This window comes from Enhydra lutris, unplaced genomic scaffold (assembly GCF_002288905.1).
Source record: "Enhydra lutris kenyoni isolate GAN:26980312 unplaced genomic scaffold, ASM228890v2 scaffoldscaffold79, whole genome shotgun sequence".
Classification (NCBI taxonomy): Eukaryota; Metazoa; Chordata; class Mammalia; order Carnivora; family Mustelidae; genus Enhydra; species Enhydra lutris.
The window spans coordinates 8,277,803-8,349,891 of NW_019154163.1; the positions used below are offsets into that span (position 1 = coordinate 8,277,803).

The 72,089-nt window shown below is 36.7% G+C and overlaps 1 protein-coding gene across 1 annotated transcript; it reads right to left on the minus strand.

Moving 5' to 3' along the window:
- Window positions 1-7,911: 7,911 nt before the first annotated feature.
- LOC111160915 (cysteine rich hydrophobic domain 1) lies at window positions 7,912-37,807 on the minus strand. The gene is made up of 3 exons (XM_022524299.1): window positions 37,521-37,807; window positions 25,848-25,902; window positions 7,912-8,091 (listed from the first exon to the last, which is right to left on the minus strand). Exons 1-3 carry the CDS (start codon window positions 37,802-37,804, stop codon window positions 7,912-7,914), a joined length of 519 nt encoding a protein of 172 aa, XP_022380007.1. The 5' UTR covers window positions 37,805-37,807.
- Window positions 37,808-72,089: the final 34,282 nt, after the last annotated feature.

The window sequence follows — 72,089 nt, forward strand, 5'->3', positions numbered from 1 at the left end:
CTCTCTGTCAAATAAATAAAATCTTTAAAAAAAGTAAGTAGTAGTAGCCTGATTCTATCAGTGAGAAAAACTGAAGCTCCAGAAAGGGCAGTATCTTACACAAGGTTACCAACATGTGCTTAGTGTTTTGTCTAGTGTGTTAACAACATAGCATGTACAAAACCAAGGGCCATAACTATAAAGTGTACAGAGTAAGGCAGATAACGTAAATGCTGGGTGGTTCTGTGGTGAACCAGAGACCTCATGTCCTATTTAAAGGAAGAAGCCACCACTCAGCTAGGGCCAACTGCTGAAAGATTTTAAGAGAGGCTGGCTATCTCAAACTTTATTTTAAATACTCCAATTTTTAAGTGTTGGCAATTCATTCAAATGTTTAAAAAAACAGAATGGTCTAGATGTGGCCCAGAAGATGACAATTTGAAAATATGTATTTAAAAAATCTTTCTATTTTATTATTTTTTTGAAGAGTTTATTTATTTGACAGAGAGAAACACAGAGAGCACAACTGGGGGAGTAGCAGGCAGAGGGAGAGGCAAAAGCAGGCTCCCCACTAAGCAGGGAGCCTGATGTAGGGCTTGATCCCAGGACTCTGAGATCATATCCCAAGCCAAAGAGAGATGCTTAACTGTCTGAGCCACCCAGGTGCCCCTAAATAAATATGTTTAAATTGACATTTTAGTGATCTAAGAATACAGATGGTCCCTGATTAATAATCATTCTACTTATGATTTTTTTTTCAACTTCCTGACGGTGTGAAAGCTATATGCATTCAGTAGAAACGGTACTTACAATGCTGGATTATGATCTTTTCCTGGGCTAGTAATACCAGTATAATACTCTCTTGTGATGCTGAACAGTGGCAACAAACCACAGCTCCCAGTCACCTACGCCATCATGAGGGTAAACAACTGATACACTTAAAGCCATTCTGTACCTGTGCAACCATTCTGTTTTTCACTTTCAGTACGGTATCCAATAAATTACATGAGCTATTCAATACTTTATTATAAAATATGCTTTGTGTTAGATTTTGCCCAGCTATAGGCTAATGTAAGTGCTGTGAACACATTAAAAGGTAGTCTAGGTTAATCTATCATGTTTGGTAGGTTACATGTATTAAATGCATTTTCAACTATTTGAAACTATTCAAAGAAACTATTTCTTTTTATTTTCTTTTATTTTTTTTAGAACTCATAGAGCAATTCAGTAATGTGGCAGGATATAAAATCAATGCACAGAAATCAGTTGCTTTCCTATACACTAACAATGTAACTGCAGAAAGAAAAATTAGGGAATCAATTCCATTTACAAGCAACAAAAACTATAAGATACCTTGGAATAAACCTAACCAAAGAGGTGAAGGATCTATACTCTAGAAACTACAGAACACCTACAAAAGAAAGTGAAGAAGACACAAAAAGATGGAAAAACATTCCATGCTCATGGATTGGAAGAATAAACATTGTTAAAAAGTCTACACTGCCCAGAGCAATCTATACTTTTAACACCACCCCAATTAAAATATCATCAGCGTTTTTCAAAGTGCTGAAATTAACAATCCTAAAAGGGATGGAACCAGAAAAGACCCCAAATGGCCAAGGAAATGTTGAAAAAGAAAAACAAGGGTGGGGGAATCACGTTGCCTGACTTCAAGCTATACTACAAAGATACAATCACCAAGACAGCACAGAGCGGTACTGGCACAAAAACAGACACATAGACCAATGGAACAGAATAGAGAGCCCAGATATGGACCCTCAACTCTATGGTCAAATAATCTTTGACAAAGCAGGAAAAAATATCCAGTGAAAAAAAAGACAGTCTCTTCAATAAATGGTGCTGGGAAAATTGGACAACTATATACAGAAGAATGAAACTCAACCATTCTCTTACACCATACACAAAGATAAACTCTAAATGGATGAAAGACCTCAATGTGAGACAGGAATCTATCAAAATCCTAGAGGAGAACATAGGCAGTAACCTCTTCAACATTGGCCACAGCAACTTCTTTCAAGATACATCTCCAAAGGAAAGGGAAACAAAAGCGAAAATTAACTTTTTGGACTTCATCAAGATAAAAAGCTTGTATATAGCAAAGGAAACAGTCAACAAAACAAAGAGGCAACCCATGGAATGGGAGAAGATATTTGCAAGTGACAGTTTAGATAAAGAGCTGATATATATCCAAGATCTATAAAGAACTTCTCAAACTCAACACCCAAAAAGACCAAATAATCAAGTCAAAAAATGGGCAGAAGACATGAACAGATACTTCTCCAAAGAAGACATATAAATGGCTAACAGACACATACAAAAATGTTCATCATCATTAGCCATCAGGGAAATCCAAATCAAAACCACACTGAGATACCACCTTATACCAGTTAGAATGGGAAAAATTGACAAGGTAATAAACAACAAATGCAAGGTGGTACAACCACTTTGGAGAACAGTATGGAGGTTCCTCAAAAAGTTAAAAATAAAGCTAACTCTATAACCCAGCAATTGCACTACTGGGTATTTACCCCAAAGATACAGATGTACTGAAAAGAAGGACCATGTACCCAATGTTCATAGCAGCAACGTCCACAATATCCAAACTGGAAAGAGCTGGGATGTCCTTCAACAGACAAATGGATAAAGAAGATGTGGTCCATATATACAATGGAATATTACTCAACTATTAGAAAGGATGAATACCCAACTCTTGCATCAACATGGATGGAATTGGAGGAGATTATACTAAGTGAAATAAGTCAAGCAGAGAAAGTCAATTATCATATGGTTTCACTTATTTGTAGAACATAAGGAATAGCATGGAGGACATTAGGAGAAGGAAGGGAAAAATGAAGGGGTAGATATCAGAGGGAGAGACAAACCATAAAAGACTATGGACTCTGGGGAACAAAGCGAGGGTTTTGGGTGGGGGTGCTGATGGGTTAGCCTGGTGATATATATCCAAGATCTATAAAGAACTTGGTGTTAAGTTGGGAACACGGGTGTTAAGGAGGGAACATACAGCTTGGAGCACTGGGTGTCATATGCAAACAATGAGTCATAGAACACTACCTCAAAAATTAATTATGTACTGTATGGTGATTAATGTAACATAATAAAAAAGATTTTATTTGAAAGAGACAGTGCATGCATGCATATACGCACAAGAGGGAGAGGGGCAGAGAGAGAGGCAGCAGCAGATTCCCTGCTGAGCCAGACAGGGGGATTGGTCCCAGAACCCTAAGATCATGACCTGAGCCAAAGGCAGAGCTTAACGAACTGAGTCATGTAGGAGCCCCTCAACTCATATTTTCAATTTACGATGGATTTATCCAGATGTAATCCCATCATAAGTCCAGGAAGATCTGTACACTGATACCTCAACTTCATTTAAAAAAAAATTTACTTATTTATTTAAATATTTTATTTGTTTATTTGAAAGAGAGTGAAAGCAAGAGAGATCACAGAGGGAAAGGGAGAAGCAGACTTGCCACTGAGCAGAAAGCCTGATGCGGGGCTTGATCCCAGGACCCTGAGATAATGACCTGAGCCAAAGGCAGATGCTTAGCTGATTGAGCCACCCAGGCGCCTTGATATCTCAACTTCAATGTGAATAATTAATTAACAAAAGTAATGGGGGTGAGGGTGAAATGACAGCATCAGTATTAATATCATTTTCCACTGAATATTCTATTAGAAGTTTGCATAGTAATGTCACATAATTGAAAAAATTGCTTCTCTATATTTTAGGCTATGTGGGGAAAGTATCGACAAGTAGACAAAGAGTAAACAGGTCATCAGTAAAAATGATAGATCCTGGATAATATTAAAACCTAAAATTCTGTTCTTAAGTAGCTAAAATTGGCTGTATTTATATGATTGAAAATCTAAATCATAATTCATGCACACTGAGGCTTTAAAAATAATGGGAATGGATAGGAATTACTGATTTCTAATTGTTAAAAAATATGACAACTAGAGAAAGAAATTTATGCTTCCAATTTTTTAACTTATAGAAAGTCATCTGAAAATACTGTACGTGCTTTGACAAATAATAAACTAAGCTTAACTTAAAGTTAAGCTTTGACCTACTGGTAATTACGAAGGGAATAAAAAAAATGTTCAACTTCTTCATTAGAAAAGTCATACAGATCGCAGTGTTTCATTATTTTTCTTTTTTTTTAAAGATTTTATTTATTATTTATTTGACAGACAGAGATCACAAGTAGGCAGAGAGGCAGGCAGAGAGAGAGGAAGGGAAGCAGGCTCCCTGCTGAGCAGAGAGCCTCATGTGGGGCTCGATCCCAGGACCCTGGGATCATGACCTGCGCCGAAGGCAGGGGCTTTAACCCACTGAGCCACCCAGGTGCCCCTCATTATTTTTCTTTTTGAAGTACACATTAAGAAGGGCAGAAGAAAGATATGGACAGAAAATTAGTAAGTACTTCTTGGGAATATTTTTAGCCTTTATCAAACAACTGTACCTCTAATTATAGCTACACAAGGTACTGTGATTTTTGAATATAGTTTAGTAAGCTAATTATTATTTACAAGTTTAAACAAAAATTATCAGTGTGGTACAGGGTGACTTCAGTCTTTCCACTGGGAAATGAAAACATTCCAAAGACTAAAAGTTTTAAAGATGAGATTAAGATAGTAGTATTAAATCCATCATGTAACTAGTAATGTCTTGTTATAATAATGTTATTTCAACATGTTCAAAACTAAGCAGGATTTCCCCCCAGCTACGTAGGTTACTCTCTTTTCCTTTTCTTCAGAGCAGAAGAAACTCTCCCATATAGCTGTAGCTTGGAAATACTTTACTTTTTTTGAAGATTCTATTCATTTATTTGAGAGAAAGAGAAAGAGCCAGAGAGAGGGCATGAGTGGAAGGGAGGGGCAGAGGCAAAAGCAGACTCCCCACTAGACAGGGAGCCCAACATGGGGCTCAATCCCAGGACCCTGGGACCATCACCTGAGCCAAAGGCATATTCCTAACCAACTGAACCATCCAGGTACTCTGCTTAGAAATACTTTAAATCACATGTTTGGGTTTTGTGAAAAGAGTTGAGTAGCCTAGTTACATTTATATTTACTCTAGTACTCCATTTATATTTCACTTTAAGATGATGAGAACTCAAAACCAGACAAAGACCCCACCAAAAAGAATTACAGACCAATATCCCTGATGAACATGGATGCAAAAATTCTCACCAGGACACTAGCTAATAGGATCCAACAGTACATTAAAAAGGATTATTCACCATGACCAAGTGGGATTTATTCCTGGGCTGCAAGGGTGGTTCAACATTCGCAAATCAATCAATGTGATACAATACATTAATAAAAGAAAGGGCAAGAACCATATGATCCTCTCAACAGATGCAGAAAAAGCATTTGACAAAATACAGCATCCTTTCTTGATAAAAACTCTCAGCAGGGTAGGGACAGAAGGAATATACCTCAAGATCATCAAAGCTATATAGAAAGAACCACGGCTAATATCATCCTCAATGGGGAAAAACTGAGAGCTTTTCCCATAAGGCCAGGAACATGACAGGGATGTCCACTCTCACCACTGTTGCTCAAGATAGTATTGGAAGTCTTGGCCTCAGCAATCAGACAACAAAAAGAAAAAGGAATAAAAGGCATCCAAATCAGCAAAGAAGTCAAACTCTCACTCTTAGCAGATGACATGATCCTCTGTATGGAAAACCCAAAGACTCCACTCAAAAATTGCTAGAACTCATACTGGAATTCGGCAAAGTCACAGGATATAAAATTAATGCACAGATGTCAATTGCATTTCTATACACTAACAATGAGGCAGAAGAAAGAGAAATCAAGGAATTGATCCTATTTACAATTGCACCAAAATCCATGTGATACCCAGGAATAGGTATTCCTAACCAAAAAGGTAAAGGATCTGTACTCTGAAAACTATAGAACACTTATGAAAGAAATTGAGGGAGACACAAGAAATGGAAAACTTTCCATGCTTATGGATTGGAAGGACAGATAGTGTTAAAATGTCTAAGCTAACCAGAGCAATACACATTCAATGAAATCCCTATCAAAATACCATCAGCTTTCTTCATGGAGCTGGAACAAACAATCTTAAACTTCATATGGAACCAGAAAAGACCATGAGTAGCCAAAGAAATGTTAAAAAAAAATAAACTCAAAGCTGGAGGCATCACAATTCCGGACTTCAAGCTGTATTACAAAGCAGTAATCATCAAGACAGAATGGTCCTGGCACTAAAGCAGACACATAGATCAATGAACAGAATAGAGATTCCCAAAATGGACCTTCCACTCCATGGTCAACTAATCTTTGACAAAGAGAGAAAGAATATCCAATGGAAAAAAGACAGTCTCTTCAACAAATGGTGCTGGAAAAACTGGACAGCCACATGTAGGAGAATAAAACTGGACCACTTTCTTACATCTTACATATAAATAAACTCAAAATGGATGAAAGACCTAAATATGAGAGTGGAATCCATCAAAATCCTAGAGGAGAAAATATGCAGAAATCTCTTTGACCTTGGCTGCAGCAATTTCTTGCTAGACACATCTTCAAAGGCAAGGGAAACAAAAGCAAAAATGAACTTTTAGGACCTCATCAAAATAAAAAGCTTTGCACAGCAAAGGAAACAGTCAACAAAACTAAAAGACAACCGACAGAATGGGGAGAAGATAAATGCAAATGTCTTATCAGATGAAGGGCTAGTATCCAAAATCTATAAAGAACTTACCAAACTCAACACCTAAAATACAAATAATCCAGTCAAAAAATGGTCAGAAGACATGAACAGACATTTCTCCAAGGAAGACATACAAATGGCCAACAGGCACATGAAAAGATGTTCAACATCATTTGGTATCAGGGAAAAATAGATCAAAATGACAGCGAGGTATCACCACACACCAGTCAGAATGGCTAAAATTAACAACTCAGGAAATAACAGATATTGGCAAGGATGTGGAGACAGGGGAACTCTCTTACACTGTTGGTGGGAATGCAAGCTGCTATAGCTACTCTGGAAAACAGTATGGAGGTTCCTCAATAAGTTAAAAATAGAGCTACCCTATAAACCAGCATGTGCACTACTAGATATCTATCCAAAAGATACAAACACAGTAATTCAAAGGGGCACCTGCACCTCAATGTTTATAGCAGCAATGTCCACAACAGCTCAAATATGGAAAGAGCCCAGATGTCTATCAACAGATGAGTGGATAAAGAAGAGGTGGTGTGTGTGTGTGTGTGTGTGTGTGTATACATATATATATATATATATATAATGGAATATATATAAAATGGAATATCACTCAGCCATCAAGAAGAATGAAACCTTGCCATTTGCAATGATATGGATGGAAGTAGAGGATATTAATGCTAAGTGAAATAAGTCAGTCAGAGAAAGACAAATACCACATGATTTTACTCATATGTGGAACTTAAGAAAAAAACAAATGAATATAGAAGGGAAGGAATAATAAAATAAGATGAAAATTGAGAGGGAGGCATACCATAAGAGACTCTGAACTGTAGGAAACAAACTGTGGGTTGCTGGAGGGGAGGTGGGGAGAGGGAAGGGATAATTGGATGATGGGTGAAAGGAGAGCACTTGATGAAATGAACACTGGGTGTTACATGCAACGGATGGATCACTAAATTCTATCCCTGAAACTAATAAAAAATAATAGTCAAAAAAAGAGAAAAAAAATAAAATGATGGGAAATCATATTAAGTGACAAAGTGTTAATAAAGGCTGGACAAATTACTTAATCTCTCTGTCCCTAAACTTGTCTCTAGGATGAGGCTAACACTGTTAAGAGAATTTTAAAAAATCATTTAACATACTCAGTACATATAAGCGATCAATAAATGTTAGCTCTACGGTTATACAATAAAATGGTTACTCACTCTTTTGTTGAGACAAATAACAGGCCACAGGCTGCAACCCAGTGTGCAACAGCAGCAGAGACAACCACATAGTAGCCATTTCACATTGACCGGGAGAGCCTTTTTCAAACATGCATTCACGCGGCCAATGCTGGTCTTAAATTCTTCCGGGGCCACCTATAACAAGAGTGCAATCTTTACTTAACATTTTGTGGGCAGCTTTCCACTATTTATCTCTAAATGTGAAGAAAATGTTTGTCTTTTACAAACACTTTAAGGAATTACATGTCTAAATAGATTTCCTCCTTTAATGTATTACCATACTCTTGGATGACATTATAAAGCAAAACAATATAATTTCATGTTTACAGAACGTAATTCTGATGTTCAAAAATAATCTTCTGAAATTACCAGCATTAAAATGACAGCAAAATTGGTGGTAAAGAATACCTGTCAAGCAGTTTTTCTACCAAACATTCTCATTATTCAGGCAATATTATAGTCTCCAATTATTCTCGCTTGTAAGACCAGAAGCATAATGTAACAATAAAAACCTAAATACTGCCAGAGGAAATGGAATTAAAATTAGACTCTGGTTATATTCCTGGATTACTTTTAAATAGGCAACTCTTGAAACTTTCTCCCTGGCAAATTTGCAGCACAATTTTAATACTTGCCATCATTTGTAGGGAAAATTACACTAATAAGACAGTGAGGAGTAACGACATTAAAAAAGGGTCTTAATATTCAGCATAAAATGTACTCAAAAAACTGCTGTAAATTTTGAAATTTGAAAGGTTTTTAAATATACAAATTTAATATCTTAATTACTACCACCATTCCTGGAAGTGGCTGCTTGTGCCTCTCTGTAAACAATGACAAAGTTAGTTCAAAGGCAAGAGCATGACAGGCATAATTAGATTTATACCGAAAATTCTGCTTGAAGGTTATACAATTCAAAGGCATACTAAAAATAGTTTGCTTTCAGTGAAATCACATTTGTGGATCACAAAAATTATTCTCTTTCATTTAGAAAGCTGTCAGACTGTAAAATCTATGGGAAAAAATTCTAGCATCTGGCTGGGCATGCAAAAATTATGAAAATATTAGAAAAAAATAAGCTGCTATAAAATAAAAACCCTATTAACATGTTAGGTGTATAAAATATGGAGTTTTACAACTCTTCCAAGTAAAAATTGTAGTAGAGAATTCAATTTATTACATTTTTGTCTTTTAATAGATATATCTTAGAATCAACACTATAAAAACATGCAGATGTTATAAATATAATGACCAAAGAATTCAGCACCATCATGATTAAAACATTATACTAGCTTTATTAGAATTGTTCACGCCACTCAATAAAGTTAATTGCTTAACCCATACATTTGATTTTCTTCCTAATATGTTAACCAACAATAGTTGTAAAATTGCAAGGCTCAAAAAACTGTTTTTACATGGGTATGTAAACTAATCTATACACTCCAACTAAATTGCTGGCAATATGACTTAAGACAATCACTGAGTAAAAAGAATTTCAATTAAATGACTAACTTCCTGGGGTAAATATGAAAATAAATTCAGAGAACCAAGCCTTGTAACTGGAAAACAGAAAATGCTAACAGGCTAAGCATATCAGACAATAAATGAAGATTTTCATTTAATAAGTAATAATAATAAGTAATAGTTACTTATTAGCTATGAAAAATCATAGGCAAATTCATTTAATTTTTCTGAGTTTTAGTTTCTCCTATATAAAATGAAAATAATAACCTTTGTCTCATATATCTTACAGGAAATGGCCTCATATCTTAAAAAGAACCTCATTAACCAGAATGCTTTGAAAAAGGAAGCCACTTCCTCTTGACTAGATTTGGAGAAAGAAAAGCAAAGCTCTCTTTTGCATGGTCTCACCTGAAGGCAAGGCATTTGATCAGGTAACCATTAATAATCCATAGCCTTGCTACATGTTCTATTATAAACAAAAGGCTAATTGGCTACATTTTGTTTTTCAATTTTTCATTTTAATTCCAGTAAGTTAACATACAGTGTTATATTAGTTTCAAGTGTATAATAGAGTAATTCAACAGTTCCATACATTACCCTGTGCTCTTCAAGACAAGTGCACTCAATCCCCATCACTACTTCACTCATCCCCCCATAACCATCAGATTGTTCTCTATAATTAACAGTCTGTTTCTTGCTTTGTCTTATTTTTTCCCTTTACTTGTTTTGTATCTAAAATTCCACACACAAGTGAAATCCTACAGTATTTGTCTTTCTCTGGCTGACTTATTTCACTTAGCATTAAATATACTCTCTAGTTCCATCCATGTTGTTGCAAATGGCAATATTCTATTCCTTTATATGGCTGAATAATATTGCATTTTGTGGATATATCTATATCTGTATCTGTAACTATATATCACATTTTCTTTATCCATTCATCAGTCCATGGACACTTACACTGCTTCCATACTTTGGCTCTTGTAAATAATGCTGCTATAAACATTGAGGTGCATATATCCCTTTGATTTAGTGTTTTCGTACTCTTTGGGTAAATACCTAGTAGTGTGATTGCTGGATGATAAAGCAGTTCTATTTTTAACTTTTTTGAGGAACTTCCATACTGTTTTCCATAGTGGCTGCACCAGTTTGCATTCCCCACAGTATAGTACCTAAGTGTTCTTTTGTCTCCACATCGTTCTTATGGTAGTACCATACTGTTTGGGTTATTATGGCTTTGAAATATAACTTGAAGTCTGGAATTGTGATGCCTCCAGCTTTGCTTTTCTTTTTTAAGATTGCTTTGGTTATTTGGGGTCTTTTGTGGTTCCAGACAAATTTTAGGGCTGTTGATTCTAGTTGTGTGAAAAATGCTGTTGTAGACTGCATTAAATCTATAGACTGCTTTAGGTAATATAGGCATTTTAACAATATTTGTTTTTCCAATCCATGAGCATGGAATGTCTTTCCATTCCTTTGTGTTGTCTTGAATTTCTTTCATCAGTGATTTATGGTTTTCAGAGTACAGGTCTTTCACCTCTTGGGTTAGGTTTATTCTTAGGTGTCTTATTATTTTGGATGAAATTGTAAATGGGATGTTTTCTTAATTTCTCTATCACTTCATTGTTAGTGTATAGAAATGCAACAGATTTCTGTACATTGATTTTGTATCCTGTGACTTAAATTTGTTTATCAGTTCTAGCAATTTTTTGGTGGGGTCTTTAGGATTTTCTATATATAGTATCATATCATCTGCAAATAGTGTAACTTTTACTTCTTCCTTGCTGATTTGGATGCCTTTTATTTCTTTTTGCTGTCTGACTGCTGTGGCAAGGACTTACAGTACTATGTTGAATACAGGTGGTGAGAGCAGACATCCCTGTTTTGTTCTGTTTTTCACCATTAAGGATGATGTTAGCTGCGGATTTTTCATAGGTGGCCTTTATTATGTCGAGGTATATTCTCTCTAAACTTATTTTGTTAAGAGTTCTTATCATGAATGTGCATTTGAAAAGAATGTGTATTCTGCTGTCCTAGGAGGGAATGTTCTGAATATCTGTTAAGTTCATCTATTCCAGTGTGTCATTCAAAGCCATTGTTTCCTTATTGATGTCCTGTTTAGACGATCTGTCCACTTAATGTAAGTGTGGTGTTAAAGTTCCCTACTATTACTGTATTATCATGGATTAGTTCCTTTATGTTTGTTGTTAACTGTTTACATATATAATTTACATTTAAACAATTATCATATCTTCATATCTTATAGCATATAATTCATATATCATATAATTCATGTATCTTCATGTTGGATTATCCCCTTTACTATTATATATTGTCCTTTGCTTCTTGTTACAGTCTTTGGTTTAAAGTCTGTTTTGTCTGATATAGATATTGCTATTCTGGCTTTCTTTTGATATCCATTTGAATGTTAAATGTTTCTCAATCCTCTCACTCTCAATCTGTAGGTGTCCTTAGGTCTAAAATGGGCCTCTTGCAGGCAGCAAATAGATGGGTGTTTTTTTTTCTTAATCCATTATGCCACCCTATGTCTTTTGATTGAAGCATTTAGTCCATTTACATTCAAAGTAATTACCAATAGATATATATTTATTGCCATTTTATTACTTGTTTTGTGGTTGTTTCTGAAGACTTTCTCTGATCCTTTCTTGTCTTTTTTCATGTTTTGCTTATTTCTTTAATGATATGTTTGGATTTTTCTCTCCATTCTTTGCATATCTATTAGTGGTTTTTGATATGTGCTTACCATAAGGTTTGTATATAACCTCTTCTGCATATAGCAGTCCATATTTTTGATGGTCATTTAACTTTGAACATATTCTTTTCTCCTGTCCTCCACACCTTTTAGGTATGTTATTGTATTTTATATCCTTTCTTTGTGAGTTTGACTTTTTTGCAGAAAAATTCATTTTTACTGCTTTTGTGTTTCCTGCATCTATACTGTCACTTTTGGTCTCTCTACTCAAAGAGGCCCTTTTAATATTTCTTGCAGAGCTGGTTTAATGGTCATGAACTCCTTTAGCGTTTGCTTGTCTAGAAAACTTTATCTCTCTTTGTATTGTGAATGATAGCCTAGCCAGGTAGATAGAGTATTCTTGGCTGCAGATTCTTCCCTTTCAGCACCTTGAATATATCATGTTACCCATTTCTGGTTTGCAAAGTTTCTTTTGAAAAACCTCCTGCTAGCCTTATGGGTTTTCCCTTGTAATTTAATGACTTCTTTTGTCTTGCTGCTTTTAAAATTTTTTATCACTATATTTTAATTTAATGACAATATATCTCTGTGTTGGTCTGCTTTTGTTGATTCTGTTGAGGGGGGGTTCTCTGTGCCTCCTGGATCTAGATCTCTCTTTCTTTCCCAAGATTAGGGGAACTTTCAGCTCTTATTTCTTCAAATAAATTTTTTGCCCCCCCCCCCCTTTCTCTCTTTTCTTTTTCTGGGATTCCTATAATATGAATGCTATTACATTTGATGGAGTCACTCAGCTCTCTCTGTTTATTCTCATTTTGCATCTTCTCTTTCTTTTCTCCCTCTTGTTCAGCTTCATTATTTTCCATTACTTTGTCTTCTAGGTCACTAATTCATTTCTCTGCTTCTTCCATCCTCTGTTTATTCCATCAAACATGTTTCTCATTTCTTTATTATTATTTTTAAAAGATTTTATTTATTTATTTGACAGAGAGAGAGAGAGAGGTGTCACAAGTAGGTATAGTAGGAGGCAGAGGGAGAGGGAGAAGTAGGCTCCCTGCTCAGCAGAGAGCCCTATGTAGGGCTTGATCCCAGGACCCCAGGATCATGACCTGAGCCAAAGGCAAATGTTCAACCAACTGAGCCACCCAGGCACCCCACATGTTTCTCATTTCATTTATGTTGTGCCCTTTATCTCTGCTATGTTATTCCTTCCTTTGTGTTAAGGGTCTCACTCAGGTTTTCCACTTTTTTCTCAAGTCCAATGAGTATCCTTATGACCACTGCTTATATTCTCTATCAGGGATGTTACTTACATCTGTTTGACTTAGGTCTCTGGCTATGGCCTTGTCCTGTTCTTTCATTTAGGATCAATTTCTCTCTCTCGTCATTTTGTTTGCCTCTTTGTGTCTCTTTTCTCTGTGTTAAGATTAAGTCAGTGTTTCTTCTGTTCTTGAAAGTAGTGATTTTATGAAGAAGAAGTCCTAGAGAGCCCTGGAGTGCAGTGTCCCCTGTTCACCAGAACCTGGATCTTCAGTAGAGTATCCTATGTGTGTTTTTATGCCCTGCTGTTTCATCTGATTCAATTTTCCTTTTAGTGCAGTCATTTGCAGTGACTTTCTGCCTGTTGTGGCCATGCTTGCTCTCTGTGGGGACCCAGGAGGCCAGCTCTGGGTGGGAGGAGTTCCCACTGAGGAAGATAGTGTTAGCAAAATTTTTGCTGGGTCACTAGTCCTATACTGGATCCCCTGAAGCACTGTGGCAGCTGGGGGCTTCAGGCCAGGGTGACTAAGGGCACAGGGCTGGGCATGGTATGTGACAGTAGCTGATGGTGTGTGGTTGGGCATGGCCCATGAGGGCTGCTGAGTGCATGCAATTGAGTGCAGTGTGCAAAGGCACCTGTAGGCATCTGGCTGAGTAGGCGAGTGATGGAGCCTAGGAACAATGGAAGGCGTCCAGAGAGGTGCACAGGTGGGCATGGCTTGTGATGGGCAATCAGCTACATTTTGAATACAAATTCAATGTTCTTCAGTTCTTCAATCCTTTAGAGGAAAAACAGAGATGTCCTTTTAAAAAACAGAGGGGAGTCGGATGCCTGGGTGGTTCAGTCGGTTAAGCCTCTGCCTTCGGCTCAGGTCATGATCCCAGGTCCCTGGGATCGAGTCCCACATTGGGCTCTGTGCTCAGCAGGGAGCCTGCTTCTCTCTCCACCTTCTGCCTTCCACTCTGCCTGCTTGTGTGCTCTCTCTCTGACAAATAAATAAATAAAATCTTAAAAAAAAACAGAGGGGAGATAGGCAAGGTGGCGGAGGAGTAGCAGATTGAAGCGACATCAGATCGCAGAAGTTCAGCTAGATAGGTATCAAACCATTCTGAACACCTACAAACTCAACCGGAGATAGAAGAGAAGTGCAGCAATTCTAGGAACAGAAAATCGACCACTTTTTGAAAGGTAGGACACGTGGAGAAGTGAATCCGAAAGGACGGGAAGATAGACCGTGGGGGAGGGGCCGGCTCCTGGTAAGCGGAAGAGCAACGGAGCACAAAATCAGAACTTTTAGAAGTCTGCTCCACTGAGGGACATCGTTCCAGAGGCTAGTGGGGGTGAAGCCCTCACAGGGAAAGGGTGGTCTCAGGTCCTGCAGGGTCACAGGAAGATCAGGGGTGTCTGAGTTTGGCAAAGCTGCCAGGTATTGGAGCAGGAAAGCTGACTACAGACAGAGCCAAAGAATGAGCTTTCTGATTGGTGTTTTCTTAAACCACGATCCAAGGCACAGATGGGCCACTGCTTCTCATGCCACAAGTGGATCTGGGGAGACTCATCTTCCTGCTCCTGAAGGAACAGTGCAGCAGGAATCTGCTGGGTTTGGGGCTGTGCACCAGAGATAGAAACATTTGGTCACATGCCGGGTGAGCTCGGAGTGCGGCTGGAGACCAGGGAAACAGGAGTGATTGACTGCTTATCTCTGAGGGCACACTGAGGAGTGGGGCCCGAGCTCTTGGTTCCTCTGGGTCAGAGATTGGAAAGCGGTCATTTTCATTCCCATCCTCCAGAGCTCTACGGAAAGCATTCAGGGAACAAAAGCTCCGAGAGCAAACTTGAGCAGATTACTTAGCCCGGGCCCTGGCAAGGGTGGTGCAATTCGGGCTAGGGCAAAGACATTTGATAATCACTGCAACAGGCCCCTCCCCCAGAAGATCAGCAAGAACATCCAGCCAAGACCAAACTCACTGATCAAGGAGAACAACGGAACTCCAAAGCTAGGGGAAAGCATTGCATAGAATTCATGGCTTTTCTGCATAACCCTTTAGTCTTGCAAAGTTAAATTTTTTATTAATTTTATTTTTTTCTTATTCTATTTTATTAACTTTTCCTCTTTCCTCTTTTAGCATTTTATAACTAGTTTGTCTTAACAATACCTTTCTAAAAAAATCATTTTAAACCTTCATTGTTATAGTGATATTTTATCCCTTCCTTGTATTTAACCTTATTTTTTGTATACATACAGGTTTTTTTTTTAATAAAAAATTTTGGGACACAATTTCTTCCAATACATCAAAATATACCCTAATCCAGCACATGGCAGTGTTCTAGTCTCCAGCCTGAGCACATTCCCTCCTCTTTTTTTTTCTTTTTCCAACCAATTTATCTTATCAATTCGTTTTTTAGAATTTTTTTAAAAAATTTCATCTTTACACTCATAATTCCATCCCTTCATCACGTCTACCCTTATTTTTGTATATAGTCTTTCTTTCTTTAAAATTTTGGGAGGTAAATTCTTCCAAGAGACCAAAATAGACCCAAAATCAAGTGGGTGGCTCTGTTCTATTCACCAGTCTAATAAAAATATATATTTATTTTTTATTTTTCCCCCATACTTCTCCCCTCGGTTTTGGATCTTTTCTGATTTGGGTAGTGTACATTTTTCTGAGGTCTTTGCCACCCTTTTAGTATTTTATTATCTTGTTCATATATTCTTATCTGGATAAAATGACAAGGCAGAAAAACTCACCACAAAAAAAGAAGAGGAGGCAGTACCAATGGCTAGGGACCCAATCAATTGGACATTGGTAATATGTCAGAACTAGAGTTCAGAATGATCATTCTCAAGGTGCTAGCTGGACTTGAAAAAGGCATGGAAGATATTAGAGAAACCCTGTCTGGAGAAATAAAAGAAGTAAAATCTAACCAATGTGAAATCAAAAAAGCTATTAATGAGGTGTAATAAAAAATGGAGGATCTTATTGCTAGGATAAATGAGGCAGAAGAGAGAATTAGTGATATAGAAGACCAAATGATGGAGAATAAAGAAGCTGAGCAAAAGAGAGACAAACAACTACTGGACCATGAAGGGAGAATTTGAGAGATAAGTGATACCATAAGACAAAACAATATTAGAATAATTGGGATTCCAGAAGAAGAAGAAAGAGAGAGAGGGGCAGAAGGTATATTGGAGTGAGTTATAGTAGAGAACGTCCCTAATTTAGGGAAGGAAACAAGCATCAAAATCCAGGACGCACAGAGAACCCCCTTCAAAATCAATAAATATAGGTCCACGCCCCATCATCTAATAGTAAAACTTACAAGTCTTAGTGACAAAGAGAAAATCCTGAAAGCAGCTTGGGACAAGAAGTCTGTAACATACAATGGTAGAAATATCAGATTGACAGCAGACTTATCCACAGAGACCTGGAAGGCCAGAAAGGACTGGAATAAAATATTCAGAGCACTAAAGGAGAAAAATATGCAGCGAAGAATACTATATCCAGCTAGGCTATCACTGAAAATAGAAGGAGAGATAAAAAGATTCCAGGACAAAAAAAAAAATTAAAAGAATTCACAAACACCAAACAAGTCTTACCGGAAATATTGAAAGGGGTCCTCTAAGCAAAGAGAGAGCTTAAAAGAAGTGGACCACAAAGGAACAATGACAATATACAGTAACAGTCACCTTACAGGCAATACAATGGCACTAAATTCATATCTTTCAATAGCTATCCTGAATGTAAATGGGCTAAATGCCCCAATCAATCAAAAGACACAGGGTATCAGAATGGATAAAAAAATAAAACCCATCAATATGCTTTCTGCAAGAAACTAATTTTAGACCCAAAGACACCTCCAGATTTAAAGTGAGGGGGTGGAAAACAATTTACCATGCTAATGGACATAAAAAGAAAGCTGGGGTGACAATCCTTATATCAGATAAACTAGATTTAAAGCAAAAGACTATAATAAGAGATGAGGAAGGACACTATATCATACCTGAAGTCACTGTCCAACAAGAAGATCTAACAATTTTAAATATCTATGCCTCTAACATGGGAGCAGCCAACTATATAAACCAATTAATAACAAAATCAAAGAAACACATCGACAATAATACAATAATAGTAGGGGACTTTAACACCCCCCTCACTGAAATGGACAGATCATCCAAGCAAAAGATCAACAAGGAAATAAAGGCCTTAAATGACACACTTGGCCAGATGGACATCACAGATATATTTAGAACATTCCATCCCAAAGCAACAGAATACACATTCTTCTCTAGTGCACATGGAACATTCTCCAGAACAGATCACATCCTGGGTCACAAATCAGGTCTCAACTGATATCAGAAGATTGGGATCATTCCCTGCATATTTTCAGACCATAATGCACTGAAGCTAGAACTCAATCACAAGAGTAAAGTTGGAAAGAACTCAAATACAAGGAGGCTAAAGAGCATCCTACTAAAGAATGAAGGGGTCAACCAGGAAATTAAAGAAGAATTTAAAAAATTCATGGAAACAAATGAAAATGAAAACACAACAGTTCAAAATCTGTGGGACACAGTAAAGGCAGTCTTAAAAGGAACATATATGGCGATATAAGCCTTTATCAAGAAACAAGAATGGTCTCAAGTACACAACATAACCCTACACCTAAAAGAAAGAGATAGAGAAAGAACAGCAGAGAAAGAACAGCAAAGAAAGCCCAAACACAGCAGGAGAAGAGAAATAATAAAGATCAGAGCAGAAACCAATGAAATAGAAACCAAAAGGACAGTAAAACAGATCAATGAAACTAGGAGCTGGTTCTTTGAAAGAATTTTTATTAAGCCCCTGGCCAGACTTATCAAAAAGAAAAGAGAAAGGACCCAAATAAATAAAATCATGAATGAAAGAGGAGAGATCACAAGCAACACCAAAGAAATACAAACAATTTTAAGAACATATTATGAGCAACTATATGCCAGCAAATTTGACAATTTGGAAGAAATGGATGCATTCCTAGAGACATATAAACTACCACAACTGAACCAGGAAGAAATAGAAAACCTGAACAGACCCATAACCAGTAAGGAGATTGAAGTAGTCATCAAAAATCTCCCAACAAACAAGAGCCCAAGGCCAGACAGCTTCCTGGGGGAATTCTACCAAACATTTAAAGAAGAATTAATACCTATTCTCCTGAAACTGTTCCAAAAAATAGAAATAGAAGGAAAACTTCCAAAGTCATTTTATGAGGACAGCATTACCTTGATCCCAAAATCAGATGAAGACCCCACCAAAAAGGAGAATTACAGACCAATATCCTTGATGAACACGGATGCAAAAATTCTCACCAAAATACTAGCCAATAGGGTCCAACAGTACATTGAAAGGATCATTCACCATGGCCAGGTGGAATTTATTCCTGGGCTGCAAGTTTGGTTCAACATCCACAAATCAATCAATGTGATACAATACATTAATAAAAGAAAGAACAAGAATCACAGGATATTCTCAATAGATGCTGAAAAAGCATTTGACAAAGTACAGCATTCTTTCTTGATCAAAACTCCTCAAAGTGTAGGGATAGAGGGTACATACCTCAATATCATCGAAGTCATCTATGAAAAACCCACAGTGAATACCACTCGCAATGGGGAAAAACTGAGAGCTTTCCCCCTAAGGTCAGGAACACAGCAGGGATGTCCACTATCACCACTGCTATTCAACGTAATACTAGAAGTCCTAGCCTCAGCAATCAGACAACAAAAAGAAATAAAAGGCAAAGAAGAGGTCAAACTCTCACCCTTTGCAGGTGATATGACTTTATGTGGAAAACCCAAAAGACTCCACTCCAAAACTGCTAGAACTCATATAGGAATTCAACAAAGTGTCAGGATATAAAAGCAATGCACAGAAATCAGTTGCATTTCTACACACCAACAGCAAGACAGAAGAAAGAGACATTAAGGAGTCAATCCCATTTACAATTGCACCCCAAACCATAAGATACCTAGGAATAAACCTAACCAAAGACGCAAAGAATCTGCACTCAGAAAACTATCAAGTACTCATGAAAGAAATTGATGAAGACATAAATAAATGGAAAAATGTTCCATGCTCATGGATTGGAAGAAAAATATTGTGAAAATGTCTATGCTACCTAAAGCAATCTACATATTTAATGCAATCCCTATCAAAATACCATCATTTTTTTTCAAAGAAATGGAACAAATAACCCTAAAATTTATATGGAACCAGAAAAGACCCCAAATGGCCAGAGGAATGTGGAAAAAGAAAGCCAAAGTTGGCGGCATCACAATTCAGATATCAAGCTCTATTACAAAGCTGTAGTCATTAAAACAGTATGGCACTGGCACAGAAACAGACACATACATCAATGGAACAGAATAGAGCCCAGAAATAGACCCTCAACTCTACGGTCAACTAATCTTTGACAAAGCAGGAAAGAATGCCCAATGGAAAAAAGACAGTCTCTTCAACAAATGGTGTTGGGAATATTGGACAGTCACATGCAGAAGAATGCAACTGGACCATTTCCTTAAACGACATGCAAAAATAGACTCAAAATGGATGAAAGACCTCAATGTGAGACAGGAATCCATCAAAATTCTTGAGAAGAACACAGGCAGCAACCTCGTTGACCTCAGCCGCAGCAACTTCTTCCAGAAACATTGCCAAAGGCAAGGGAAGCAAGGGCAAAAATGAACTATTGGGACTTCATCAAGATCAAAAGCTTTTGCACAGCAAAAGAAACAGTCAACAAAACCAAAAGACAACTGACAGAATGGGAGAAGATATTCACAAATGGCATATTAGATAAAGGGCTAGTATCCAAAATCTATAAAGAACTTATCAAATTCAACACCCAAAGGACAAATAATCCAACCAAGAAACGGGCAGAGGATATGAACAGACATTTTGGCAAAGACATCCAGATGGCCAACAGAACAGAACAACATGAAAATGTGCTCAACATTATTCAGCATCAGGGAAATACAAATCAAAACCACAATGAGATATCACCTCACACAAGTCAGAATGGCAAAAATTAACAAGTCAGGAAACAACAGATGTTGGAGAGGGTGCGGCAAAAGGGGAATGGAAGCTGGTGCAGCCACTCTGGAAAACAGCATGGAGGTTTCTCAAAAAGTTGGAAATAGAGCTACCCTATGAGCCAGCAATTGTAGTACTGGGTATTTACCCTAAGGATACAAATGTACTGATCCAAAGGGGCAAGTGCACCCAAATGTTTATTGCAGCAATTTCCACAATAGCCAAACTATGGAAAGAGCCAAGCTGTCCATCAAGAGATGAATGGATAAAGAAGATGTGGTGTGTGTGTATGTGTGTGTGTATACATATATACATATACACACACAAACACACACACACACACACACAATATGCAGCCATCAAAAGAAATGAAATCTTGCCATTTGCTATGACGTGAATAGAACTAGAGGGTATTATGCTGAGCGAAATAAGTCAATCAGAGAAAGACAATTATCATATGATCTCTCTGGTATGAGGAATCTGAGAGGCAGAGTGGAGAGTCTGGGGGGTAGGGAAGGAAAAAAATGAAACAAGATGGGATCGGGAGGGAGACAAACTATAAGAGACTCTTAATCTTACAAAACAGACTGAGGGTTGCTGGGGGGAGGTGGTGGTGGAGAGGGTGGTTGGGTTATGTACATTGGGGAGGGTATGTGATATAGTGAGTACTGTGAAGTGTGTAAGCCTGATGTTTCACAGACCTGTACCCCGGAGGAAAATAATACATTATATGTTAATAAAAATAATTAATAAAAAAAGAAAGAGCATTTTACATCAGAAAAAAAACAATGCCAAGTTGCTATCTTAAGATTTACCTCTCAGTGATACTCAACTTCTTTTTCCTAGTCAATCACTGAGCAATGAAATAGAAATTAAAATAAGGACAATATATTTATATATTTAGCTCTAATCTGTAATATAACATTACTATAAATTCTCTTTAAATTGTGTATCTAGAAACACTAATACATTTTTAAAATATGGTAAATTTTATATAAACTAATGTAAATCATAAAATTATTAAATCTGTGCACTTACAAATTTAAGTGCTTATAACTAGAATTTAAATTTTTATTTAAAAAGTAAAATTTTTACTTAGAGTATTTATTTGGAAGTGTATAAGCACAGACAAAAAAATAAAAATAAAGAGCGAGGCTAAAGCCAGAAACCAATCAGTTGAAAAGGTAAAACGTGCTTTTTGTTTTAAAATATTGCAAATAAAATATATGCCAAGATATACAAAATTTGTTATAAAATCTTTTATTACATGCTTCTGGAAATAAATAAACAAAACTTTTAAAAGAATGTAGCAATTTTCCTTCTTTCTTGCCAATACTTTCCACCTTTAACACATAATTGTGTCAATTATTACTTTGTCACCATGATTAAACTATAAACTACTATACTGAAGTTACTAAAAATGAGAATTCAAATTTTTTGAAGTCATAAGATAAATACATTGAAAGGAAAACTACTAGAATTTCAAAAAACAAAATAAAACCTTCGTTTTGCCTTTAAAAGGAGGCCAGGATTGTCTTTAGAAAGAAAATTTGTGTTTGAATAACAGTAAAGTCATAAAACAGATGATAAGGACATAGTAAATGAGAATTGGTTAACTCCTGATTTAAACATTGTGAAAAAAATGTTTAGTTAACTGTGGAATTAGAGTGTTACTCATTTACTTCCATATAATCGAGTATCTTTAGTAATGAAAGTTAGATGGAAGCCTTTTACTTTCTAGCTAAATGGCAGGTTATAAAGAAACTGAATTCCTTCTGACTTTCTTGGAAAGAAAAAAGAAGGCTACATCATAAAGGTGGGGGGAAGAGTCATAATATTTTATAATAGGATGCAAGAGACTGCAAACAGAAGAAAATATAAGCAAAACCCAGCAAGACTGTTTTGCCTCCTTCAATCATGGGGAACACAACCCTATCAATCACTTGTCATATTGGATCACAATAGTAGTGGTCGATTTTATGGCTTAGATTTCCCCCAATATCACACACTAATCTCCCCATAATACCATTTAATTGTTCTAAGCTGAGGGCCAGAAGCTTTCATTTCTTTTCCAAAGTACTGTAGTTATTTCATTTTCTGGTCACCAGAATCTGCAGTATGCACCGGCTTGATATATCTTATCATGACAGGAAGACTTATCATTAGTAAAATGGGCAAAACAATCTTTTCTGCACTTAATGTAGGTTATCTTTTTATTTGTATTAGAAGCATTAACACATAAATACAAAATTAGTACTGAGCCATGAAGCTTGTCAAAATGGTTTTTTACGTTTTCAGAATTAATTCTGTACAGTTTTGCTTAGTTTAGGCATAAAAGCTATTTAGAATCCCATTCATGCCAGAAGACTGATTTTTTAAAAGGTAGATTTATTTTTCTATTTTAAAGACTGCATTTATTCATTTTAAAATATTTTACACAAAGGCTGTTAAGTTTGGAATTCAGAACTTCCTTTTTCCTTTTTTTTCTGGTTAATGTAATTCTTCTTGCCTCTTCCCCCAGTTATCAGAGAAGCATTTGGATAATTCATAATAACCTATACAATTACAACAGTGCCTACTGGACAAAAATTGTCTCATTAAAAAGAAAAGTGAATAAAATTAATGTTACCACCATGTAGCTTTTAAAAATCAGACTTTCAGAATTCCTGTTGGTGATGTTTTCATCACTAAAAACTAAACTAAGAAAAAAATCAAGGTATCATTTATGCCTCATTTAATATATGAGAAATCCTGTCCACTTAAAATAATGCACACTAGAATACCCAATCATTGATATGTGCTATAGAAATGGTCACCTGAAGAGAAAGGATATCTTTAAAAAAGCTCATATTCAGATTGCAGCTTAATATTCTTATTCTACTTTAAAAAGACTGTACTACCTTTTTCAATGATGGAGTTTTAGTTTTAAAAGGCTTGGAAAGAAACATGAAGAAATATTCTAAGTATTCCTTGATCATATAAAACCAGCCCATTTCAAAGATGGATACATTTTGTGCCTGTAAACTCTATGCTCTGACATTTTTTTTGATTATTCATTTTCTAGAAATCCTTGGACTTGTAATTCAAACTTTTAAAAAACAAACCAGTAATAAAACTGAATGTAACTGCCCAGACAACACATGCAGCAGCACCAGGGAAACACAAAGCACAAGTTTTCCCTTGGAGATGTTTTAATTCACATTCTCTTTAATACTGAATTTGTCATCTTTCCACAAACACATTATTATTCAAGGGATTTTTCCACAGCTATTTTTTTCTTTTGGAGAAAACATATATGATTAATTCATATAAAACAAATCTAAGTTTGAACTGCTGCTTCAATTCGCAAATTATTCTAAATGATCAGGATAGGAAGGTAGAACATTCTAGAGAGTGAGGCCAAAACATCAAACCAGAGGGCTCTTTGTACCCTAAAAATGTAAATGGACATATATCTTCTGTTAACTTAGCCAGGGACTATTTCCACTTGCTTATTATATAGAATGATTTGACAGTATACATAAGGAGAGACAGAAAAGGTCAACAGTTTAAAAATGACAGATTACTGGTGGGACCAGTCAATAAACTGTTACTCAGATAAAGAATGTAAAAGTAGAAAAAGCAATTAAAAATTGAAAGCTGGTAAGAAAAAATTGGAGAAATAAATAATCAGGATGAAACTGGGATACACTGGTGGGGAAAAAAACCTTACACTGGGAAGCTAGTAAGTACCTGACAATATACTCGAAGTTTTACATATGTTCTTTCATTTAATCCTTACAATAAGAAATGAAGTACTAGTCACATAAAAACTGAGGCTCAAAGAAGTGGCTCTCTCAAGGCCACAAAGACAGTAAGTGACAGACCTTGTATTCCAACCCAGATCTGATTTCAAAGTTTAACTACCCTATACTGTCTCTAGCTAGCTCCCATTTTTCAGGGGGTAAAGGAAGCAAATAAAGTATAAAATATCTTTCAGGGTTAAATAAAATAGAATTTTTTACAATTCTAGTGAGAACTCCTGTGAAATGAAATAGCTCTGCTGTCTTTTGCTCCCTACCGACCTCTGAATAATGCTCTGAGAGTAGGCCAAAAGTGAAAAGCAAGCAGCTAGAAAATGTATCATGACAAAAAGGAGCCAATATTAGATGCATTTTATCCCATTCTCAGAGAGTGTAGAATGAGCAGACAAATTAAAGCAAATTCAGGTTTGAATAGGTAACACAGTGACGTGGTTCAAAAATCAAAATAATACTAAATACCAAAATACCAAAAATGGTCTTATCCTTATCCTTGACTCCACCTATCTCATTCTCCTTCTCCCATCAAGGTCACCACTTTTATTTAGTTCCATGTGCAGTCTTCTAGAATTTCTTTATACAATTATTAATGTGCTTATTTCTCCCCTTTATTATACATACTGTAGACAAGGATTTGTACCTTGCTTTTCTCACTAACATTATGACAAATTTAACAATAAATTGCATAAAGGCCCTTTAGGGAATGGAATGATTTTAAAATCTGACCAAATCTATACTGACAAGTAGCATTGTTCTAGTAATAAAATTGTACAGAATAGTATTAAATTACAGGCTTCAAAATACAAAAAGTTAATTTCTTTTAACCCCAAGTCATCATTTCACCTATCTAGCATTCAGCTATTAACCATTTGGGAATTACTGAGTATTTTGTAATATAATGGCTTTTCTCTTTCTTGTATATTTCCTCAAGTAACAAACATGTATAAGCAAATTTTTGCCTTAGTCAAAACCTTTTTCTTTGGGCCTAGAAGTTAGCATTACTGTTGTAAGAGAATTTTCTAAACATAGTCTCAAATCCTAAAAAGTCTTTGAATGCTGAACCTGAAGTGTGAAGATACCGCGGAATGTAGAGGAACCAGAGAACAGAAAAGTAGTAATTTATTGCAGCGAGTCCAATTTTAGAAACTCAAACTATTTAAAAGGTAGAAAAACGTCTGACCAAACACTTGATTCTTTTGATGTGTAACAAATCATACTGCAGGACACTTTTAAAAATAATAGAGTGATACAAAGTTAAACAATGATAACTTTGTTAACTCTAAAGAACACTGGGATTAGGGACCTAAATGAAAACAATTATAGCTACTAGTGCTGAGAATAAAGGTCAAAATCGGAAAAACTGAACAGATAAGCAATTAATAGCTGGCATTAATGGACAATGAGCAAAATAAATGGTCATAGGCTAGTAGTCATAGTGACAGCTTTGTCAGTAATGACACAGCTTCCAAGTACCCTGGCCTCTTGTTATTATCAATACCAGGGAGCCAAAGTATTTGTCATAATACTGAATAAACTATAAAACAATGCTTTTAGAATTGAAAAGTTCAAAGCAAACTCTCACTTACCTTCCCTGTTAGAACTGAGGGAAATTCAGTATCAAACTTGTTGCTCAAGCCAAACCTTAAAAACAAAGAACAAAATATATTCTACCCAGCATATTTAACTCTTTACCCCCTCCCTTTTTAACTAGCAAAGGCTTGCATTTTTTGTTTGATGTTGTGATTTAAAAATGTGTCCTAAAAATAATGTTATGGTATTTATAGAAAACAAATCTTTGACTATTAATCTGAATTAATAGTAAAAAAAACCTATGGTGCAAATGTTAAAGTAGTATTCTAATTACATCCATGCATGATATGGGATTAAATAATAACAAATAAGAGCTGGAAATAAGATTTTTGACTGAAATATTTCTGTTAAAACCCATTTTAGTTGGTAACTTTTAAAACTGGCTGATTGGTAGTATGTAGGAGTGGATAATCCTATTCTTTCTACTTTTATGCATATATGAAAATTTTCCTAATAAAGACTAATGTAACCTTTGGAGCTGTAGCTCAAAAACTTATGATCAGTTAGTATTCAGATACTCAAAGGTTGATCTTTATGAATGGCTTTCACGTATATGCTCAACTTGTTTTCAGAAAACAGGTCTCAGCCTTGAAAGCTCTGACTCAAGTAAGCTCAATGAAATCTGTTTTCAGAAGTCAAGATGAATTTTATGAGCCTTCAATCACCGACTTGTTGGTTTCAGTAGGGATAACAAAGGTCACTTTCTGCATATCATCCTGTATACCATCCTCAGATGATATACCATAGTAACTATAATTTTATAGTGTAGTATAGTATAGTATAGTAGATGATGGGTTTTAAGTAAAAATTAAAAAAAAACACAGGAATATTTATTGAGAATTCTTGGTGAGGTAGGCAATAACAGTAACAATTTGCCATGGGTTAGACACTGCGCTAGATAAATATGTTACTTCTGAAGTTTACAACCCTGAAAGACTAGTACTGTCATCGCCCTCTTAAAGACAAGGAAGCTGACACTCAGAAAATTTTTTTTTCAAAAAGTAACTAAAAGACTTGCACAAAGTCATATATCTAGTAAGGTGGGGAGGACCAAAATTCAAATGCTGATCCCTAAGTTCTTTCTGTCCTGTACTCAGCTTTTTGCAAGCAGAAACTATGACTTATTTATCTTTTTGCTTAGTAGCATAAAGTAATCTAGTAGGTATTTAATAAAAGTTTGTTTAATAATAAGCTACAATACTGTTTGATTCAACTGATTTATGGCCCTTTAGTCTTACGGTCACATTAAAGACATGTAAGAATCCAAATGTCTTATTAAAACTATGTGGGAATACCATATTCTCCTTGTATCATTTATGCTAATAGCTCCTTTTCTGGAACACAAGCACATCTTAAACACAAAAATTCTCTATACTTAGCAGCTAGTAGCAAGGTACACATCTGTGTGTGTGTGTGTGTGTGTGTGTGTGTATACTCTTGTGTATTTAAAATGTATTTTAAAACAACAAATTCTATGTTTTAAGATATTTGGGACAATTAATTAGCAACCATAAAAAGATCTTAACTTCATTTAAAAATAGTTAATTACTTCTCTAGGTATCAGTATATGTAATGAGAACATAATAATGTTCTCATAATAATGTTTCCTTTAAGTCTATACCTGAACACAGGATACAGCCAAACTGGAAAATAAGATAGTATAGGGGCACCTGGGTGGCTCAGTGGATTAAGCCTCTGTCTTCGGCTCAGGTCATGATCTCAGGGTGCTGGGATCGAGCCCCACATCGGGCTTTCTGCTCAGCAGGGAGCCTGCTTTCCCCCCTCTCTCTGCCTGCCTCTCTGCCTACTTGTGATCTCTATAAAATAAATAAATAAAATCTTCAAAAAAAATAAGATAGTATACCCCTGTACATGAATTTTTATGGCAAATTTCATGTGCTCTTTGAGAAACTGACACTCCAGTATTAAATATATATTTGCAACTATGTACTAACTCAGCATTCAATAACATGACCAATATATAAGAGAGCAAGAAACATCCTTCATTTCAGTTATATGTAGCTAAATAGTGACCTCATCACTATCTAAAAGGTAGAAAAACGTCTGACCAAACGTTTGATTCTTTTGATGTGTGAAAGATGATCTCAAAAAGATATAATTTAATTCATTATTCCACAAAGAGTAAATTCTTATTGTGTAACACAGTAACAGATAATAGGTTTCATTTTTAAAAGGAGACATTATACACTTTAAAGTAGAGCTCTATTTCCATATCTTGTCTAAATGCCTTTTGGATGCAATGTCAATAACATGTTCTTGATTTAGAGTCTGGGAAGATGGCAGAGTAGGAGGATTCCCAAGTCCACCTCATTCCACAGATACACCCTAGATAACAGCCATATCAGTGCAATGAACACAGAAAACCACCCAAAGACTGCACAGCAGACTTTCCAGTTAACTGAAGAGAATAAGTCACACAAAGGGTAGGAAGTGTAGAAACATGGTCAGGACTCAAGCTCCTGGTGACACTAACCACAAATGGAAGGGACATCACAAGCACTGAGAAGGGAGAGGAGCAGACCCCCCCAGCAACCACCCCCCACCAGGAACCTGGACTTGGAAGACAAGTCCCCATAATATTTGGCTTTGAAATGCAGTAAGGCTTAACTCTGGGTATTTAAAAATCAGCAGGCTTATGGGGCACCTGGGTGGCTCAGTCTGTTCAGTATCCAACTCTTGATTTCAGCTTAGGTCATGATCTCAGGGTTGTAAGACTGAGTCCCACATTGGGCTCCATGCTCAGCATGGAACCTGCTTAAGATTCTCTCTCTCCCTCTGCCCCTCCCCTTGCGCATGCGTGTGTGCTCTCTCTCTCTCTCTTAAAAAAATAAATTAAAAAAAATCAGCAGTCTTAGCTCTTGGAGAGCGAGAGAGCAACAGGAAACTAAGCCCTTAAAGAGACAGCCTAACAACAACACTGCTGAGATAAAAACATTGAAACAGAAATTTAAAAAGGATCTGGGTATACAGAAAGGAGATCTATTTACTAATCTCAGAATGTGTGCTGGAGGGGCAGGGATCTTTAGGAGACTTCTTCAAGAACAAAAGAGCTGGTGGGTGCCAACCCCACCTCCATCCTATCCCCAGCCTAGATACCAGGACACCTGCAGGAATCAGGGAGAACACTCTCCACCTACCTTGCTAACACCACACACTCTGCTTCTGTGTTCTCCTGTGGATCTACCCCATCCAACCTACCCCACTAGGCACGCATCCGTCCAAAGCAGCTCCTGGCACATTTTATCCTGCAAGCAGCCCTGGCAAGGACCAGCACCACTCCAAAATGACTCCTGCCTGAGGAGAGGGGAAGATAAACCACATACTAGTTCAACTGTAGCCCCAGCTTTGCTATTCTCTTTGCATTTACCACTGAGCAAGTGAACTTTCTTGTTTCCATTTCCTTAATATTTCCTCCTTTCTTAACTGTTTATAATTTCCCTTATAATGCTGTCACTTTACTGAAAATAATCTCTCACTGAGTAAATTTATTCAGAAAGACAAGTTCATCATGTCTTATTTATTGCCAATTACATATTCTCTTCCTAGAACATTTTCCCTTTACTTTGCAGCTTTGTCGCACTGTTTGGTCACTCCCTAACACTCTCCTATCCTTCTACTCTCCTCTAACATTCTTGCCTTTTCCAAAAATTTGGCTTTTAGTCATCTGCTTGTCTTTCTAAGTGAACTTTAACAGTCCCTCTATGTTTCGTAGCTTTGATAACCCTTCTATGCTGATTACCACCAAATCTGTATCTCTAGTTCTGCATTTTCCAATATTCTTTGATCTCTAATTGCATACTAAAAATTTCTATTTCAATATCTTACCAAAAACAATACTATCTCAAGTAAAACATGTCTAAAATTAAATGTTATCTCTTTATTGGAAACAAGGCCCCCCCTTTCAAATTTTTCGTATCTATCAACGACACATTGAATTCTCTTTAACCTAGACCTTGGTATTGGTTTTGCACCTTCCCTCCCTTATTTTTTGCACCTTGCTTGCTCTGAGGTGGCACCAAATCCTGATATTTGTTCCTTTGAAATCATTCTCATAATGATTCCTTCCCTTCCACTACAAGAGCCATATTGGCTATTGTCTTTGCTCAGGTGGTTCCTCTTGCTTCCCTTCCCTAGTTTAAATCCTATGCAATCTTCAAGGCTCAAGTCAAGTCCCAACCCCTGCTGTAATACCTTCAATGTTCAAGCTTTTATGGATTTCCTTTTTCTCTGAATGCTCACAGCGGTTTCTAATCTGTACTATATAATTTGATAGCTAATAAAATATTTCCCATTATTCTTTGCTGCTCTATTGCTATAGAGATATCTTGAAAGCAATTTTCCTGTTAGTTTTATAAAGCAAGGTTTATACTTCACTTTTCTCCTGTATTTTTCATAGTGCATACACCAGTGCTCAAGTTCTCAATATATACTTGCTATATTCACATTACCAATATTCTACTTTAATATAAAAAGGGACTGTCTTTTCTAAAATATAAAAAGTATATTAAATATGGTAAGGAAAGTGTCATTTTACTTTTTAAAATACTCCTTTAACATGTGTATGTATGTGTATGCATACACACACACACACACACACACATATATATTTTCAAAAGGTATAAATATAGGCAAACTAGGCTTGATATACTCTCAGAATTTTAGCTAAAAGGCAGTAACAATCCGATTCTTGCCTACCAGAGATTTATCTTTTTTTCATTAGAAACTCAGCACTTAAAAAAAATACTTAACTCAGATAACCTTGGGCATACATTTCACTTTATAGCTACTAGGAAAATGTTGAAATGGCTGCTGCTGAATAAACACCTCAGCTCTGTTTCATAAACAAACTATTAAGAACTGTGAGTCCACAGAGGTTAGACAAGATCAACTACCCATTATTGATTAGTGATAGGCATTAGCCAAGATGTGGGGATTTTCCAGCATTAGATAAATGAGCACTTGGGAACTTCTCACACTGTCCATTTTATCAACTTCATTAAATATAGAGCCTATTCTGTGTTTGAAGCTGTCCTACCTGGTGGTTCCTAATGACTGCATTTTATCTGTCAAGTGTCTTCAAATTTTTAATTTCTTGGATGATTCTTTGGAGTAAAGGAAACTGAGACAAAGAAGGGTGGGTCCTCTTAGTTGCTCTTCCCTTCTCTCTCCCTCCCCACATCCTCATTGCTTTTAATCTTTTTGGAAATGGCTACACACCAGACTTTGAAAACCTTATACAAATGAAAGTTTATGTGTTCAGGTTGCTTAAAAAAACAGATAAAACAAGTAAAATTCTGCCATTAAGAAAGATGATTTTACTAGAAAACTATGTACTTACAGTAACAATTCTTTAGTGTATACATTGAACTTTATTTACTATACCATGAAAAAGAAAAGTCTATGCTATGAAATTCAAAGATATTTTCAAAAATATTATAGTTAAATCTCTTTAATATTTTATATGAAAATAATAATGTCTTGCCACACTGTAAAATAGCAAGTTACCATAGCTTCCCCATTCTAAAATCTTATAAAATATTTACCTTATACAAACACATATTAACAATGCATCACTGTAATTCCTCAAAGACAACTGTTTATGGAAAAGGCATTCCATTAACTGACCTGAGAAGTATCAATAATTATAGTCTAAGTATAATAATTGCTGTCCAAGTTTTTGGAGAAATGCACTGTTTGGCAAACTTGGCCATCTTTTTCAATTCCATATGGAATAACTTTAGCTCATAGATTAATTTTAGTGAGACAATTTTATAAGAACTGGTAACCTATCATCACTACTAACTTCTATACAGATCTACTATGAAGGGTAAATATCTGTATGTTCATTTTTTAAAAGATTTTATTTATTTGAGAGAGAGAGAGAATGGGTACACAAATGGGTGACAGGGGATGAAGGGGCAGAAGGAGAGGGAGAAGCAGACTCCCCTCTGAGCAGGGAGCCCAATGCGGGGCTTGATCCCAGGACCCCAAGATCATGACCTTATTCGAAGGCAGATGCTTAACTGACTGAGCCACCCAGGCACCCCTGTATGTTTTAAGTACTATAAAGAGTGTGACAGGGTGCCTGGGTGGCTCAGTTGGTTAAGCGACTGCCTTCGTCTCAGGTCATGATCCTGGAGTCCCAGGATTGAGTCCCACATCAGGCTTCCTGCTCAGTGGGGAGTCGGCTTCTCTCTTTGACCCTCCCCCTTCTCGTGCTTTTTCTCTCTCTCAAATAAACAAATAAAATCTTTAAAAACAGAGTATGATAATGCCTATAAATAAAAGATCTCATGAGATATAATTATCCTTGTATTTCAATACACTGGATCCAAATACTTATCCTAGAAACACTAAGAAGAAAAGTAGTAGATACTAAGTTATATCACTCAGATGTATAGTATTTCTAAAACACTTAGTATTTCCAAGAGGCATTTTATTGTGTCTGTTTCTATAAACTCAAAACTGTAGAGTTAATTTTGCCATATATTTTTTAATTTGGAAAAAAATCCCCAAATATCCATTCATCCTCATCATCTTAGAACTGGAATTACAATTAGTGTGGTTAGCCCATTCTATTTCTTAAAAAATTATAATTAATTCCATGTTAAAAGATTAGCATCTTTTAACTATAATTAATTAAAATTAATAAACTAGAAAGCCAATATGCTAAGATGATAGAAATAGGGGTATTCTGATGCCTTAACTAAGATATCAGAGGTAAGGCCATGTCATAATCCTCATCACTGGGACTGGTGATATTACTGTACCCATATTGATCTTTGCTCAGAATAAGAAGTACTCTCCACAGCATGATTCAAGTAACTGGTATTTGTTGAGGGCCTAAAATATAGCATACATTATGGTAGGAATACTGAGTGTTACTAAAGTGAACCAATATTCCTTCAACTCACTTTTACTGATTGTCTACTTCAGGGCAAGCACTGTGCTAGGCCATGAGGATTCAGAGGGCACTAAAAATTGTTACTGCTATTGCAGCTTACAATTTAGTGGGGGCAGAGAAGAATTGCAGGAGGCGGTGACATATGGAGAGCTGGGGTAAGGGCAGTGAGTACTGGAATTCTAGGTGGAGGTCCTAGCTTGAGCAAAGGCAAAGAAATAAGAAATAGCATGCTAGGAACAGGAAAATATAAGCCATAAGGGGAAATGTCAGCAGATTAGGCTGATAGATAAGCAGGGTCCAGTTCTATATGCCATGTATGGAGCTTAGATTCTATCCTGTGGATAAAGGGAAAATCACAGAATAGTCTTGGGCAGTAAAATGGCATCTCAATCTAGCAGCAGGCTGGGAAATGGATGTGAAGTTGACAAGGATGAAGACAAGTTGATTGGTTAGGGTGGTAAAAGGGGCTCGAATCAGGGAAGTGCCGGTAGGGAGAAAAAGAAGAAATTTTTAGGACATATATTATTAATACTTGCTGATAAATATAAGTGAGAAAGAGGAACCAAGATCAATAATGAGATAGGTGGAAGTACACTGAACTGAGATGGAAAACAGGAACAGGAGGGACTTTTTTTTTTTTTTTTGAGGGGTTGGGATGGAGGCATAAGGGGATTGGTTGGTGGGGGGGATAAATTCTGTTTTGAATATGCAGAATTTAGGATGACAGTGGGCTGTCAGGCGAGGAAGCCCAGGTGAAAGTCTCAGCAAAGTGTGGCACAGAGATAAATATTTGGGAGATGTCAGATAATTGAAACCATGAGAATCACGATGAGATCATCTAGGCAGAATAGGGAATGAGAAGAGTAGTAGGTTGAGAACAAACTCAGAGACCACTGGTATTCAAGGGTCAAAAGAGTAAGAGAAGTCCATGAATGAGAGAGTTAAATAATCGCCAGAAAAATACAGGAGACCCAGGAGAGTGAAGTGGCCAAGGAATTCTTAGGTTTGTTTGACTGGCAAAATGTTTTTACATCAGAATTTGAATACCTTTAGGCAAAACATATACACCTTCTAGTTCAACTGAGACCCCATTACTCATGGTGCACCATTTTCTGTGACCTCTATCACCTCTGAAGGTGTGTGTGTTTGCGACCCCTAGAATAGAAGCCTCCAAAAAAGAGGGAGTCGTTATAAGTGTCATATACAGCAGAGAGGACCATAAAGAGAATGAAAAATGCCCATAAATGTAGCAACAAGGGGTGCCCAGGTGGCTCAGTGGGCTAAAGCCTCTTCTTTCGGTTCGGGTCGTGATCCCAGGGTCCTGGGATCGAGCCCTGTATCGGGCTCTCTGCTCAGCAGGGAGCCTGCTTCCTCCTCCTCCTCTCTCTCTGCCTGCCTCTCTGCCTACTTGTGATCTCTGCCTGTCAAATAAATAAATAAAATCTTTTAAAAAAACGTAGCAACAAGAGGGTCATGGTGCTCTTAACAAGGCTAGTTCTTCCCCACCCCTTGGGCTGGTCAAGGTGGCAGAATCCAGGTTACAGAGGAGTGAAAAGGAAAGAGGTATGGTGACTGTAGCTACTCTTAAGAAATCTGGAGAGGAAAGGAAGGACAAGACAGTAGCTAAAGGGGAACATAGGTCTAGGAAAGCTTTGTCTTATTTTGTTTTTAAAGAAAGACAGAAAATATGAATATGTTTATAGGCTGATGCAGAGAGGTAATATTAGAGAGATGGGGCTACCTGATGGAGCAAGATTTGGGAGGCTGGAAAAGAAGGGTACATAAAGTACAAGTGAAGCAGTGAACTTTGGACAAGTGAAGGAACTCTTTGACCTCTGAGGCTGGAAGAAGAGAGCATAAGAATTCAGATCTAATTAAGATCTAGTGCAGGTTTTTCAGTAGGAAAGTGACATGATTAAACTCTGTTTTAAGAAAATTAGTTTGGCACCAGCATGCGGAATGTATTGGAGTGGAAAGAAGTGGCAGACTGTGACAATAATTCAAGCAGGAGTTGATGGCAACCTAAACTAGGGTGGTGCCAGCAGAAATAGAGAAAACGAAAAGTTTAATAGACATTTCAAATATATGATGATATAATTCTGGGATAGAGTGGCACTTGACAAGTCAAGGAAAAGGAAGAGTTAAAATGACTCAAGGAGGGGTGCCTGGATGGCTCAGTCATTAAGCGTCTGCTCGGGTCATGATCCCAGGGTCTTGGGATGGCCCCAAATTGGGCTTCCTGCTCTGCAAGGGGCCTGCTTCTCCCTCTCCCACCACCCCTGCTTGTGTTTCTGCTCTCGCTATCTCTCTTCCTAATAAATAAAAATAAAATCTTTAAAAAAATGACTCAAGGATTTGAAATACTACCCCAGAAGATTAGAGTGGTGGTATCAGGATCAGAAATGCGGCAACTGGAATGCACAACCAATGTGGGGACGGAAAATGATGGCTTAAGATATACTGAGTTCGAACCAATGGTTCTCAAATTTTAAACTTAGAAAAGAAACAAAGTCCTGTATAGAATAGATGACTGCACAGAGAATGGAAAAAATAAGAGGTAGGAGAGAATAAGAAATATTTCATTCAGATAGGACAACTCTAACACTCACATGCCAGAAAAAAATTTAACGGAAGCTGATTATTTTAGATGTTTCAGAATTAGATTAACTACTTCATAAGGATCATACTTTACCTGATACCGCGAAAGTTTCACTACCATAGAAAGGCCAGTTTTTCAGATTCAATAAAACTTTCTCCTAAACATTTAATGTTTTTTTTTCAGATCTCAGACATTTAAGATCAAATGTGCTTTTCAGTTGAGAGAATGTGTACAACACAACTAAATAATTTTCCAAACTATATACATTGGTTAGTGGTTCAAGTACTGGTTTGCAGCTTTTCAGGTTTTGGCTTCAGTTAATACCAATAGTTACTTCCAGCACTACTACTTCACACTCCTAATTCAGAATTTTTAAGCTGGGTGGGACATTATAACTATCACAAGGCCCTAGATATGGCAAGTGTCAGCGCTTTGCTTTTAACTGAAAATAGGTTGATAAGTACTTCACCACGATTGTGTGAAAAGTACCACAAATAAGTTTCTATTAACTTAAATTCTGTTTCCTTGCTCCTCCTCTGTCTTCTGAGTGTTAGAAAATAAGGAGGGGGACGAATGTTGGGAATATAAAATTACAGACTGGAAAAAAACCCTTTTTCTGTTCAGTCATGTGAAATAATCTGCATGAAAGTAACCTTTGGTGCCAGAATCATAATTAGTTTGAGTAATAAATTGTCTCCCTAGTGATGAAAGGAATAAAAGTAAAATAGCACAGTAAGCTGGCATCTGATCATTGTAAGCTATCTGCAAAACTCTTGGACCAAGAAAAATTGTATTAAAATAATTGCCTAACCAAAAAGCTGGTCTAAAAATCTTCCCAAACTCTTCCACAATTTCAAAATCTTCCTTAATATATTTCATGCAAAGATCACAAAAATATATTACAATCAAAATATTTTACATGTTAAAATTAAAGGCTAACATGATGGGGGAGGTGTTGCATATTATAATACATGATTTCTGATAATATGAACTCAATTGAAAGTCGAAGGGACTAGGTGAGTCATTATCAAAATTAGAGGCAGTGATAGGAAAATGCAGGAAAAGACAGCATAGTTAAGAGGATGAACAAGATACACACTCAAACTTTCGAGTATATACAGCCCAAGCACATAAAAAAGAAAAAGCACTCTTCAAAGCACGGAGAGCCATGAAAATTTTCTTTTGCTGTGCAACTCCTATGCTACGAGGTCTCTCCTTCTTTTATTTTCTCAAATATGATCCAAGACTTCAATTTTTTAAAAAGTCACTCTGCATAAGTTTTCAAAAAAAAATCAACCTCAGCTCCTGGGGGAATAATTTATGTAAGTATTTCATATCTGCATATTTAATGTTTGGGCATACAAAATCTCCTATGAGTATCTCATCTCAGAGGTGAAAGGCTTTGGAAACCATTTACCCCACGCGCCTCATTTTTACAGATGGAGAAATTAAGGCCCAGAAATAGGAAGTAACCTGAGCAAGGTCACAGAGCCAGTAAGAAGCAAAACTGGGACTAAGTTCCAAGAGTCGTCACTCTCAATCTATTGCTCCTTTACGTTTCACAACTACCTCTTAATCTGAACTTCTAATTGTGTGATATTTAATGAATGTCAGAATGAATTATCAAGACATGGAAAGGATTATTATATTCATTCATATAAGTATTAGATAGGAAGAATGGATGAAGGAATATGTGGGTGGGTGGATATTTTTTAATATTATTCATGAAACATGTCATATTTCTGTTTGGAAGAATCCAAGCCTAGGTCTTATAACATGTCACAGCAGTCACCGTGTTCCACTACACACCAGTCTTAGCAGCAAAGAATCCTCTGGTACATCCTGCAGTTTAAAGACTATTTACTTGCTGGCATATACAGAAGCTCTACTCCAATCCCTCTGGCTCTCAAACCTCTAACCTCTCTGTCCTATACTCACTCTTTACCTGATGTTGGTGCATCACATTTGCATTCTCCTCACTTCCTTTACGCGTATCTCCCTCGGTTTCTCCATCTAGACCTGGTGTCCTTTTCTAACTGTATGCCTCAGTCAGCCCTCCCCCACCCCAGAGGCTCCTCGACCACCTTCTCATTCCTCTGTCGACAAATCTCAGCGTTTTCAAACCCCATGGCCCCTCTTGCTTACACAGTGATGTGGCCGGCGCCCCGCACCAATACAGGATCGGGGGCATATCTCCGCAGATGCTCCTCACTCACTACCCGAGGCGGGGGCGGTGTCTCCTCCTCCTCCTCTTCTTCTTCTTCCTCGTCCTCTTCTTCTTCCTCGTCCTCCTCATCTTCCTCGTCGTCGTCTGGCCCCGATACCGACGACGACGACGGCGAGGACGACGACGTTGCCGCTTCTTCTTCCTCCTCCTCCAGTTCCGAGATGGTGTCGAACTCCGCCATGTTGGGCAGCAGGATGCTCATCACGTGACCTCTCGATCGCCGCCACCCTCAAGGAGCAGAGTTTGAACCTGCAGAGGTGCTGTAAGAGGAGGGGGAACGAAATGAAGAGAAAGAGGGCCGGGGTAGGGACAGGATTTGAAGAGATGCGCCTGCGTGTTGAGGCGGACGAGGTGGCGGGGGGGGGGTTGGAGGCGGGGGCACGAAGGCGAGAGGAACAAAATCAATCTACGCTTGCGCGGCTCTGAAGGAAAGGGGGCGTTAGAGGTGAACTCCGGGGAATTATCGAGGCCGGGTCTGCGGGTTCTGTGCTTAATACTACTCTTTAGACTTGTGCTGCTTGGAGTCGGGGGTCATATCTTCTGGCTTTATTTCCCATTAATTAGTCGTGGGTATTATTTTCCACACACCCCCCCACCCAGTGCAGGGAATGCATATTCTATAACGTGATGTTAGAACTTTGCCCCAGATATCTCCAGCTATATACCAACCCCTTACGCATGTTTGTTCAGCATGACGCTTTAAAATACTTTTGCATCAGAATTTTGCCACCCTGGGAGGCATTTTTCATTAACATTTTACTGAAGAGGAAACTTTGTATTACTACTTCTACTCCTACTGTAATACTTAATAAAAGACTTAGTGTCTGGGACTGTGCTAAGCACTCTTTGTGTATATCTCATTTAATACTTCAAAACTGCATGGGATATGTACCAGAATGATCTCACTTTACAGATGGGAGACATAGATGCATGGAGTATAGGTAACGTGCCCAAGGTCATGAAGTTATTAATGGCGGACCTGGTTTTAAACTTGGGAATCTCTTCTTTTTTCAAAAAGCCCAGTACTCTTAACCAAAGGGCCACCCTGCCTGACGTTGTTTGGAAAGGCTTTGTAGAGTGGTACCTTCTAGGCTGTTTCTTGAAAGGTGTTTGAAGTTTGGAGTTGTGTGTGTATTTTTTTTTTTGACAGGGAAGAAAGCCATGGAGTGGGTGGAGGGAGCATTCCAACCCAAGGAAATATTAATTAATATTGTCCATCTTCCAGACACTGAGCTAATCTCTTTCATGTACAGTATCTGTTAACCCTTAAAAAATCCTATAAGGTAAGCATCATCATATCTATTTTATAGCTGGCAAAACTGAGTCTCAGGAAGTTTAAGTAATTTGTTAAGGTCTGTGGTAACATTTTGTCTAAAAATTTTTATTTTAAATATTTTTTCCTATCTTCTCTATGCCCACAAAAATGTTGTAGGGATCACATATTTTGAGTTTCCAATCCATGTGTCAAACTATTTAATACTTAGCAGCAGCACAGAAATCCTTGTCATAGTTCGGGGATCATTAAGATAGTAAAGTCATGTAGCTGCTTATTAATAAAACAAATCCTGTAATCCAGGTATTTTAATATCAGCTTCACTGCTCTTTATGCTACACTACAGCTCCATTCCAATTTGATGGTGAGACTGAGGAAACAGACATAACTGCACTTTATTTTTTTAAAGATTTATTCATTTATTTGAGAGAGAGAGAATGTGCAGGGGAAGGGGCAGAGGGAAGGAATCTTCAAGCAGACTCCAAGCTGAGTGTGGAGCCCAACATAGGACTCCATCCCATGACCCATGAGATCATGACCTGAGCCGAAACCAAGAGTCAATCCCTTAGCCAACTGAGCCACTCAGGCACCCCATAATTGTACTTTAATTTAAGTATTACTTGAGTATTACTCTAGTGGTATAGCAATATAAACAGAGCATTTAGGATGCATGAGGGGGGAAGAAATTAGTTTTATAGGCAGCACTGTTCAAACTATTATTATCAATAAGTTTGTGTTATTAAGGTGAAAAAAATGTTTTGTACTCAATACCTTATTTTTAGAACTTTAAAAATATGTTGCAACACTATCAATAAGCAACAAAAGTTAGTTTTTATACTATAGAGAACTTTGCCTACTAATCTAAAATATTTTACAAGAGCCTTCTGATAGGGCAGATACAATATATCTGCTTTACTTGGATATTAATAAAAACTTGTCATATGTCATTTATGGGAGTGAAATACTTTAGACTTAAGATCAAAACCATATTTCAGAGCAGTTCTTCCCTTTCAAAAAGCAAAAAAGTCATAGGCAATACCCAAAATTTTCCAAACATGTTATATTATCCATAAAAGTCCACTAAGTCACTGACTAGAGGGAAGTATTTTGCTGATTATTACTTATATGGTAATTTCTCCTTTTCACCAGTCAGGATTAGGATAGGAAGGGATATTTGAAGGAGAGAAAGGGAAAGGAGTATAACGGGTGGACTTTGTGATAAGTGCTAGTGAGATACTGGAACTATGGTAAGAGTGAAGAAATGATGGCTGTGGGGATGGAGAGAAGGAGAGGGAGGGGGAAATTATACCGCCAAAATGGAGAGTGGTCTCTGACATTTACTCAGATGTCAAAAGAACAAAGCAGTGCTATTGCTTGAAGAAACTCACAAATATGGTCTGCTTTCTTGCATATACACTATGCTGAAAATGCATTTAAAATTCCGAAAGTAATTTATTTTGATGAACCATAGGAGAATTTGGAATTGGGCAAGCTGAGAAAAACACATTTGGTCAGTAAACACAAGGAGTGACATGATTTTTAAATGATAGTTTAGCAACCATCAAGAATACTAAAGCTAGGAGTGGGTGGAGAAGAAAGCAGGCCATATAACTTTCTGTCTGATGAGCTAAGCAGGGCATGGGAGTAATTGCCCTCTCTTATGGATGGGGACTTGAGGCAAGAGGTCATAGGTGTAACCATCAGAGGGGGTTTCAATCTTAGAACATCTGAGAAGAAATGTAACTTTTAAAAGAGTCCTCTCCTCCCTCCTTCCTTTTCTCTCACTCACTCTATTTCTCTAAGTGTACAATTCAGTGATTTTAGTTAATTTACAGAATTGTGCAACTATCACTACAAACTAATCTTAGAACATTTCTGTCACACCCAAAAGAAATCACTATTCCATTTTCAATCATTCCCCATTCTGACCCTTAGCCCCAGGCAATAATTAATCTACTTTTTGTCTCTAAAGATTTCTTTTCTGGTCATTTTCAAATAAATTGGATCATGCAATATGTAGTCTTTTGTATCTAGTTTCTTTTGCTTAGCATAATTTTTTTGAAGTTTATCCATGTTGTGTCTTGCACAAGTACTTCATTCCTTTTAATTGATAAATAGTGTGTCATTGTAAAGGTATATCACATTTTGTTTATCCATTCATCTATTGATGATATTTGGTGTGCTTCCACATTTTGGATATTATGAAAATGTTGCTTTGAAAATTCACATACATGTCCTTGTGTGAACATAGGTTTTAATTTCTCAAGGGTAGATATCTATGAGAGGAATTGCTGGGTCATATGGTAAGAGTGTTGATTTTAAGATAACTGCCAAACTGTTTTTCAATGTAGATCAGTTTGCATTCTAAACTGGAAATGTATGAGAGTTCCATTTTCTCCACATTCTCTCCAACAACTTTTATGTTCTTTTTTATTAGAGCTATTCTTTTTTTTAAGATTTTATTTATTTGACAGAGAGAGATCACAAGTAGGCAGAGCCAGGCAGAGAGAGAGGGGGAAGCAGGCTCCCCGCTGAGCAGAGAGCCTGATGTGGGGCTCCATCCCAGGACCCTGGGATCATGACCTGAGCCGAAGGTAAAGGCTTTAACCCACTGAGCCACCCAGGAGCCCCTATTAGAGCTATTCTTGTGGGAATGAAGTGTATCACATTGTAGGTTTATTTTATATTTCTCTAATGACTAATGATGTTGAACATCTTTTCGCGTGCTTGTTTTTCATTATATACCTCTCTGATGAAATGTCTATTCAAATCTTTTGCCCATTTATAAATTAAGCTTTTTTTTCAAGATAATTAAAGATTCACATATAATTGTAGGAAGTAATACAGAGGTCCTGTTTACACTTTACTCAGTATTTCCCAGTGATAACGTCTTGCATAACTATAGTACACTATCACAACCACAAAATTGACATGATACAATCTGCCCATCTTACAGAGTTCCACAGTTGTACATGTATTCATTTGTGTGGGTGTATGTGTGTGTGAATTTAGTTCTATGCAATTTTACCATAGGCATAGGTTCATATGACAACCACCACAGACAAGATAAAGACCAGTTACATCACCACAAGGATTCCTCCTGTTATCTTTTTAAAAAAGATTTTATTTATTTATTTGAGAGGGAGAGAGAGAGAGAGCGAGCAAGGGAGAGCACAAGAGCAGGGGGAGGGAGAAGCAGACTGTGTGTCTGTGTGTGTGTCTGTGCTTGTGTCTGTAAAATTCTTAGGGTTTTCTACATATAAATTTATGTAATCTGTGAATGAACACAGTTTTATCTATTCCTTTCTAATCTGGATCTTCTCCCTCCCTCTCTTTTATCTTCTTCTTCTTCCACTTCTCTTCTTTTTGCTTCTCTTTCTCCCTCCCCCTTTCTCTTTCTCTGTCTCTGCCTGTTCCTTTTTAAGGATTTCCAAAACTTAAATTAATTTTCAATTTAAAAATTTCAATTTGAATTAAATTTTCTTCTGTTGTTGATTTCTAATTTAATTCCAGTGTAGTCTGAGGACATAAATTGTATGATATAAATCCTTTTAAATTTCCAGAGACTTGTTTTGTTGTTTTACCATATCATTTATTTTGGGAAAGTTTTATGTACATTTGAGAAGAATTTATATTGCGTTGTTATTGGTTGGATTGTTCTAAAACTGTCAGTTATATCTACCTTATAGTTCTGTTTATGTTTTCTATATCCTTTTTGATATTCTGTCTCATTTTGCTGTCCATTACCTAGAATGGGTCATTGAAGTCTCCAGCTATTATTGCTGAATTTTCCATTTTTATTCACTTTTATTAATTTTTGCTTTGTATTGTATCCTTTGTTAGATACAAATGTTTACAATTATTGTATTTTCCTGATGAATTAATCCTTAATCATTATGAAATACCCCTCTTTATCTCAAATAATAATGTTGGTTTATATTTTTATATTACTATGGACACTCCATCTCTCTTATTGTTACTGTTTGCATCATATTTTCTGTTCCTTTATTTTATTAAAAAATCTTTTATTGAGATATAATTGACATGTAATGTTGTATAAGTTTAAGGTGTACAACATACTGACTTGATAAATTTATATCTCAATAGGATTGCCACTGTAGCATTAGGTAATACCTCTGCCATGCACATAACTATCATTTCTTCTAGTGGTGGGAACAATTAAAACCTAGTCCTTAGAAATTTCAGTGTTTATAATACAGTTTTTTTCACTGTACTGTGTCTCCAGGTCTTACTTACCTACCAGTTGCAAGTATGTACCTTAAGCAATATTTCTCCCATTTCCCCACTCCCCAGCCTCTCATAGCCATCAATCCACTCTCTGTGTTTTCAAGTTTACTTTTTTAAAAAAAAAGATTTCATGTATAAGAAATACCATACAGTATTTGTTTTCCTCTGTCTGAGTTATCTCACATAGCATAATGTCTTCAAAGTCTATCTCTGTTGTAGCAAATGGCAGAATTTCCTTTTTTTCTCGTGGTGGAATAGTATTCCATTGTGTATACACCACATCTTCTTAATCCTCTTATCCATTGATGGACACATATTTTCATATTTTGGCTATTTTGAATAATACTACAATAAACATGGGACTACATATATTTCTTCAGTAACCTGTTTTCATTTCTTTTTTGATATATACCCAGAAGTGGGCTTACTGGATTATATGTTATTTCTATTTTTAAAATTTTTTGAGGAATTACCATACTAGTCTCTATAGTGGCTGAACAAATTTTATAATCCCACCAACTGTACAAGGGTTCCCTTTCCTCTGCTTCCTCGCCAATACTTCTTAATTCTAGCCTTCTTGATAACCACTATTCTGATAAGTGTAAGGTGATAATATCTCACTGTGGTTTTGATTTGTATTTTCCTGATGATTAGTGATGTTGAGTACTTTTTCATGTACCTGTTGACCTTTAGGATGTCTTATTTGGAAAAAAAAATCTGTGTAGTTTCTCTGCCCATTCTTCAATTAGAATTTTCTTTGTTATGGAGTTGTATGAATACTTGAAAAATTTTGGTGTTTACATAATTTGATACATTATTTACTTTTTGATAGTTTACTTTTTGATACCTAGTTGGCAAATATTTTTTTCCATCTGTAGGTTGCCTTTTCATCTTGTTGATTTTTTTTTTTTGCAATGCAGAAAATTTTAAGTTTGATCTAATCTTACTTATTTTTCTTTTATTGCCTGTGCTTTTGGTGTAATATCAAAAAAAATTGCCAAGACCAAAGAATCAAGGAGATTCTTCCCTCTGTTTTCTTACTAGAAGTTTTATGGTTTTTAAGTTTATGTTTAAGTCTTTAATCTATTTCAGGCTGATTTTTCTGACTGGTGTAAGATAGGGTCCAATTTTATGTTTCTGTATGTGGTTATCCAATTTTCCCAGCACCATTTGTTGTTGAAGACACTGTATTTTCTACATTGGATATTCTTGGCTCCCTTATTAAATATTAGTTTACCATGTATGGGGGGGTTTAATTCTAGGTTCTTTATTCTATTCTATATGTGTCTATTTTTACGTCAGTACCATATGTTTTAATTATTGTAGCTTTGTAATATAGCTTGAAATCAGTAAGTGTGATGCCTCCAGTTTTGTTCTTTCTCATTATTGCTTTGGCTGTTTTGCGTCTTCTATGGTTCCACAAATTTTAGGATTATTGTTCTATCTCCGTGAAAAATGCCATTGGGATTTTGATAGAGATTATTTTGAATTTATAAATGGCTGTGGGTAACATGGATGTTTTAATAATATTTACTCTTTCAATCCATGAACACAGGATATCCTTCCTTTCCCGTGTGTTTTCTTTGATTTTTTTCAGCAAAGTCTTATAGTTTTCATTGTACAGATTTTTTATTTTCTTGGTAAAATTTATTCCTAAGTACTTTATTGTTTTTGGTGCTATTGTGAAAGTACTGCTTTCATTTTTGGGGGTTACATATCCAGAAGAGAGATTGCTGGGTCATATAGTAGATTTATTTTTATATTTTTTGGGGGAATCTCCATAGTATTTTCCATGATGGTATGGTAATATATTATATAATATAGTATAATATAGTACTGGTAATATAATATAGTATAATATAGTACTGGTATTAAAACAGACACACAAACTAATGAAATAGAATGGAGAGCCAAGAAATAAATCCAAGAATATATGCATATACAGTCAACTAATTTTTTGAGAAAGGCAAAGCTTTCAGTTTCACCAAGTATGATGTTATCTGTGGGGTTTTCATATATGGCCTTATTATCTTGAGATAATTTCCTTTCTTAGTTTGTTGATAATTTTATATAATGACATGATGATAGATTTTGTTACATGATGTTTCTGCATCAATTGAGATGATCCTGTGGTATATTTTCATTCTGTTAATGTAGGATAAAATATTGATTGACTTCTGTATGCTGAACCATGCTTGTATTTGATGATAATGTATGATCATGTTAACATGCTGTTAAATGAGGTTTGCTAGTATTTTGTAGAGGATTTTTCTATCAATAGTCATAGGGATTATTGATCTCTAGTTCCTTTCTTTTAATGTTTTTGTCTACCTCTGGTCTCATGATAATGCTAGCCTTATAGAATGAATTAGGAAATCTTTGCTCTTCCTCAATGTTTCATAAGAGTTTGAGAAGGTTTAATGTTAATTCTTTAAATGTTTGATGTAGTTTATTCAAGGAAACCATCCGATGCAGGGCTTTTCTATCTTGAGAGGTTTTTGATTACTAATTCCATCTCCATACTAGTAATAGGTCTATTCAGATTTTCTATTTCTTCATGAATTAGTCTTGGTAGATTGTGTGTTTCTAAAAGTTTGTCCTTTTCATTTAGGTTATCCAGTTTCTTGGTGGACAACTTTTCATATACTCTTTTTTTTTAAGATTTTATTTATTTGACAGAGATCACAAGTAGTCAGAGAGGCAGGCAGAGAGAGAGAGGGAGAAGCAGGCTCTCTGCTGAACAGAGAGCCCAATGTGGGGTTTGATCCCAGGACCCTGGGATCATGACCTGAGCTGAAGGCAGAGGCTTTAACCCACTGAGCCACCCAGGTGCCCCTCATATACTCTTTTTTAATATACTCTTTTACAATCTTTTTATTTCTGAAATGTCAGTAGTAAGGTTTCACTTCATTATTGATTTAATAATTTTAATTTTTCTCTTTTTACTTAGTATAGGTAAAGGTTTGTCAAATTTGTTGATCTCTTCAAACAACCAATTTCTGGTTTTGTTGATTTACTTTTTTTTTTCTATCATCTATTTCATTTGTTTCTGCTTCATTTTTTATCATTTTCTTTATTCTGCTACATTTGGGATTAGTTTTTCTTTTTTTCCTAGTTACTTAACATGTAAATTTGAGTTGTTGATTTAAGATCTTTTTTCTTTTTTTGATATAAACACTTGTATCTATTAATTTCCATCTTAGCACTGCTTTCACTGCATCCTATATATAAAATTTTGTGTTATATGTTTTGTTTTGATTCTCTCAAAGTATTTTTGAAATTTTCCTTGTGCTTTCTTTTTTGAGTGTTGTTTAATTTCCATATATTAGAGAATTTTCTTTCTTTTTTTTTTTTTACTATTGATTTCTAGTATTATTCCTTTGTGAACAGAGTAATGCTTTGCATGATTTCAGCCCTTTTAAATGTGTTCATATTAGAAGTCATCTATTCTGGAAGATGTTCCCTGGGCACATGAGAAGAATGTGTGTTCTGCTGTTGTTTCATGGACCGTTATGTGTATGCCAGGTCTAGTAGATATATTGTGCAATTCAAGACTTCTGTCCTCTTACTTATACAATGTCTGATTATTTTATGGATCCTGAATGTGGGGTATTAAATTCTCCAACTATTATTGAGGGGCTCTGTATTTCCTCTTTCAATTGTGTCTATGTTTACCTCATATATTTTGAGACCTGATGTTTGGTGTATATATTTTTAATTGTTATATCTCCTTGGCAAATTGACTATTGGCGATATATAATGTCCTTTTTTGTCTCTTGCAACAGTGTTTGACTTATTTTTGTTATTATAGCCACCTTCACTCTCTTTTGATTATAATTTATATGGCATATTTGTTTTTAAAATTTTAATTTAAGTATAATTAACACAATAAATGTTATATTAATTTTAAGCATACAGTGTGATTCACAATTCTATATATTTCTTGTGCTTAGTTAGATAAGTGTACTCTGAGTACCCCTTATTTTACCCGTGCTTCCCAAATGTTTTAATCTATTATTGAAGTATAATTAATATACAGTGTATAATGAATTTCCAGTGTGTAATATATTGATCTGAGAATTTTATACATAACTTACCAATATAAGTGTAGTCATCATCTGTCATCATACAACATTATTACAATATTACTGACTATATTCCCTATGCTCTTCTTTCCAATTCCATGACTTATTTATTTTATAACTGAGAGTTTGTACCCGGTAGTCCCCTCCATCTATTTTGTCCATCACCCCACCCACTACCCCTTTGGCAACCACAATTGTTCTCTGTACTTCAGACTCCGTTTGTTGGTTTATTTCAGTTTTTAGATTCCTTCCACGTGTAAGTAAAATCATATGGTATTTGTCTTTCTCTGTCTTATTTAACTTAGCATAATATCCTCTAGATCCATCCATGTTATTGCAAATGACAAGATTTCACTCTTTTTTTTATAGTTTTGTATTATTCCATTATTTGGGGTGTGTGTGTGTGTATGTGTGTGTGCGCGTGCGCGTGCGTGCCAAGTCTTTTTCATCCATTCTATCAATGGACACTTGGGTTGCTTCCATATCTTGATTATTGTAAATAATGCTGCAAAGAACATAGGGGTGAATATATCTCTTCAGATTGGTGTTTTTGTTTTCTTTGGAAAAATACCTAGAAGTGGAATTGCTGGATCATATGATACTTCTATTTTTTAATTTTTTGAGGAACCTCTTAATGGCTTTCCACGGTGGTTGCATGAATTCACATTCCCATCAACAGTGCATGAAGGTTCCCTTTTCTCCATATCCTCACCAACTTGTCATTTTAATAATACTCATCCTAAAAGTTGTGAGGTGATGTCATTGTGGTTTTGATTTTCATTCCCCTGATGGTAAGTGTGTTGAACATCTTTTAATGTGTCTGTTGGCCATCTGTATATCTTTTTTTTTTAAATGTCTATTCAGGTCCTCTACACATTTTTAAATCAAATTGGTTGTTTCTCTCTCTGTGTGTGTGTGTGTGTGTGTATGTGTATTGAGTTGTATAAGCTCTGTATATGTTTTAGATATTAACCCCTTTAGGATATATTATTTGCAAGTATCTTCTTCCCTTCAGTAGGTTGCCCCCCTTTTTTTGGTGGACGGTTTTGCTTGTTGTGTGAAGGCTTTTTGTTTTGGTGTAGTCCCAATAGTTTAATTTTACTTTCATTTCCCTTGTCTGTGGAGACATGTCCATAAATATGTTGCTAAGGCTGATGTCCAAAAGATTACAGCCTATGTTTTCTTTTGGGAGTTTCATGACTTCAGGTCTCACACTTAGTTATTTAATCCATTTTGAGTTATTTTTGTATATGGTGTAAGAAAGTGGTCCAGTTTCATTCTTTTGCATGTAGCTATCCAGTTTTCACAACACTGTTTATTAAAGAGACTGTCTTTTCTCCATTGTATATTCTTGCCTCCATTTTCAAATATTAATTGACTATGTAGATGTTTACTTCTGGGCTCTCTATCCTGTTTCTTTTATTTATATGTTCATTTTTGCGCTAGTACCATTCTATTTTGATTACTATAACTTTGTAGTATATCTAAATCTGGGATTGTGATATATCCAGTTTTGTTCTTCCTCAAGATTACTTTGGCTATTCATGGTCTTTTGCAGTTAGAGGCAAATTTTAGAAATAGTTGTTCTAGTTCTGGGAAAAAAATGCTATCAGTATTTTTGTAGGGGTTCTACTGAAACTGTAGATTGCTTTGGTAATACAAACACTTTACCCATTTTTATTTGGGTTAATTATTTTATTTTATTTTTTGTTATGGAATAAGATTTTTATATATTTTAGATATTAACCCCTTATGAGATGTATGGTTTGCAAATATTTCTCTCATTCCAAATGTTATCTCTATTTTGTTAATTAGTTCCAGGTTTTTAGTTTGATACAACCCTGCTTGTGTATTTTTTTTTTTTTTTTGACTGTACTTCTAGGGCCAAATCCAAAAAATCATTGCCCAAATTAATGTCAATTTTTTTTCCTGTTTTCTTCCAGGAGCTTTATAGTTTTAGATCTTACATTTAAGTCTTAATCCATTTTCAGTAGGTTTTTGTGTATGACATGAGAAAGAGTCTAATTTTATTCTTTTTCATGGGGTTATCCAGCTTCACAATACCATTTATTGAAGAGAATATGCTGTTTCCATGTTCTTGGCAATTGTGTTGAAGATCAGATGACCATAAATCCGTGAATTAATTTTTGGGCTCTCTTTTCTGTTTTATTGCTCTATATGTCTGTTTTTGTTTTTGTTTTTTGCCAGTACCATACTGTTTTGATTACTACAGCTATCTAGTCTATTGTGGTTCCATATAAATTTTAGGATTTTTTCCCCATTTTTGTGAAAAATGTCATTGAGATGTTGATAGGGATTGCATTGAATCTGTATATCACTTTGTGTATTATGGATATATTAATAATATTAATTTTTCCAATCCATGAACACAGGATATATTTCCATTTACTTGTGTCTTCAATTTTTCTCATCTGTGTTTTATACTTTACAGTGTGCAGATTTTTCACTTCCTTGGCTACATTTATTCCTAAATATTTTGTGTTTCAGATGCTATAGTAAATAGGATTATTTCCTTCACTTCTTTTTCAGATAGTTTGTGGTCAGTGTATATAGAAAAATAGCTGATTTTGTGCATTGATTTTATATCCTACAACTTCACTGAAATTATCTATTATGAAATTATTGTTTCTCTGTTTTTTTATTTTTAATTTTAATTCTAATATAGTTAACATATAGTGTTATATTAGTTTCAGGTGTACAATGTAGTGATTCTACAATTCCATACATCACTGTGTGCTCAAAACAACAACTGTAGTCCTTAATCCCCAACACCTATATAACTCATCAACCCACATATCTTTCCTCTGGTAACCATCAGTTTGTTCTCTACAGTTAAAAGTCTGCTTCTTGGTTTATCTTTTCTTTCTCTTTTTCTCTGTTTTTTTTTTTTAAATTCCACATATGAATGAGGTCATATGCTATTTGTCATTCTCTGACTGACTTATTTTGCTTAGCATTATACTCTCTAGCTCCATACATGTTATTGCAAATGGCAAGACTTCATTCTTTTTGGTGGCTGAATAATATTCCATTGTATACATATACCATATTCATCAATTGATGGGACACTTGGGCTGCTTCCATAATTTTGCTATTGTAAATACTGCTGCTATACACATAGGGATGTATGTATCCCTTTGACTTAGCTTTTTGTATTTTGGGGGGGTAAATACCTGGTAGTGTAATTACTGGATGCTAGAGTAGTTCTGTTTTTAACTTTTTGTGAAACCTCCATGCTGTTTTCCAGAGTGGCTGTACCAATTTGCATTCCCACCACCAGTGCAAGAGAGTTCCTTTTTTCCCTACATCCTTGCCAACACTTGTTGTTTCTTGTGATTTTCATTTTTGCCATTCTGACAGATGTAAGGTACTATTTCATTGTGATTTTGATTTGCATTTCCCTGATAATGAGTGATATTGAACATCTTTTCATGTGTCTATTGGCCATCGTATGTCTCCTTTGGAGAAATGTCTGTTCATGTTTTCTGTCCATTTCTTAGTTGGATTATTTGTTTTTTGGGTGTTTAGTTATATCAGTTCTTTATATATTTTGTATACTAACCATTTCTTGGATGTGTCATTTGCAAATATATTCTCCCATTCAGTAGGTTGCCATTTAGTTTTCTAATTGTCTCCTTTGCTGTGTTGAAGCCTTTTATTTTGATGTAGCCCCAGTAGTTCATTTTTGCTTTTATTTCCCTTGGATCAGGAGACATATCTAGAAAGGTGTTGCTATGACCAGTGTCTGAGAAACTACTGCCTGTGCTCTATTCTAGGATTTTTATGGTTTGAGGCCTCACATTTAGGCCCTTAATCCATTTTGAGTTTACTTTTGTGTATGGTGAAAGAAAGTGTTCCAGTTTCATTGTTTTGCATGTTGATGTCCAGATTTCCCAACACCATTTGTTGAAGAGAATGTCTTTTTCCCATTGGATATTCTTTCCTGCTTTGTTGAAGATTGGTTGACCATATAGTTTTGGGTTCATTTCTGGGTTTTCTATTCTATTCTATTGATCTCTGTGTCTATTTTTATGCCAGTACCATACTCTCTTGATCACTACAGCTTTGTAATATAACCTGAAGTCTGGAATTGTGATACCTCCAGTTTCTGTTTTCTTTTTCAAGATTGTTTTGGGTATTTGGTTTCTTTTGTGGCTCCATACATATCTTAGGATTGTTCTAGCTCTGTGAAAAATGCTGGTGGTATTTTGATAGGAATTACAGTAAATCTGTAGATTGCTTTGGGTAGTGTAGACATCTTAACAATATTTATTCTTCCACGCCGTGAGGATGGAATATCTTTCTATTTCTCTACATCATCTTGAGTTTCTTTCATCAGTGTTTTATGGTTTTTGGGAAACAGGTCTTTTACCTCTTCGATTAAGTTTATTCCTTGGTATTTTATTGTTTTGGTGTATTTTTAAGTGGGATTGTTTTATTAATTTCACTTTCTGCTGCTTCATTAATATTGTATAGGAATGCAACAGATTTCTGTACACTGATTTTGCATGCTGCAACTTTACTCAATTCATTTATCAGTTTTTTTGGTGGAGTCTTTAGAGTTTTCTATATAGAATATCATATTATCTGCAAATAGTAGGAGTTTTACTTCTTCCTTACCAATTTGGACACCTTGTATTTCTTTTTGTTGTCTAATAGCTGTGTCAAGAACTTTCAGTACTATGTTGAAAAACAGTGGTGAGAGTGGACATCCTTTTCTGGTTCCTGACCTTAGGGGGAAAGCTCTTAGTTTTTCCCCTTTGAGTATGATGTTGGCTGTGAGTTTTCCATAAAAAACCCTTATTATGTTGGATATTTCCCTCTAGTTCTTTGTTGAAGGATTTTATCATGAATGGCTGTTGTACTTTGTCAAATGCTTTTCTGCAGTCATTGAAAAGATCATATAGTTTTTATTTTTCATTAATGAGGTGCTATATCATGTTGACTGTTTTGCAAATATTGAACCACCTTTGCATCTCTGGAAGAAAGTCCATTTGATCATGCTGCATTTTTTAAAATATATTTTTATATTCGGTTTTCTAATAATTTTTTAGAATTTTTGCAACAATGTTCATCTGTAGTTCTCTCTTTCTCTATCTCTGTCTCTCTCCCTTTTGTGGTTTCTTTATTTGGTTTTGGTCCCAGGATGATACTGACCTCATAGAATGAATTTGGAAATTTTCTTTCTCTTTAATTTTTTGGAATAGTTTGGGAGTAATAGGTATTGACTCTTCTTTAAATGTTTGGTAAAATTTGCCTGTGAAGCCATCTGGTCCTGGACTTTCATTTGTTGGGAGATTTTTGACTATGGATTCTATTTCACTGCTAGTAAATGGTCTGCTCATATTTCTATATATTCCTGTTTCAGCTTTGGTAGGTTATATGTTCCTAGGATTTTTTTCCATTTATTCTAGCTTTTCTAATTTGTTGGCATATAATTTTTCATAATATCCTTTTACAATTGTTTGTATTTATATGGCTGTAGTTGTTACTTCTTGCCTTTCATTTGTGATATTGCTTATTTGTGTCCTTTCTCATTTTTTACAATTAATTATCTAGAGGTTTATCAATTTTGTTGATATTTTTAAAGAATCAGCTCTTGGTTTCATTGATCTAATGTATTGCTTTTTTAGTTTCTGGATCATTTATTTCTGCTCTAATCTTTATTTTTTCCTTCCTTCTACTGGTTTTGTGTATTATTTGTTCTTCTGTTTTTAGCTCCCTTCAGTGTAAGGTTAGATTATTTATTTGAGATTTTTCTTGTTCTTGAGTTAGGCCTGTATTGCTATGCACTTCCCTCTTAGAACCACTAGAATGTCTCATATGCACTTGAAAAGAATGTGTATTCTGCTATTTTAGGATGGAATGATCTGAATATATCTGTTAAACCTATCTGGCCCTTTGTGTCATTCAAAGGTATGATTTCCTGGTTGATTTTCTGATTAGATGATCTTTTCATTGATGTAAGTGGATGTTAATGGCCCTTCTATTACTGAGTTATTATCAATGAGTTCCTTCACTGTTTTATATATTTGGTTGTCCATGTTGGATGCATAAATATTTACAATTGTTAGATCTTTTCTTTTGATTATCCCTTTAATTATGGTATAGTGCCCTTCTTTGTCTCTTATTACAGTCTTTGTTTTAAAGTCTAGCTTGTCCAATATAAGTATTGCTACTCTGGCTTTCTTTTAATATTCATTTGCATGATAAATATTTCTCTATCCACTCATTTTCAACCTGTAGGTGTCTTTAACTCTAAAATGATTCTTTTGTAGGCTGCATATAGATTTTTTTTTCTTAAATCCATTCTGGCATCCTATGTCTTTTGATTTGAGCATGTAGTCCATTTACATTTGATGTAATTATTGATAGATATATATGTAGTGCTGTTTTATTACTTATTTTATCATTGTTTCTGGAGATTTCTCTAATTCTTTCTTATCTTTGTCATTTTTAGTCTCTCCTTTGTACTCAGAGTCACTTTTAATTTTTCATTCAGGGCTGGTTCAATGGTTGTTAACCCTTTTAATTTTTGTTTTTCTGGGAAACTTTTTATCTCCTTCTACTCTGAATGATAACTTTGCTGGAGAGAATGTTCTTGACTGCTAATTCTTCCCATTCAGCATTTTGAATATATCATGTCACTTACTTCTGGCTTGCCAAATTTCTGTTGAGAAATCCCAGCTAACTTCATTGATCTTCCCTTATATGTTAAGGAATATATCTTTGTTGCTAGGACGACCTTTTCTTTATCATTACATTTTGCAAATTTAATTATAATATGATGGTGTTAGCCTGATTTTGTCGATTTGGATGGGTTTGTCTGTCCCTCATGGATCTGGAAGTCTTTTTCTCTCCTTAGATAAGGGAATTTTTCAGCAATTATTTCCTTACATAAATTTTCTGACTCCTTTTCTCTCTCTTCTTCTTCTCTGACTCCTATAATATGAATGTTATTATGTTTAATTGAGTCACTGAGTTTCCTAAGTCTATTCTTGTGTTGCATAATTTGTCCTCTCTTTTGTTGAGTTTCATTATATTCCATTATTTATTTATTCCCCTGCTTCTTCCAGCATGCTGTGCATTACACCAAGCCTTTTCCAATCTTGTTTGTTGCATTCTTCTCTGATTAGTACTTTCTTAACTCTTTTATCTCTTTGATAAGTGTCTCACTGATGTCTCCTATTCTTTTCTCAAGCCCAGTGAATATCCTTATGATTTTGCTTTAAATTCCCTATCAGGCATGTTACTTATATTTGTTTTGCTTAGATCTTTACCTGTGGCCTTATCTTATTATTTTATTTGGGGGAAATTCCTCCATGTTGGCATTTTATCTAAGTCTCTGCACTCTTCTCTGTGTTAGAAAAGTGAGCTATGTCTTTTAATCCTGAAAGTAATGGCCTTATAAAGAAGAGGTCAGAAAGTGCCCACAACTTGGCACTGGAGTAATTGTCTTTAGTGTGTGTTGTAGGCATTCTGTTGTTGTGTTTCTCCCTTTCTATCCTTCAGATTTTTGGAGACTCTCCTTGTTTGCTGTGGGTAATGTTTGGTCCCTGTCCTGAATGTGGCTTGTTTTAAGTAGATGTGCTCTGGTCTGCTTGTTAAATGAGATCTGATACTACTTCCCTCAGAACTGAGGCCCTGTAGAACTCTGATATGGAGATGTGGTTTGAGTAGGAGTTTGTCCTGGTATTCTGAGGAAGGGGCCAACTGCACTGGAGCTGAGGCAAGTTTGAATGAAAAGGGCAGTCCCAGGAGAGCATGGGGAGGGGTGTGGCTTAGTGTAAGCAAGTTAGGCAGTCAGTGTGAGTGCTGTGCTGCTTCCCACAGGTGGCTCTGTGGTTATATTGAATGGTAGGGGAGGGAAATGGTGCCAGTCAGCTCCTTTGTTCCTGAAGATGATCTCCATGAATGTTGTCTCTCAGGGATGCAGTCCAAGAGCAGAGAATAATCTCTTTGCTGTGTGCCCCCAGGTGTTTTTCAGATCACCATTTCTATGCTGTCTGTCCCTGGGTTGTTTGCCTGCCTTCTTTCCAAGAGTAGCACAATGCTTTCCTAGTTCTACCAGTGCCAAGCCTGTTGACTCCAGGCCTTTAAGTCTCATTGGTTGTACAAACTAATATTTCCACCGTCATATTCCAAGCCAAAGGGTTTGGGGAAACATTCTCCTTGTTCATTTGCCTGTGTGCTCCTCTCTCTCTCTCTTGCTTATCTCACCAACCATGGCTCCCTCCCCCACCACACCTGTGATTAATTTCTCCCCTAAACTACATGTCTGCATTTCTTACCTTCTTTGATGTGACCTCTTCTCTGCCTTTAGTCATGAAGTTTGTTCTGTTAGTCTTCAGGTTGATTTCTGGGATATTTAGGATGATTTGATAGTTACCTAGTTCTGTTTATGGGAGGAGATGAGCCTAGGGTCCTCCTATCTTCCTCTCCTCCCATTCATTTTTTATTCTTATTTCTTTTTTCTCCTCTGTCTGAATAGTTTCAAATTATCTATCTTTGAGCTCATTGATTCTTTCGTCTGCTTGGTTTAGTCTGCAGTTAAAGCTCTCTATTGAATTCTTTAGTCTTTGTATTATTCAGCTATAAAAATTTTTGTTTTTTAAATGTTTTCTATGTCCTTGTTGAAATTCTCATTTTGTTCTTGTGTTGTTCTCCTGATTTCATTAAAATCTTTTACCTGTGTCGTCTTGTAACTCTCTCCTAGTCTTCAGAACAATTGTTTTGAATTATCTGTCTGGCACATCGCATATCTCTACTCCTTTGGGGTTAGTTACTGAAAGCTTACTGTGTCCCTTTGATGTTGTCATATTTCTATGATTTTTCTTGATCCCTGTAGTCTTGTACAGTTGTCTGAAAATTTGAAGAAGCACTCACTTCTTCCAACCTTTATGGACTGATCTCCGTAAGAAAAGACCTTCACCTGTGGGTGGTGTCATGCTGGAGTGTGCTGTGGCCCTGGGTTTAGTGATGTAGAGTACCAAGAGCAGGGGAGTGTTGCAGCTCCAGATCTGGATGTGACTCATTCGTTCAGGCCATTGGGGTCTACATTTTTGACAATGACAATGGAGGCATGTATTGGGAGTCAGTTCATGGGCATGCAGGTGCACAGCTGGAGGGCTTAGTTGCAAGTGAGCACAATAGTGCTAGCCAGTGACCGGAGATAGGTCCAAATCAGCCTATGAGCAGCTACCTGGGCCCTGGCCATCAACATGCGCTCCTGTGGATACACGATCATTCTGCAGGCATTCACATGGCAGTGGATACTGTTGATGGGGATCAGGCTGGTGGCATCCAGGTACACAGGAGGAAGGGCTAGCTTTGAGCCTACTAGTGCAAACCAGTGACAGAAGACAGGGCTGGATATCTGGGCCCCAAACCAAGAGCACGAGTTTTGTCTATTAGCATGCAGTACTTTGGCTAAACTCTCTGTCCTTAAGTATGTGAATGGCTATTGGCAGTGGAGGCCAGTGATGGGGGTTGAACCAGAGGCATGCAGGTTTCAGGTCAGCCCAATGATGTAGGCTCTGACAGTATATAGGACCAAATTCAGTCCTAGAAAAAGCTGTCAACTTGAATACCAGTGAGGCAAAAACTAGTGAAATCTACAGGGGGCTCACATTGATAGCTAGCTCTTGCTTTTAGTGGCAAAAACTATTGTGGATGTCTGCAGAGTAGGTCATTGATAACCGGTCACTCCTGCTGTGTGACTGATATTGGTAGCCCTTTTTTGTTCCTGGTCATCTTTACACATCTGAGCTTTGCCAGTCTCTGGATGGAGTGCAAATGAAATGGATTCTTTGTGCAGTGCTCCAAAAGGCTGAGGAAACTGGTTACCCACTCCACTCTCCCTTTCCCAGTGAAGGTACTCTTTCAAATGGGAGATTTCCCTCTTGGGGCTGAGCACTGCAGGCATGGTGGAAGGGATGATGTAGGCAATGCAAAGGTCTTGTTCTCCACTTCTCATGTGGTTATTTTCAGGTTTTTGTTCCACTGGGTTGCTAAAGCTTCTTAAGTGGACTCAAACTATTTCAGAGTTATTTTTGCTTGTGGATAGTTATCTAATTATTGATCTTTGTTGGGGGATTGGAGGCTGGGTCATCTTGGTGACATCCTGATTGATTTTTAAATATTATACCAACCCTGCATCCTTTGAATTAACCCAACTTAGTCATGGTGTATGATTCTTTTTTTATATATTACTGAATTCTATTTGCTAATATTTTGCTAAGGATTTTTTACAATTGTATTTTATAGTTTTCTTTTTATGTCATCTGTTTGGTCTTAGTATCAGGTTTCTAGCTTTTAAAATAAATTAAGAAGTGTTATTTCCTCTTCTGTTTTCTGGAAGGCATCATGTGGAATTAGTTTTAATTTTTTAAATCATTGCTAGTATTCTCCAGTGAATCTATCTGAGCTTGGAGACTTTTGGGTGGGTGGATTTCAAAGTATGAATTCAATTACATTAAAAGTTATAGAGCTATTCAAATAATGTTTCATTTGAGGTGAATTGTGGTTTGTATTTTTTGAGGAATTGATCTATTTCATCTAAATTTTTAGATTCCCATGTGCAGTATTGTTTATATTATATCTTTATTATTTTGATATTTGCAAAGCCTATAATGACAGTCCCTTTTTTCATTCCAATATTGGTAAATTATGTGTTCTCTCTTTTGTCAGGGTTTTTAGAGGTTTGTCAATTTTATTGACATTTTTCAGAGTGAGCTTTTTATTTGTTTTGTGGTTTCAGTTTCATTGATTTCTGTCTTTATTATTATTTCATTTTTTCTGTAGGCGAGTTTATGTTGCTCCTCTTTTTCTTGTTTCTTGAGGTAGAAGCTTTGATTATTGATTTGTTATTTTTCTCATATAATGTATACATTTAGTGCTATTTGATTTCCCCCTTACCACTGCTTTAATGTTGTCATAAATTTTAATATGGAATATTTTCTTTTCTATGGAGTTTACTACATTTTTATTTCTCTAGAGACTTTCTTTTTGACCCATTGATTATTTAGAAGCACATTTTTTCAAGTTCCAAGTATTTGCAATTTTTCCTTTTAACTTTTTGTTATTAATTTCCAGTTTTCTTCCACTGTAGTTGGACAACACACTCAGTAGGATTTCTTTCAGTTTGTTGAGGTTTGATTTATAACCTTGGATATAGTCCATTTTGGTATATATTACATAGGCAGTTGAAAAGAATATTCTTTTTGCTATTGTTTGAAGTGTTCTGGAAATGTTGATTAGATACTGTTATTGAATTATATATCTTTGTTGATTTTCTTTCTGTTTGTTCTATTAGTTTTTGAGAGAGGGCTATTGAAATCCCCAACTGTTGGTTTGTAGACTGGCCCCTATACCTGGACGGCAAGGAGAGATCAAATAAAGAGGTAGACCATCCCATATTGGTAGGTGGCATTTTCAATAACAAGGGAACTTACATATAAGTCTTGTCCTGGGTGGCCACAAAATGAATAGATTGCTGCATCCACCTTCTAGAATTTTAGAAGTTTATATAAAGGCCTTAACAGGGTTTGGCACATATACTGTCCAGATGGTCTCAGTAACACATTCCTTTCTCAAGCAAGACTGTGTCCTTGATGATGACTCCCACAATGAGAACAGTGAACTAAATATACATTTCAAAGATAGGGGATGGTTGAGGAGTCTCTGATTGCCTGGATCTAGCTTGTTGTTCAACTGGTGGCCATGCCCTCTTGATGACCACCTCCAACTCTGCACTCCTTGTGATAGGCTCTTACAATCTTACATGCCATTCTTCTTCCTCAATGTGTCCTGAGTGGTCAGCAAAGTTCACTAGCATGGAACTGGCATGTTTTGTGGCTATCTGCCTGCATGAGGGGCAGATGCCATAACACCAGTATGGAAATGTTCAAGAGAAAACATAGATTAAGATAATGATTCCCAAAATAAGTAATATTTTTTTCCAGCAAGAGCCCCATCATCTGATCCATTGATTCAATTTATTAAGTCCCTTTGTCTGGGGGTGATATTACTTATGACATTCACTTGTGTACTCATATGATTTAATAATGATAATACATTAGCAGACTCATAAGGTATGAACATATAACATTCTGTTTGGATAATGGCACAGATTCCTCCTTTCAAAGTAGTTTACAATGCCCAAGGTCACCCTATTTTGGAGGACAGCTTTTATGATTAGGGACATTTCAGTGTTCATTCAAGACAGGCTTTTCTGGCTATCATTTAAGGATCATTGGGTGAATTCAGTAATGACTTCTATTGTAAGCCAATGGAAGGAAGGGAGATGATAGCCAAATGATTGCACCAGTAGAAAACCGAATATACCCACCTGGCCTTGAAGAGAGGGAAGTTGGCAGCTTTAGGAACTTGACCTTGTTGTTCATACCATATTCACTGGCTGGGGGAAGCAACACTATCAGGATGGGAAGATGGACTTGGGGTAAGACATGCTAGATCAAGACCCCTAAATTCTTCCCTCTTTCAATGGCAAGTGCTTCATTCCAAGTATAGTGCATTTCAATAGGTCTGAATTGCAGCAGGACAATGGGATCCCAGTGGAAATTGAGTGGTTCCCTTACCCACCCAGGGATATAAAGTAATCACCCATTCCAGTAGGACATTCCAGTGCAAATCCCAGTAGATAATGCCTTTCCTAAGTATGACGGGGTTTGGTGTTCTCAGCAACAAAGAACATTGATCTGTGGTGAGAGTTGGGGCAGTGACTCTTTCCTGTGACTTCCACACCTTTATGATAGTGGGTGTCTTGGCAGGGGTCCCCAGTTTGACATATGGGGCAGCAGGCTTTACTGGTTGGTCATTCAAATGTATTAAAGCTTGGGGTAGTACTTTAGTTCACCTGGCCAAGGTGGTTTTACCTGTTAGTAATTTAATCTGCTGCTTTACTCTTCCGTTCTTTCTTTCTACTAACCATGCTACTTGCAGGTTGTAAGGGAGATGGAACCTCCATTAATGTCATGTTCTCTTGCCTAGTCTTGAACATAATGACCCTTAAAATGTGAGCATATTTCTAGATACTACTCAGTTTCTCTAATGCCCTAATGGTAGTAGCCTGGCTTATGCAGTGATGGGAAGGCTTGGGTTAGGCCAGATGTGGTGTCCACACAAACAAAGGCATATTTTAAACCCTCACTTGGAAGGATAGGGCCAATATAACCAGTTTGCCAGTCTCTCACTGGTTGAGCTCTGGTGGATGGCTCCTGACTCCTTTGGCAGTTGCCTTTGGCATTGGTTAACCAAATCACGGCATTTCAAGGGCAATCCACTATTCTTGGCAATATGCCATTCCAACTGAGCACTATGATGACCCACCACTCTTCCTATGCACCCAATCAGCTGTATGTACTGAAGGGTCAGTTGCTAGCGGTTATACCTGGGCTGGGGGTTATCAGTGCCTTATAAGCTGTGATATGGAAGACAATGAGGACTGCCTCAGGCTCTTTCAGGCAAACCCAAATGTCTTTTCCACATATACAACCCTACAAGGGATTGTTTGTGGTTATCCACCCCTAAGCTTCCCATTATCCAAGAAATCGGTTTAATCCTTTTAGATAAACCCAACTGTTGGTCAGGGTTAATGGCCAAGTCTCTTGAGCAATCACCAGCTAAACTGCTGGGAGTTCAGCCCACTGGCTGCTGTGGTTTGTTCCTGTTTCTATCCAGATGGTATCAGTGTTGGGATGAATAGTGACTGCAGCCCATTTGGAGAATGCCCTGACTAGACTAGCTATATGCCAGGCATTAGCAGGAATTTCCCCCACTCCTCTCTATAGGATGCAAGGGCCACCACAGGAATGTGTGAGGGTATTTGGAGAATCTACATACTCTACAGGGTCTAGTAGCTCCTGCATTTCTAGAGACAGTGAGCTGGTGAATATGGTGTTCCTTTGCTGCAAATAAGCATACCACTTAGTCAAGTGGGAGTTTGAGCCAGGCAGAGGTGGGTTGATAGCACATATTCTCAACCCACCCCATAATAAGAAGTGAAGTTCTTACTATGATATAATGTTCTTTCATGAGAAGCTCTACCTGAAGGAGTTCTATATACACTGCTAAAAGCTGTTACTCAATGGGGGTGCCTGGGGGTGCAGTTGGTTAAGCATCTGACTCTTCTTTCAGCTCAGGCTGTAAACTCAGGATTGTGATCTCAAGGGTCTTGAGACTGAGCCCTGTGTTGGGCTCCGCCATTAGTGTAGAGTCTGCTTGGGATTCTCCCTCCCTCTCCCCTTACCCCTCTCCCCTAAATAAATAAATAAATAAATAAATAAATCTTTTTTTAAAAGCTGTTTCTCTATGGGTGTATACTGGGTTTCTTCCCCTTTTCAGAGCTGTGACCAAAATCCTAGAGGTACTCTCCTTCTATTGTCTCTGCCACAGTGCCCAATGGATACCTTCTGGAGTCACAGATACATCTAACTCAAATGATAGCCCTGCTTGGGAGATGCCCAGAGCCTTAATCGGCTTTACTGTGATCACCAGATCTTTCTTCATCAAGTGGTGTAAGGGATGGAGGCACTGTGCCATGCTGGGAATAAAAGTCCTTCAAAGCCTCAAAACCCTACAAAAGCTTGCACTTCTTTCACATTCTTAGGGATCATATAGGCTTGCATCTTGTCAATTATAGCTTCTGGACAATGCATATCTTAGCCAACCATACAACTCCCAAAAACTTTATGGATGTGCCTGAGCCTTGCATTTTCTGTGGGTTTACTGTCCATTCTCTCCCTTGCAGATGTTCCAGTGAAGTTTGCAGAGTGTTCTGCAGCACAGGCAGGTCTTCACATGTTAACATTATACCCTCAGTGTAATGGGTCTGTTTTACTGATGTGGGAAAGGAGAATGGAGACAAATCTTAAGCTATCATCAATAACATATTGTGGGTATGTACAGTAGCCTTGGGGAAGCAGTTGAAAGATCAGTTGTTGCCCATCTTATATGAAGGCAAATTGGTCTTATGGCCGGGGTATACTGAAAAAAAAAAAAAGTATCTGCTAAGTCCAGGACAGTATGGTACATTCCAAGGACCACGGTCAAAGTATCTAAGATGGTGGCAGTATTGGGCATAGCCAACATGGATGTGGGGGCACTCCCTTGTTCAGTTCTTGGTAGTCCATGGTTCTCTGCCATGAGCTATTTAGCTTTTTTTTTTAACGGGCCATACCAGGCTGTTGAAAGCATGATGGGTATGTATTAGAGTATAGTCGACTCCAGTGCCAAACAGAGCTGTCATTTTTTTGTTTATTTCTGGAGACCAGTGAATAGTGAGCTTAATGTGAGGTCTCCTATCATCTCCAATGGCCCTAACCTGGATGCAGTCTTGGTCTGTTTCCTGTATCTGGGGCATGTGAAGCACCCACCTAGAACAGGACTGTATCCCTGAGGCCCCTGCTGGAGCAGGTGGGGCCTCAGGGATGGTAGGGGCAAATGGGGAAGGTCTGAATTGTTGTTCAGGTTTAAAAGTTTTCCAGAGGCTAACCAACACACTGTTGGGTTGCTGATCTATCTTTTCAGGTGGGGTTCTGGTAGTAAGGAGGTCAAATCACATTTGCTTCTGGGTTACTTTTACTGGACAGCTTTACAGCTGATTAGGATAGCCTTTTAGCTTTCCAAGCTCCCTTTCTATCTCAGATCTTTCCCATAGCCCATACCCATTGCTAGACTTTGTGTTTCCCCTAGGTCAGCTTTTGATTACCCAACATCATAAATGTCTTATCTCATGACTGGGCTAACATCGATATCAGTATCCTATACCAGGTCCTAGAGTGGACTGGAGTATCTTGCCTTTCATTTCTGCAGTAAATGTGGCCCAATCAGGGCCTTCAAAGACAGGGACACAGATTGCTTTTTTCATTCTCAACTCCCAAAGAATTTGCTGTAACTCCTCTATAGATTGTGCTTGGGAGATTCCGCTTATTGGACCAAGCCTCTCTGCAGGCTAGAATAATCCAATCTATAACGGAGTAAGTACCTTAAACCCGCTAAGCACCATGCATGTGCTGCCAGAGGGCAAGATATGTGGTGATGTTCATTTTCTCTGCTTCTTGACCTGTCAAAGAAATGCCATTGCATTTCTGACTGGCTGGCCCCTGGATCCCATAGCTGCACTAACCATGCCTTGATACTTTCCCTGGCCTTTTGCCACAATGTGGCAGCTATATCAGTGAGCTCAGTAGAAATATATTCTCTCATCATGAACATTTCCTGAATTGGAGGCTGCATTGTTGGTTGGGGTTGTTGCTGTGCGTTTGCTTTCCTTTGTATTAGGACTTGAACAGCAGGGGAATTTTGTGTGTTTCATTTCAATCACAACACCCTCCCTTTTATTCTCTTCCCTTTCCCAGAAATTCCACCTGTTAGTATCACAATCAGGCTTTATCAGAAGCTCTCAGACCTTAATCTGCAGTAGCTGGATATAGGTTTTCTGCATTGACTTTTTCGAATTTGAAAAATGTACCACTTCTTAAGTTTGACTTCCATAGATTCTGATGAGAAATGGTGTTCATGTGAACTGTTTTCCCCGTATAGATGAGATGAAATTTCAGTCATTGATTTTAAGATTTTTATATGATTTTATTTACTTTTAGTCATTGTAAGTTTAACTATAATGTCTTGTGGACTTCTGCAAAGTCCTACATGAGTGTTAATCGGCTTCTTGCATTTGTAGGTTTAGATATTTTCCCTAATTTATGAACATTTCATAATATGGTTGCTATTTCAGCCCCATGCCCTCTCTTCTTTCCTTCCAGAACTCTGATGACACAAATATTGTGTCTCACTGGATTCTCAGGAATCTATTCCTTTTAAAATATATTTCCTCTTTCTGTTCAAATCAGTATTTTCTATTTTTCTATCTTCCAGTTTACATATGCTTTCCTCTGTCTCATTCTCTAGGCTCTCAAGTTTATACATTATATTTTATATTGTGATTATATTTTTCAATTCTAAAATTTCGGTTTGGTTGTTTTTTATGTCTTGCATTTCTTCCTTTTTTTTCTTTTTCTTTTCTAAAAGTTTTTATTTAAACTCCAGTTAGTTAACATACATTATGTTATGTGTGTTAGTTTTAGGTGTACAACATAAAGATTCAACACTTCCATACAATCCCCAATGCTCATCACAACAAGTGCATGCCTTAATCCCCAACATCTATTTAACCATTCCCCCTGACTTCCCCTCTGATAACCACCAGTTTGTTCTCGGTAGTTAAGAGTGTGTGTCTTAAAAGCGAAAATGAATTTTTGGGACTTCATCAAGATCAAAAGCTTCTGCACAGTAAAGGAAACAGTCAACAAAACAAAAAGGCAACCCACGGAATGGGAGAAGATATTTGCCAGTGACAGTAGACAAAAGGCCAATATCCAGGATCTATAAAGAACTTCTCAAACACAACACACACAAAACAGATAATCATATCAAAAAATGGGCAGAAGACATGAACAGATACTTGTCCAAAGAAGACATACAAATGGCTATCAGACACCTGAATAAATGTTCATCATCACTAGCCATCAGCGAGATTCAAATCAAAACCACACTGAGATAACACCTTACACCAGTTAGAATGGCCAAAATTAACAAGACAGTAAACAACATGTGTTGGAGAGGATGTGGAGAAAGGGGAACCCTCTTACACTGTTGGTGGGAATGCAAATTGGTGCAGCCAATTTAGAGAACAGTGTGGAGATTCCTTAAGAAATTAAAAATAGACCTTCCCTATGACCCTGCAATTACACTGCTGGGTATTTACCCCAACGATACAGATGTAGTGAAAAGAAGGGCCATCTGTACCCCAATGTTCATAGCAGCAATGGCTACGGTCACCAAACTGGAAAGAACCAAGATGCCCTTCAATGGACGAATGGATAAGGAAGATGTGGTCCATATACACTATGGAGTATTATGCCTCCATCAGAAAGGATGATACCCAACTTTGTATCAACATGGACGGGACTGGAAGAGATTATGTTGAATGAAATAAGTCAAGCAGAGAGAGTCAATTACCATATAGTTTCACTTATTTGTGGAGCATAAGAAATAACTTGGAGGACATGGGGAGATGGAGAGGAGAAGGAAGTTGGGGGAAATCAGAGGGGGAGACAAACCATGAGAGACTGTGGACTCTGAAAAACAATCTGAGGGTTTTGAAGGCACGGGGGGTGGGAGGTTGGGTAAGCCTGGTGGTATTATGGAGGGCACATATTGCATGGAACACTGGGTGTGGTACATAAACAATGACTTCTGGTACACTGAAAAGAAATTAAAAAAAATTTTGAAAAAAAGTGTGTTTCTTGGTTTGCTTCTCTCTCTCTCTCTGTTCCCTTTACTTGACTTTTTTTTAAAGATGTTTATTTATTTATTTGAGAGAGAGAGATCACAAGTAGGCAGAGAGGCAGGCAGAGAGAGAGGGGTAAGTAGGCTCCCCGCTGAGCAGAGAGCCCGATTAGGGGCTTGATCCCAGGACCCTGAGATCACGACCTGAGCCAAGGGCAGAGGCTTAACCCACTGAGCCACCCAGGTGCCCCTCCCTTTCCTTGACTTTCTATTTATTTGCAGGTACTTTTGTTTTTTCAATTATCTCAAGCATGTTCCCAATCGCTCATTGGAATATTTTGATGCTGTATGTAAGTGATGAATCCCTAAATTGAACACCTGAAACTAATATTATATGTATGTTAACTAACTGGAAATTGTTTTTTATTTATATATTTTTTAAATTAACATAGTGTATTATTTGTTTCAGGGGTACAGGTATGTGATTCATCAGTCATACACAATTCACAGCACTCACCATAGCACGTACCCTCCTCAATGTCCATCACACAGCCACCCCATCCCTCCTACCCTGCCCACTCCGGCAGCCCTCAGTTTGTTTCCTTAGACTAAAAGTCCCTTATGGTTATTCTCCCTCTCTGGTTTCATATTGTTTCATTTTTTCCTCATTCTCCTAGGATCCTCTGCCTTGTTTCTCAAATTCCACATATCAGTGAGATCATATGATAATTGCTTTTCTCTGATTGACTTATTTCACTTAGTATAATACCCTCTACTTCCATTCACATCGTTGCAAATGACAAGATTTCATTTTTTGATGGCTGCAAAATATTCCATTACCACATCTTCTTTATCCATTCATCTGTCAATGGACATCTAAGCTCTTTCCATAGTTTGGCCATTGTGGACATTGCTGCTATAAACATTGGTGCGCAGGTGCCCCTTCAAGTCACTATGTTTGTATCTTTGGGGTAGATACCCAGTAATGCAATTGCTGGGTCATAGGGTAGCTCCATTTTCAACTTTTTGAAGAATCTTCATACTGTTTTCCTGAGTGGCTGCACCAGCTTGCATTCCCACCAACAGTGTAGGAGGGTTCCCCTTTCTCCACATCCTCACCAACATCAGTCATTTCCTGACTTGTTAATCTTATCCATTCTGACTGGTGTGATGTGGTATCTCACTGTTGTTTTGATTTGTATTTCCCTGATGCTGAGTGATGTTGGGCACTTTTTCATGTGTCTGTTGGTCATCTGGATGTCTTCTTTGCAGAAATGTCTGTTCATGTCCTCTGTCCATTTCTTGATTGGATTATTTGTTTTTTGGGTGTTGAGTTTGATAAGTTCTTTATAGATTTTGGATAATAGCTCTTTATCTGATATGTCATTTGCAAATATCTTCTCTCATTCTGTTGGTTGTCTTTTGGTTTTGTTGACTGTTTCCTTTGTTGTGCAGAAGTTTTTTTTTTTTTTTAATCTTGATGAAGTCTCAATAGTTCACTTTTGCCTTTGGTGATACGTCTAGGAAGAAGTTGCTGTGGCTGAGGTGAAAGAGGTTGCTGCCTGTGTTCTCCTCAAGGATTTTGTGGATTCCTATCTCACATTGAGGTCTTTCATCCATGTTGAGTCTATTTTGTGTGTGGTGTAAGGATTTGGCCCTGTTTCATTCTTCTGCATGTGGTTGTCCAATTTTCCCAAAACCAACTGTTGAAGACACTGTCTTTTTTCCACTGAATGTTCTTTCCTGGTATGTCAAAGATTAGTTGACCATAGAGTGGAGGGTACATTTCTGGGCTCTCTGTTTTGTTCCATTGATCTATGAGTCTGTTTTTGTCCAGTACCATACTGTCTTGATAATTCCAGGTTTCTAATAGATCTTGAAGTCTGGAATTGTGATACCACCAGCTTTGGTTTTCTTTTTCAACATTCCTCTGGCTGTTTAGGGACTTTTCTGGTTTCATACAAACTTTAGGATTATTTGTTCCATTTCTTTGAAAAAAGTTGATGATATTTTGATAGGAATTGCTTTAAATGTGTAGATTGCTCTAGGTAGCATAGACATATTCTCAATACTCTTCCAATCCATGAGCAAGGGACATTTTCCCTTTACTTTGTGTCTTCCTCAATTTCTTTCATGAGTATTCTATAGTTTTCTCAGCACAGATTCTTCACCTCTTTGGTTAGATTTATTCCTAGGTATCTTATGTTTTTTGGTGCAAGTGTAAATGTGATTGACTCCTTAATTTCTTTCTTCTGCCTTGCTGTTGGTATATAGAAATGCAACTGATTTCTGTTCATTGATTTTATATCCCGACACTTTACTAAATCCTGTATGAGTTCTAGAAGTTTTGTGGTGGAGTCTTGGGTTTTCCACAGAAAGTATCATGTCATCTGCAAAGAGTGAGAGTTTGATTTCTTCTTTGCTGACTAGGATGCCTTTTATCTCTTTTTGTTGTCTGATTGCTGAGGCTAGCACTTCTAGTACTATGTTGAATAGCAGTGGTGATAGTGGACATCCCTACCAAGTTCCTGACCTTAGGGGGGAAGCTCTTAGTTTCTCCCCATTGAGAATGCTATTTGCTGTGGGTTTTTCATAGATGGCTTTGAAGATATCGAGGTCTGTTCCTTCTATCCCTACACTTTGAAGAGTTTTAATCAAGAAAATATGTTGTACTTTGTCAAATGCTTTTTCTGCATCTATTGAGAGTATTGTATGGTTCTTGTTCTTTCTTTTATTAATGTATTGTATCACATTGATTAATTTGAGGATGTTGAATCAACCTTGCAGCCCAGGAATAAATCCCACTTGGTTATTGGTGAATAATCCTTTTAATGTACTGTTGGATCCTATTGTCTATTATTTTGGTGAGAATTTTTGCATCCATGTTTATCAGGGATATTGGTCTGGAATTCTCCTTTTTGATGGGGTCTTGGTTTTGGGATCAAGGTAAGGCTGGCCTCATAAAATTAGTTTGGAAGTTTTTCTTTCCATTTCTATCTTTTGGGACAGTTTCAGAAGAATAGTTATTAATTCCCCTTTAAATGTTTGGTAGAATCCCCTGGGAAGCCATCTGACACTGGGCTCTTATTTGTTGGGAGATTTTTGATTACTGCTTCAATCTCCTTGCTGGTTCTGTTCAGTTTTCTATTTCTTCCTGGTTCAGTTTTGGTAGCTTATATGTCTCTAGGAGTGCATCCATTTCTTCCAGATTGACTAATTTGTTGGCATATAGTTGCTCATAATATGTTCTTATAATTGTATTTCTTTGGTGTTGGTTGTGCTCTCTCCTCTTTCATTCATGATTTTATTTATTTGGGTCCTTTCTCTTATCATTTTGATAAGTCTGGCCAGAGGTTTATCAATCTCAATAATTCTTTCAAAGAACCAGCTCCTAGTTTCATTGATTTGTTCTACTGTTCTTTTCATTTCTATTTCATTGATTTCTGCTCTGATCTTTATTATTTCTCTTCTCCTGCTGGGTTTGGGCTTTATTTGCTCTCCTTCCTCCAGCTCCTATAGGTGTGGGGTTCAGTTGTGTATTTGAGACCTTTCTTGTTTCTTGAGAAAGGCTTGTATTGCTATATACTTTCCTCTTAGGTCTGCCTTTACTGCATCCCAAAGATTTTGAACAGTTGTGTTTTCATTTTCATTTGTTTCCATGAATTATTAAAATTTTTCTTTAATTTCCTGGTTGACCAGGAAAACTTTAGTAGGATGCTCTTTAGCCTCCATGTATTTGAGTTTTTTCAAACTTTCCTCTTGTGATTGAGTTAACGTTCAAATCACTCTAGTCTGAAAATATGCAGGGAATGATACCAGTCTTTTGGTATCAGTTGAGACCTGATTTGTCACCTAGGATGTGCTCTATTCTGGAGAACGTTCCATGTACACTAGAGAAGAATGTGTATTCTGTTGCTTTGGGATGGAATGTTCTGAATATATCTGTGAAGTCCATCTGGTCTACTGTGCCATTTAAAGCCCTTATTTCCTTGTTGATCTTTTACTTAGATGATCTGTCCATTTCAGTGAGAGGGCTGTTAAAGTCCCCTCCTATTATTGTATTATTGTTGATGTGTTTCTTTGATTTTCTTTTTAACTGTCTTATATAATTGGCTGCTCCCAAGTTAGGGACATAAATATTTACTAGTTAGATCTTCTTGTTGGATAGACCCTGTAAGTATGGTGTAGTGTCTTTCCTCATCTCTTATTATAGTCTTTGGTTTAAAGTCTAATTTGTCTGATATAGGGATTGCCACCCTAGCTTTCTTTTGATGTCCATTAGCATGGTAAATTGTTTTCCACCCACTCACTTTAAATCTGGAGGTGTGTTTGGTCTAAAACGAGTCTTTTGCAGACAGCGTATTAATGGGTCTTGTTTTTTTAAATCCAATTTGGTACCCTGTGTCTTTTGATTGGGGCATTTAATCCTTTTACATTCAGGGTAACTACTGAAAGATGAATTTGGTCCATTGTATTGCCTGTAATGTGACTGTTACTGTATATTGTCTCTGTTCCTTTATGGTCTGTGTTCCTTTTAGGCTGTCTCTTTGCTAAGAGGACCCCTTTCAATATTTCTTGTAGGGATGGTTTGGTGATCACAAATTCTTTTAGTTTTTGTTTGTCCTGTTAGCATTTTATCTCTCCTATGTTCAATGACGGCCTAGCTGGATATAGTATTCTTGGCTGCATATTTTTCTCCTTTAGTGCTCTGAATATATCATGCCCATCCTTTCTGGCCTGCCAGGTCTCTGTGGATAAGTCTGCTGCCAATATAATATTTCTACTGTTGTAGGTTATAGACCTCTTGTCTTGATCTCCTTTCAGGATTTTCTCTTTGTCTCTGAGACTTGTAAGTTTTACTATTAGATGTAGGGGTGTTGACCCATTTTCATTGATTTTGTCGAGGGTTCTCTGTGCCTCCTGGATTTTGATGCCTGTTTCCTTCCCCAAATTAGGGAAGTTATCCACTAAAATTTTGTGCAATATACTCTCTGGCCCTCTCTCCCTTTATTCTTCTTCTGGGATCCCAATTATTCTCCTATTGCTTCATCTTTTGGTGTCACTTATCTCTGAAATTCATGATTCAGTAGTTGTTTATTTCTCTTTTTCTCAACTCCATTATTCTCCATCATTTAGTCTTCTATTTCACTAATTCTCTCTTCTGCCTAATTTATCCTAGCAGTTAGAACCTCCATTTGTTTTATTGCACCTCATTAATCACCTTTTTTATTTCAACTTTGTTATTTTATTTCTCCAGAAAGGGATTCTCTAGTATCTTCTATGCTTTTTTTTCAAGCTCTGCTAGTGTCTTTGTAATCATCATTTTGAACTCTAGTTCTCACATTTTACTAATGTCCATGTTGGTTAGGTCGCTGGGATTCAGTACTGCCTCTTGTTCTTTTTTTTTTTTGAGGGAAGTTTTTCTGTTTTTTCTTTGTGTACCAAGAAGAATTGATGAATGAGAGAACAAAATGCTAAAAGGGTAACAAAAATCCAGAAAAATATACACTAAATGAATCAGAAGAGACCCGAAACCAGGGGGGAAGAGAAAAAAAAAAGGAATATGATCAGGCTGGTATGTAGAACAGAGCCACACACTATATTTTGGGTATATTTTGGTCTGTTAGAAGAAACTGTGTCACAAAATTTTAAAGAAAGAAAAACTTAGATATTTACACAAAAATAAGAGTAAATATGGTGATGGGATGGAATGTGGTTGTGAAAATAAAATTTAAAATATTTTTAAAAAGGAATTGATAAGATAAGAAGTTGGTTGAAAAAAGAAAGAAGAAAAATTTTTTAAAAAGTAGAGAATGTGATCAGGCGGGTGAATTGAACAAAGCCATACACTAGATTTAGGGTATATTTCGGTCTGTTAGAGGAAACTGCATTCCAAAATGTTAAAGAAAAAAAAACTTTATATATATATATATATATATATATATATATATATATATATATTTAAATACAATAAGGTTAAATACAATGAATAGATAGAATATGACTTCCAAAAAGTGGTGGTTGCTTTTCTGTTTATAGAGTTGCTGCTATTCTTTTCTTCAATCTCCAGCTGAGTTTGTTGGTGTTCAGAATGGTTTGATATCTAGCTAAAATCCTGGGACCAGATGAAATTTAGGCCTCTTATGCCTCCACCATCTTGCTGAGTTCCGCAAATAACTGCATTTAAATAACAACAAAGACAAAATAAAATTTTATAAAAAGAATATTTTGATAATGACTGGCAAAATTACTATCAGATAATTCTAATGTCACTGTCATTTTGGTGATGTAATCTATTGAAAATTTAATTGAGATTTAAGTGAAATAAAAAAAACTGTAACTTTAAGGTGAGCAACATGTTGATTTGATACACTTACATATTGATAAATGATTGCTGTCTTAGTGGTAGCTAACATCATCCTGTCACATAATGATCATTTCCTTTTTTGGGTTAGATCATTTAAGATCTACTTTCTTAGCAACAGTTAACAAAAACAAAAGACAACTGACAGAATGGGAGAAGATATTTGCAAATGACATATCAGATAAAG

Bases quoted from the DNA above. Each gene is read 5' to 3' on its own strand.
- LOC111160915 (XM_022524299.1), bottom strand. From the start codon at position 37,804: ATGAGCATCCTGCTGCCCAACATGGCGGAGTTCGACACCATCTCGGAA. The intron at 25,903-37,520 runs GTAAGCAAGAGG...TTTGTTTTTAAG, and splicing joins GGCGCCGGCCACATCACTGT to GTTTGGCTTGAGCAACAAGT. The intron at 8,092-25,847 runs GTAAGTGAGAGT...CTCTTGTTATAG, and splicing joins CCTCAGTTCTAACAGGGAAG to GTGGCCCCGGAAGAATTTAA.